Source organism: Centruroides vittatus, unplaced genomic scaffold (assembly GCF_030686945.1).
Source record: "Centruroides vittatus isolate TY-2023 unplaced genomic scaffold, ASM3068694v2 contig_290, whole genome shotgun sequence".
NCBI lineage: Eukaryota > Metazoa > Arthropoda > Arachnida > Scorpiones > Buthidae > Centruroides > Centruroides vittatus.
In genome coordinates, this window is record NW_027121846.1 from 1,044,430 (window position 1) to 1,105,771 (window position 61,342).

General features: G+C 29.6%; 2 protein-coding genes and 1 long non-coding RNA gene across 3 annotated transcripts; all 3 read right to left on the reverse strand.

Annotated features, from left to right (window-relative positions):
• Positions 1–10,635: 10,635 nt before the first annotated feature.
• LOC136972368 (uncharacterized) lies at positions 10,636–11,142 on the reverse strand. Its single transcript, XR_010880320.1, has 3 exons — positions 11,079–11,142; positions 10,851–10,969; positions 10,636–10,775 (listed from the first exon to the last, which is right to left on the reverse strand). It is a non-coding gene; the product is annotated as an uncharacterized lncRNA (long non-coding RNA).
• Positions 11,143–17,265: 6,123 nt separating this feature from the next.
• LOC136972330 (zinc finger MYM-type protein 1-like) lies at positions 17,266–19,743 on the reverse strand. Its single transcript, XM_067266885.1, has one exon. The coding sequence runs from the start codon at positions 19,741–19,743 to the stop codon at positions 17,266–17,268; it is 2,478 nt and encodes an 825-aa protein (XP_067122986.1).
• A 15,706-nt stretch (positions 19,744–35,449) lies between these two features.
• On the reverse strand, positions 35,450–38,155 carry LOC136972331 (zinc finger MYM-type protein 1-like). The gene is made up of 2 exons (XM_067266886.1): positions 37,442–38,155; positions 35,450–35,536 (listed from the first exon to the last, which is right to left on the reverse strand). Exons 1-2 carry the CDS (start codon positions 38,153–38,155, stop codon positions 35,450–35,452), a joined length of 801 nt encoding a protein of 266 aa, XP_067122987.1.
• Positions 38,156–61,342: the final 23,187 nt, after the last annotated feature.

Here is a 61,342-nt window from a genome sequence, read left to right on the forward strand (position 1 = left end):
CTTTTTTATCGATATTATTCTTTGTAATATAATATTTTAGTTCATTAAACCACAACAAATTTACTTTATAAACTTTAAAAATCAATAAAGTAAATTTGATATTTTACATTCTGCTGAAGAAATTTAGCGAAGAGATTGACAAAAAAAAAAAAAAAAATAAATCAGCAATGAGTTGCTTAACTTTCTCGGAAACATTGCGTGTGGCGCCATCTATTATAATATTTTATCATAATTATTATAAAATAGCAAGAAATTTAATTTTGAGGGTAGGGTTGGGTTTTATAAAAAAATTGTAAATGCTAATAATCAGGTAGATTATCATTAAGTCCGTCCCTACTCGAGATACCATTCATTCCCTATCCCGTTGACCTTTAACCACCAAAATTTAATAGTATCGATTTCCCTAATAAACAAACCTGCAAAATTTCAGAAATGTTCGACAAAAAGCACAGACGGTATTAAGCTTCAAAGAGGGTGAACAAAATCGTGTCCCCCACACACAAACATCCATACATACAGGAAAAAAAAACCCTGAAGTTTTTTGCATTTCTTGACGTTTCATGGTTCCTGAGTCCAAAACTGTAAAAATTTTGGAGAAGGTAATTTTTTGCCATACTTTCTCTGTATATAACAGCCAGGAAACTAAAAAACCTCAAATTTTATTTTGTTTGTCTTTTTTAGTTTTTATTGCAACGATATTTTATCCTGCATACGTTCAATGTATTATTGTATCGCACCCGAAATTAAAAATAAAACGGGGAATACAGCAGGAATAGGATTGGAAGCGTCGTTGATGTGTTATATAGTATAATGGATTTATCGTCATGCAATTCTGAAGAAACTTACATACAGGCGAGTGGCATTCACCTTTAATAAAATTAAAATTTTGTTAATAATGAACCAAAATAAAGATCTTCCGATGGTATCTCTGCCCGAGTTTGAGTAAATAAGAATAGCCTACTGTCTATAAATACATACATTATATTTTATGTAGTTTGTCTCTGAAATTAGCACTGAATCGAATGTGAAAGTAAACTGAATTATCTCAAGTAATTAAATATGATGCTTATATACAAGTTTCAATTTGAGACTTTGAAAATCATGTGATTTAGTGATAACAATATCGTTTACAAGGGAAAAATCACACATTTAGTAATTAACAGATGCGAAAGCGTTTTTCTATTTAAAATGTATTCATCGCTGCTTTTTAAAGATGGCACTATTTAGGAAGGCGCTATATCGAGGTTCGGCTGCATATATACTAAATATTACTTTCCAGCTCTGTTATATATAACAGGGAAAGTATGGTGATCGGTCAAAATATTACCCCCAAGATTTTCACACTTTCGGACTTAGGATACCTTGAAACGTCGAGAAATACAAAAAATAAAAAAATCCCGTTTTTTTCCTGTATGTATGAATGTTTGTGTATGGGGGACACGATTTTGTTTACCCTCGTTGAAGCTTAATGCATTCTGTGCTTTTTGTCGAAAATCTTTGAAATTTTACAGGGAGGTTTGTGTATTAGAAAGATTAATGCCATTAAATTTTGGCGTTTAAAGGTCAAGGGATCGGGAGATAAAGGGGATCGTGTGTCGTATCTCGAGTAGGGTCGGACTTAATGACGATTTACCTGGTTATTAGCAATTACAATTTTGTTTTTTTTTTTTTTTGTTTTTTTATAAAATCCATCCTTACCCTCAAAATTAAGCTTCTTGCCATTTTATAATAATTATAATAATTTTTTTAATAATAAAATATTATAATAGATGGCGCCACACGCATGTTGCCGAGAACGTTAAGCAACTCGTCGCTGGATTTTTTTTTATTTCGATGGATTGTTAGTTTAAACATTCGGATTCAATCTTGGTAGGCCTACTTTTTCCTACAACGATTTTCAAATCTGTACTTTGACAAAAGCAGTAAAATAATAGATTCTAAAAGTAACGATTGAAATGAAACTGTTTTTATTTTATTTTGTTTTACTTTAAACTTATTTTTAATCATAAATGAAAATTTTACAATATGTAGTTAATAAGGAATTCAATAGCTAAACATTATATAGATTTATATTTCATATAGAAAGTAATAATAATTGTTATTATATATATTTAATAAGGATACAGGCTAAATCTAAAATATATAATTTATAATAATTCTAAGATAATTTATACTTAAATTGCATTATAAATTTTAATTTAAACTTTAATTAAAGTTATCGAAACTTTTTAATTCTAATTTATTTATGTCAGAAAATATAATATTAAAATCTCTAAGAAATTAAAATTAATTCTTGTTTACCTTTTGTATTTCTTCCGTATTTTGTATTTTTCTTAAAATTAGATGGATGATAAAGAAATTCTTTATTAACATGTTATTCATAACAAATTAATTTAATACTCTTTCAATAATTTTCTTTAAAAATATAATTAATAAAATTATAAAATATTTCAATTTTTAAGGGTATTAATTTTTATATTACTATATTTTACGATATATAATACGCATCTCCATTTCTCTGAATACTTTGAGAAAAAGTATTGTAAAGCCTATTGAAGTTGTTAGGGGAATTCATCAGCTTAAGAGAGATCGCCACTTCACATATAAGATACAAGGCGTGTTTTCAGTCTCTATGGACAAAACTTACGTTTTATATACGTAAAGTACAGTATATAGGTAGCAATTTTAATAATAAAATAAGAACTGGTAATTCCAAGATAAACCTAAACATGAAATATAAATGAATAGAGATTATTAATTTATTGTGTATTATAATTTAATTCTGTAAATAATTTATAAATGTAAATAAATGAGTGAATTTTAATTTATAAAAAAGAAAAAACGTTGGTAAAATCTTTGCAGCTGCTCATGATACAAATCTGCTGTAAAGAGTACATGGCATATTAAGGCTAAAACAGCCATCTTTGGCGAATCGTCGAAGTGTTTTTCTTTATTACAAGATCACCCACACGTTGCAGAAATTACAAAAAGCAAAATAATGCAATTTGGATGGGAAATTTTACCTTATTCTTTCTATTCTACTGATTTATCTCCGTCGGATTACCACTTTTTTATCTTTGGGTTATCATATGCATGAAAAATAATTCACAAATTATGAAGCTATTTAAAACGTATCTCAATTTTAATGCTAAAAATGGTATTTTCAAACTGCTCTCCCATTGGGAAAGTGTAATTGAACGTGAAGACAAATATTTTGACAAATACTGTTTGTTCGGTTACCTGATATTTAAATATGTTTAAAATAACAATTTTATCGTTGAAATTAACATGGAATCATTACGTTAAATTATTTTTTACTGTTTAGATTCAATATTCTACTGTTCTAGATCAATGACTAAAATGGCAATTGTTCACAATTTGCCGATACAAATATCACAATAAATGTATGAAAAATATTAAAAAGAAATCTTAGATTTAATTAATTCTTTGAGAAATAGACAAATAGTTGGATTTATAAAAAGTAAAGATAGAAGAAAACAAAATAAATAAAGGTAAAATTGTGTCAGCAAGAAAAAAATAAATTGACGCAATTATCCGAAACGAAAATAATATACAAAAGCTCAATTTAAAGAATATTTGGGAAACGGGTATTATTATGCATTATATAACAAAGTGACACAAATAAATATTTCAGTAAATGATTGCAATTATTGTAAACATTGTTTATATACTGGGTGATTATAATTAAAGTTGTCCTATTCAGAGGACTCTGTAATTCCGACCAATAAGCCGACTGACACCAAAATTTGTGGAAAATAATTTTGCAAAGAAAAATTTTAGTTTCAAAATTGTCCACTACACGGTAAATGGCGCTGCGAAACGAAACAACAATAGGATCACAATGAAATAGCATTTATTTCTTCCCAGTGGTGATATTCGAAATATTTAACAAAGGGTTCGCAAGCAGAAAATTTTTCCCTGACAATCACCGACAAACAAACTGGAAGTTTTGGCTAGAAATAAATACAATATCTTTTCTTGCGATATATCTAATAATCAGTGGCTTATTTGGAACGTAAGGGGCCCTGGGCAAAAACCAGGTAACGATAGCATATTAGTGCTGTCCACCTTTTTTTTTAGGCAGAGAAATTTTTCACCCCGAATAGCACTGCTGATAATAGACAGATGTCATCGTTTCTCGAAATACAATATTCTTTTTATTTCGCTGTCCATAGCCCGACACGTGTTTCACAGCCAACTTGTATTATCTCGTACAGTCAGAGGCGGATTAAGGTTGGTTGAGGCCCCAGGCGCAAAAGAAAATATTGGGCCCCTTAAAGAAAGAGTGAGACAAGAAAAATAAAATTACATGTTAATCATATTTTTAAATAAGGGGCCGTCCAAAAATTACGTAAGGTATTTTGGGGTGGGTGGGGGTCAAGGATTTCTTACGATTTCTTACTCAGGGGTAGGGGGTAATATATCTCGTTTTACGTAATATTCTTATTTTATTTTTTGATCTCATTGAGTGGTGGAGTTTTGAATTTGGCTTTAATTTAGCGGTTTCTATTAAGAACGCTCGTTGTACTGACGACATCAAGTGTGACGTGATAGAATAATAACGCTAGCAGACACATTTTTTATCACGGGAGAAAGGCCATGTACTGGTTTCTCTCTCTTTTATATTAGAATAAGTGCATTACTCCTATTCGTTTATAACACTAAGAATACATAAACCGAAATACATGATACTTTGATTTCGAAATACATAGTACTTTGTATCATGTATTTCGAAATCAAAGTATCATGTATCATCTATTTCAAAGTATCATGTATCATGTATTTCAAAGTATCATGTATCATGTATTTCAAAGTATCATGTATACTTTGAAATACATGATACAAAGTATCAGAGTAAACATAAAATTAGTATTCGGTTTTTAGTGAAAACTAAAATGTAAAACTAGAAATTATAAATTATAAATAGTCTTTTCTTCCATATTTTTTTGAACATAATTGTAAAAAGCATCAAACAGTGGCTTCTGAACAAGCTTATCGAGTGGACATGGCCACCTGAAACCAAGCGTAAAAATTTCTAATTTCAGAATAAGTCTATCTTGATCGTAAATCGGACAATAATAGATCATATGGTCGGCGTTGTCTGTAGAGCAAAAGCAAGAGGCAGTTTCTGCCCGGTTGTACAGTACATACATTCTCAGTAAGTAGCAAACGTTGAGCAGTAGCAAACGTTAAATCTCTAAGTGGTGATGAGAACTTATATTCAACACTAGGAAAATAAATTCTACCAGTTTTGTTTCAACCAATTGCTCAACCATTGTTGATTCCACTTTTGCATAGCATTGTCATGAATATAATTTTTAAGGCTGCTACGTGAGAGAGAAATGTGAGTGTAGTCAAGTCAGTGTCTTTTGCAGCTGACTTAACCTCAAAGTCGGCTTTTTCATTTCCTAGTATGCCAGTATGGCCAGAAACAAATATAAAAGTTATCTTATTAACGAGATTTTTAATATGGTGCTGGATATATGTGATTTTATTGCTATTGCAATTGGGATTTAATAGAGCTTTTAGAACAGACTAAGAATCACTGTAAATGTTGATAAACAGAGTTTTGTTTGGTAGTTAAGTGGCCGAACTGAACAGCTTGATAGAAGGTGCAGATACCCGCAAATACCTCCATCTAACATATTTTGGGCAAAATATGTCAGTTTGGAGGAAGATACAGATACTTGAGCAGACATGAACATGGGGCTTTTGGACTCATCTGTGTAGATATTAATGTCTGCATGGTTATCCATGGAGGAAGCAGATGACACCAAATATACCCTGGGGATAACCTTGTTCACAGGGTGATGATCAGAGATAGGGTAATTGCAATATGGTAGCATTTGAACAGCCGTAGATAGGAGTAGAGACTGTTGTTGAGCCTTGATGTTAGTAATTCTGATGTAGTAGTTTAGAACCTTTTCTACAATACATAGCGGCAAAGGAAGGAGCTCTGCTAGAATCGGAGATTTCAAAGTGCTGTAGAAACGGTTCTACAGCACTTTGAAATTTTGATGGCAAACTGTCTTTGAAGAGAGAGTAATTTACTTGCTACTGAATTTTTACTAGTTACATGACCCCAGCTAGAGACCGCGTAAAGTGGCATTGGTTTTATTACCCCATTATATAGAGTTTTATAAGCTTTATGTTTTAGTTCCCCGGTGTACCTAGCACATTTTATCAGCATGTAGTTTATTTTCTTGGCCTTAGCCAAGAAGTAATTAATACGGCAACGGAATGTGGTTTCTATTTTCTCTTGTTTTGTATGACATTTCTGTTTACACGTGCACGAGCTAGTCGATCTGTCAAAATTTTTTTGCGTCCTTTTGTGAAAATTAAAATTAATATAAAAATGAATATTATGATGTTGATTAATGATAATAATAAAAAGATAGTTAATAATTAAAAAATAAACTTCTTAAAATAAATTCTTTATTCGAATTTATTAAATTTTTATATTTTAAAATTTGTTCACATAGTCTTTTATAAATAACAGTACATATTAATTAACAAATTAATATTTTGTTATTTTTTTAATTAATATATTGTTATTTATTAATTAATATTGGTTATTTTTAAGTTTAAATATTTACAGACAAATTCGCCCAAGTAGGGATCACCATCCGTTAGTTTGTGTTCCAGACGATACATTCTCGGCGACCGACCTTTCTTTTTAGGCTACGAGCCGTCGAAAAAAGCTAAAAAGTCCTTATTAAAACACAAAAAAGTTTCCAATCAAAAATAAAATATTTTAGAAAATATTTTCTAAAATATTTTATTTTTGATTGGAAACTTTTTTGTGTTTTAATAAGGACTTTTTAGCTTTTTTCGACGGCTCGTAGCCTAAAAAGAAAGGTCGGTCGCCGAGAATGTATCGTCTGGAACACAAACTAACGGATGGTGATCCCTACTTGGGCGAATTTGTCTGTAAATATTTAAACTAATTAATAATTATATATTTTGCACCTAAGATTTTTAGGGTTTCATTAAAAAAATTTATTTTTTGTTAAAATCTTTCTATAAAATTATGCCTAAATATTTCGTAAGGTAGGGAAGGGGAGGGGGTATCAAAGAAAATATTACGGTTTCTTACATAGAGGTGGGTGGGGTCTAGAATGGTCAAAATCGCCCTTACGTAATTTGTGGACTGCCCCTAAATAACAAATATTATGTACTATTAATGTTTTATTTCCAATAAAATTTGAAAATAATATATTATTTTCAAATTTTACCGCCGATTGTAAACTTGTACGTAATTAAAATTGCACATATGAAACCAAGTCTGGTTTCATTATAAAATAGTGTAATGTTGGGGTTTTGCGGGGCCCTTCAAAAGTCGGGCGCAAGCCCGGTACGCCTGCCGTTAAATCCGCCTCTGAATAGTGGTACCTCTGTACTCGATCGACCCTCTAGAACAAATTTTCGGTTAATAACAAATATATTTATTTTAATTTTGTCACCAGTAAAAACGTCTTCTGTGATCAAAATGAGTAACTAATTTAAAAATAAAATGAAATCTGAAAGCTCTCTTGAGGATTAAGAAAAGGGCAATTTGACGTCAAAGGGGGACAAGTGCCCCATTGTACAGGCGCTCCCTGGTAGCGATGTAGGGAATATTATTCATTGTGTTCTTCAAAGTTTAAGTGTGAAATTTCACAGTGTATTCAAAAGTTGATCGCAACTGTGCCCCGTGATGCTTATATATGCAATGCAATACTGTCCTTAAAGTCTACCAATGTTGAAACACTTCACGTTCCACGATTTGACGTTTCTTTGCTTCCAGCGCCATTTATCCTACAGCGGACAATTTTGAACTAAAACTTTTTTTTGCAAAATCTTTTTTGGCGTCTTTTGAATAGCGTGTACAAAAATTTTGGTGTCAATCGCTTTATTAGTTGGAGCCACAGGGTTGTCTGATTAGGACAACTTTATGATCACCCAGTATTTATGTGTAAGAAATGAAATCGATTTAACGAATGGCGTACGAAAACTGTTAGATTTGCTGTTACGAAATTCTCAAACTCACCTGAAAGTTTATAGAGAAAAGAAAAATATTTAATAATTTTTTCTTTTAATGAGAAAACTAAAGTCAAAAAGAAATGGAAGAAAACTGTATTTGCCGTTATTTGCCGAATTTTTATGAGTTTACGAATAAAATAAATTCGTTTTGTTTTCTTTAATTGCTTATACATTTTAATTTATTTCAATTTACGATTTAAATTATTATATTTAATAATTGAAAAAAACTTTATGATGATAAATTTTCAATGCAAAAATTTGATAAGATTTTAATTAACGGATATTTTATAAATTTCAGTTAATTTTGCACGTAATAATATACGACTGTTGGTGAGACTAGTAATTTTTATTTTTCCCTCTTTAATAGAAAACGAATTAATTTAATTCTTGCTAGATCTTAAATAGAGTCTAGAGATACAACAGAACCTTTAAAAAACCCGTTTTAAATGGTTATAAAAGTCAATAGAACCTCTTATTCGCGTACTTCACATAATCTGATTTGTACAGTACGTGCTATTAACTCATTTTTTGTATTCGAAAAAGAATAAACGAAATCGAGCATGAAATAATCCACAAAGACACAATTAAATAATTTTTAATGCTTTTATCTTACGTGTTCTATTGAAATTCATTTTGACAGTTATTAGACTATTCTGGTGTATATTATTTCGCAGTTTCTCGAGTTACTGTAGGGCGTGCACCCGTGAGGATAATAAAATTTCGTGTTTTATATTAGTGTGCATTTTGAATATATTTTACTTAATTACTTTTCTTTTGACGTTCTAAATAATCAATTGTGTCTAAACAAAAAAGACTCAGGTGACAAAATATCAAAAAGAACAAAGAAAGTAAAGTCTCTCAGAAACAAAATTAAACTGCTTGACCGTTTGCACGAAAAAGAATCAATATCTATTGTTTCTCGCCCCTCTCTCATAAATAAATAAATCATACATTAAAGAAAAAAAGGGCAAAGATTAGAAAGCAGTAGTGTATTTCTACAAAAAACAAAAATTGCAAAAATTAAATATCTAAGTATCGAAAAAAATGTAGAATAAATGTTAACCATCTGAATTTGATGTCAAAATTATAGAAGAATGGCCCGTTTTCGTGGTTTTATTATCCAATTAAAAAACGAAAGATCGGTTTCATGGTTTTAGTACAGTACAGTAATAGTTCGGTTACCTTGAAAGTCACCAGATTACTCTGAAGAATGATTTTAAAAATTTAAGAAAAAGGTATGTAAGTAATGTAAGTGTAAATTTTCATATTTCAGAAAAAAAAATTGAATCGCCACGGCACCGTTTTATAGAAGTGCGTACTCGAACATCTGAGATATCTGTGAAATCCACTGAAAAAAGGATTTTAAAAAAACCCTTTAAAAATCGCTGATGAAACCATTCTTTTTCTTCTTCAAATAATCAACTTATAAAAAAGCACATACCAGCGTGTTAAAGTTTCATTAAGCTTGTGGTAAAAAGAAAACGATGATCTTGATTCTATCTTGATGATTTTCTAATGATCTACAGACTCATGCGTGCTCTCTGGTAGGCACGCGAAACTTCAAACGGTCGCAACTTCTAATAAGTCTTCCGGAAAAAAATGCTTTGGATAAAAGTTTATTTATTTCTTTTTGTAGAATAATAATAAGCAATAAAAAAATGGGAATTTTTATACAAGAAAATGATGTAAACCCCTTTTTCAGCGATTGTAGCGCCATCCATGAAGAAACCGATAACGCCGTGTTCTGGTCTTTTTAAATTCTAACGACTCAGATGTAATGAATTATTTCATAAGATTTTTACTTTTCGAGTTATTTCAGTGGATTCATTAATTAAAATGGACCATCCTGTATTGAAATTTTTAACAATGGTTTTATGTATCGTGATATTTAAGTGAAAACAATATTCGCTTTGATACTAAAAATGGTTATTGTTACCTATGGTTCCAAGATGGCGGTTCGTCTCCGATCCCAGCAATCAGAAGACAGGAAACAGTGGGGACGCACGTTCTAACCTAACCTATTCTAATAAATTACCATAATTATTACCAACAAAATTATTAGGATAGGTTAGGTTGGATTAAAACGTGCGTCCCCACTGTTCCCTGTCTTCTGATCGTTGGGATCGGAAACGAGCCACCATCTTGGAACCATAGGTAACATTAACCTTAAAAATAAGTTATTACAATCTTTCGCGCTATTAAAGCTAAAATTAAAAATATATATATATTTATTAAGTAGCACACAATATTAGAAAAGAGGTGTCAATCAATTGCGCTAAAATTTCAAAACGTAAGCGAATTATTTCAAAAATTACGAAAACCGTACTTAAACAGTAAATAACTTGTTGGCTCGATTTAATGGAACGCTCTTGTGAATAAATGGAATAAAGTTGCAGGTATTAACAAGAGTATTTTAAATTTTTATAAAACGGAGGAAAGGGAAGGGCCTTCTTGAATGGAAGCGAGAAGAGTCAAAAGAAAAAAAAACTACTACAAAATAAATACATTACAAATTTAGTTTTAAGTTCTTAAATGAAACGAAGTATAAAAGGAAAAAAGAAAGAAGTATAAAAACATTTAACTTTTATAAAATTTCAAAACGATTTTATTGATATACCTCAATATTTAATACAGTCAGTATGGGTATGAATATGCCCGTCGATTATAATTTCTCATCGGTGGTGCTCTAAAGCGAATAAATATGTCCGCTATTCCACTACCATTTGCGTAAGCTGTAAAGATATCAACAACAATTCAGTTAATTGACACAAAATAATAATGTATAAATTACAAGAATTTTAGCATACATTGATAAACTCTTGGATTAATAGACTTGTAATAAGGTTCCAATGAATAATATGCTTGTGTAGTTATACTGAGAGCTGACAAGCAAAGTACAGCTAAAAGGAAATATCTGTAGTCCATCCTGTTTAATTAATGTAAAGATGTATAATGGCTGTAGACAAAAATTATAAATTTACAAAGTATTATAAAAATTATTATTGGAAGTTATAAAATAATAAGTTTTTACTTACTTATTTTGTCTTCACTAACCAATTCTAGGTTTTCTGAGGAGAAATCTCTCTCTTATATAGGCTATGCAAGTCTACTTTATTAAATATATGCTCGCCCACACAACATATTTAATGTTCATTAACTTTAAACATAAATCTAAATAACATTTATCATATTGACATTTATTGGAATATTTATTTGACAAAATTAACATTTATTCGATCTTTTAAATTTAATACACATTCTATGAAGCAAAAGCATAGACCTAAATAATTCTTTTTATTATTTAAAATAAGAATTACGTAAGACTACACTTTATAATTTAATAAATACTTTTTCTTCTTAGAATTTATATTATTAAAATCGGATAAAGGTTAACTTTATCATGATAAAAATTCTTATAAACGTCAATATGATAAATATGTTCGTAAATTTATGTTTAAAGTTAATCGATATTAAATATATTGTGTCTACGCATACAGTTAATAAAGTAGCCTATATAAGAGGAAGATTTCTCTTCAGAAAACTGCGAATTGATTAGCGAAGACAAAATAAGTAAGTAAAACTTTATTTTATAACTTTCAATAATTATTATAATACTTTGTGAGTTTATAATTTTTGTCTACAGTACAGTCATACACTGTACAAAGATGTAATTATTGCCAAATATAATAAGCATGCCTAACAACAGAGACTACTTGATAATGTAATTTATAACATTAATTGAATGATAAATAGTTTTACAAGCACACGACTAATTCAATTTTCAAAAATTATATAATGTTTTATATTTTGAAAGCTGTACATATTATATTTTACTTTTTAAAGACAACATTATTTAATTACCGCAAATACTTTGACATGATCTATAACCAAAGAAAGAAGTGTTTTACATTATGATCTTAACAAAATTTAAAGGTTTTTGTAATATTTAAAAAATATATCTAAAAGTTTCAGTTAATATACTTTAAGAAAATTCAATTTTAATGTTGTAAAAATTAATATTGGTAGCTAAATGAAATAGTGTTTATTAAATAGATTTTCTATATTTTACAAATGTTCAAAAATGACGGTTGTAATATATTAATATATATATACGTCATACATACCAATGTTTACATATATATATATTTGTCATGGTATACTTAAAGTTTAAAACCCCACATAAATATAATTGACAGTGTCAGACTTGACGACCATTTAACAAACCGAGCACCAAACTATTCCTAACTTTCTGTTTAGGATGCTAGAAGAGTGATGTTGCCTTCCCAGATACAAATTTTTACAAATTTTTGTCTGGAGAAGTAACGAGGTCACTCTTCTCGCAGCCTAAAGGGAAAGATAGTAATATAGTTAAAGTGACCATTTGTTTAGATTTCTGGGGACTGTCTCCGTTTTTGATACTCTGTCCCTGGCAAGAAAGTATCTCCGGTTTTGTTCCCGGAAAGAAGTCTTATCCCGGTTAGTCTCCGTTTATTTGTTTCTTTGCGATTACTGTAATATTTTCGCTGTCAGTTTTTCTGCCAGAAGACGTGTCCAATGCAAATCCAAGGTTGCAGGTAATTTTTAAAGAAGTAATCAAATAAGTAAAGTAACCAAAAACAAATAGCCAAATTTTAAAACTCGGACAAAAGATATAGCTAGAAAAGTGCTAAAAGTAAATAGCTATAGACCTATTAGAAGAGAACTATTTGATTGAAGCCAACAAACTCAATCAAAATTAAAATGTTTAGGTCTCAGTCATACGCAGTATTACATTTTTTAAAAACTCTTCCCGCCCTGTGAGCACTAAGAGGATCTTTCTTTACCAACCCCATTATAGATTCGGTCAGACCCATAATGGGTTCGAGTGTTGAAGGACGGGGTCTGACATATTCGGATAGACCACCATCTGAAAAATTCCTGGGGCTTTTTGATCCGTCCAGATTCAATCGGTAGACTGCAGTACATGTACAGTACTCATTTGACGGTAGTTATTTACGTAGGCTGCTACTGTGTACCTTAAAAAGTGACGATACGTGTCCCCGGATTTGCTGAAAAAAATCTGATTACCCTAATATAATGCTAGGTTTGTGTTAAGTGGCCTTCAAGTATCCAACAGTAAATCCTTAATTATTTAAGTCAAATTTTGAAGTTAAAAAATAAGCTTTTTCCCTTCATTTTTACGTTTAAAGATCACGTGTGAATAAATTTAATATTTATAGTTTGCTTAAAGATAGATAACGTGGTATCCTTGAATAGTTTAAGTTCAATTAAAGCCTCTATCATCTGCATTAAATATTGAGTAATTCAATATATAATAAATTTCTTTACAGTTAAACAGGATGGACTACAGATATTTGCTTTTAGTTGTACTTTGCTTGTCATCTCTCGGTATAACTACACAAGCATATTCACCGGAGTATCAGCCTTATGACGAGTATTTTGAGCCTAGAATTCATCGACGTATGTAAAATTCTTGTAATTTCTACATTATTATTTTATGTCAATTAACTGAATCGTTCTTGATATCCTTACAGGACACGCAAATCGCAGTGGAGTACCGGACATATTTATTCGATTTAGAGCACCACCGATGAGAAATTATTATCCACGCCCGTATTGACTGTATTAAACATTGAAGTACAGTACATCAATAAAATTGTTTTAAAATTTTATAAAAATGATCTCATAATTTTTTTGTTTTTTTCCGTGCCATTATTTCGATGATAAATATAAAACCTAAACTTGTAATGTATAACTTATGAACTAGAGTTCATATTTTATAGTATATTTTTTTGTTGTGGATTTTAAAGAATTAAAAGCTATTGGCTTTTTTTCAGTAACATATCATACAAGGAGCAGTTAATATAGGTTTCATTGAAGGAAATGCATCTCGGGTCTTAATGACCCCTCTTTAGTCCTTATACTTTACAAAAGGAAGAGAAGATACATAAGGATTACATTATACATAATAATACATATTATATATTATAAAACCTATATCCACAACTGCTCCTTGTATGATATGTTACTCAAAAAATAGCTAATAGCTTTTCATTTTTTAAAATCCACAACAAAACCAATAACTGAACGTTTAATTAAATAACTTTTTGTTTTGTCTTTTCTTCTCAATTCCGTCGAAGTACCCTATTCTTTGTTATCTGTTTTTTTTATATAAAAAGGAAAGGAAAAATGGGATTCAAACATGGAATTTGAAAATATTATAAGATTCTCCTTTTAAAATATTTTTTAAAAAAGAATCTACCAAGAATCAACTCGCTGTCCTGGGTGCTGTAAAAAAGAAGATAAAAAATAATTGACGATAATACAAAATAAAAATGATGTTACTTAAAACAAATTAATAAAAAGAGAAAAATCTACCAACGTGTTGCGTAACTTTCCGGAATTTTATTTTAAAAATAACTTTTATAGTATTAATAGTAATAAATAAATAAAATAGTGTATGGCGCCATCTGTTAGGAGATTTTGTTATAAAATTTTTTATATTTTTAATTATTATAAAATGGAAAAACGCTTAATTTTGAACGTAGAAGTGAGTTTTATTTATCTTCAAGTCTGCTTCTACTCATTTGTAAGTGAGCTAGCCAGTTAATCAACATGATACTAATGTGGCTTTATTATATGTGAGAAAATGGCTAGTTTAATAGAATATTATAAGTACGATTTGTAATTTCTTACTCTTTTCCCTATGCCCTACTGCGTTTTAACATACCATTGTTTCTTACAATTTTCAACCTCCTTCTTCCTGACTTGTTTTTTTTCATGAAAAAAACATAAATAAATACTGTATTTTGCATTGTCTAATATTTACGTTTACAGTTTTTAGTCAGCTATTTGTTATCTACAGTTAAATGGATGATTTCCTTATTTTATTCATGAATATATAAAAAGTACAAACAATAATTACAATTATTTGTAGAAATGTTTGTGTCATGTTACATAATGAATAACCATATCTGATTATCAAGTATTCTGTTACAAATGTTTTCCCATCGCCTATTTATTTTTAAATTAAGCGTTTGGATATTATTTTCGTTTCGGATAATTGCATTAATTTATTTAATTTTTACTGACACGAATTCAACTTTATTTATTTTCTTGTCTTTTTTCGTAGATTTGTCTATTTATCAAAGTACAGTATTAATTAAAACTAAAATTTGTTTTTTAATATATTTTACACATTTATTGTGATATTTGTATTGCCATTTTCCATTTTAGTCATTTATCTCGAGGAGCAGAATAAATTTACTTTAATGTTCCCATGTGTAATTTTAACGATAAATTATTTTTTTTATTTTAAACACAACACACAAATATATTAATATGATGATAATTATGCTCGGATATTATTATATTTGTTCTTTTTTTACACTTAAAGTGCATGGCAGATTGTTTAATCTATCACTCTGGGTACCCGCTATCAAGTCTAGAAACAACGACCCCAAAAAAATTTTGGTGCGACGAATTTAGTCGATCCAAGAAGACTAGTCTGTTCAAAAAACATTTTTTGGGGTCCACCATTTATTTCTTAACTGTGTTCCAGAACACCCTTTGAGGTCCGGTCGTCAAAGGGTGTTCTGGAACACAGTTAAGAAATAAATTGTAAACCCCAAAAAATGTTTTTTGAACAGACTATGTCTTCTTGGATCGACTAAAAAATTATCTAAAGACGAAATTTAATAATCAGAGACGATTTAGGATAATTTAGTTCCTATCTCATGATACTATTGTGGGCATAGCGGAATCCACAATGCGTGTGTAAAATACTTTGTTTATATACCAATGATTTTGTTAGAATATAATAAATTACCTACAATATAAAAATCGCTTTCAAACATAAAGTTTTTTTTAATAGAAGATAATTTTCTGTTGAGGGATAATCCCTCGTGTTTCACATCCGAATTATACGAAATTTAAAATTAAAACGAAATATTAGACATTTATAGTAATGATTTAAATGGTTTAACTTGCATTACTTAAATTAAAACGAATGCATTACTTATTACATCGAAAGTTCTATACTTTCGACGTAATAAGTAATGCATTCGTTATACATAATTAACAATAGTTTTCAATTGTTCTTTATTTTATTGTTGGTTGCCAAGATGAAGAGGAGATCTTTCCGAAAATTTTGAGTGTTTTTCTCTTTATTTCGAAACTTTCCGCAGAATTTTTATTCGGTACGTCTCTCGAAAGTAATTAATTATTTGCTTTTGTTTACGTGATTTTAAAATTTATTTAAATTGAGATAGAATCTCGACTCGAAGCATCTTCATCACTGCAGATTTTCATACAAATTAAATTAATTAAGTTAATTTATAAATAAATTTTACAAAGATATAAGCGTATTTTCGTTCAAATTAGGTGTTTATACTTAACTTATTAAAAAATAATCGTGTGATAATTTTGTAATAACTTAAAAACAGAAATTAATTCTGGAATCTATAATGTATTTGAATAACAATAAGAAATGCACAAAGTAAATGACATAAGCCATCCTCTTAACTATAAAAAAGCCATTTCCTAATACATAATCGATACAGGAATCAGAACTGTTAACTTCAAGTAATATAAGCGATGTCCTAAACAGGTAGGCCTACTTGCCATTATTAAGAAGAATCATATTTATTTTTTCCACGTTAATTTTTAAAGCCCTAAATTCTGATAATATGCATTCGTGCAAATTATCGTTTTTTATTTTATGAAAATTTCATTTCAGATATTTCACAAGAATATCACTTTTTGGATTGTGTTGCTTCAAGACCGAGTTTTCTTTTGGTATTGCTTCCTCGCGACACAAGAAAGAAAAATCGGGATAAGTAGCTTAATTTCCATACTTTTTTCGTTTAATGTCGATAATAATCGAGGATTAATAGATGATAATCAGTTTATTTTGTAAATTTAAATTAGTGTAGAAGCTTACATTGTAATACGTTACATTATAATTTTACAAATGTGGGTGCACCGCAGTGGCGGACTAAGGCTAAAGCGGGCCCTAGGCAACATTGTAATTCAGGGGCCTATTTTTCAGTCATGACACATACTTTATGTTTGGTAGTTTGGTTTTAAAGCATATAGTTTCTATTTAATTATCGGATTCCAAGAAAAAAAAGGAAAAAAATAATATACATGTACAAAAATTAAATAAACATAATTTATTAAAACAAACAATAATACTTAAACAAATATACCCAGATTGATTAGTTATATTGCCTTTTTTCTCACTTTTAATTCTGCAAACTCGTCAATTAGTTTGTCATAATTAATAGAGTTATTTAATAACTCTTTTTCTATATAAAGTAATGATAAACTATTTAATTTTTGTTGGCCTAATGTGGATCTTAAAAAATTTTTTATTCTGGCCATTACTGAGAATGATCTTTCACCGCTTGCATTGCTTATTGGAAGGGTTAAATAAATTCTCAGAATTATGTTTAAATTAGGGAATGTTGAAATAATATTATTTTCCTGAATAAATGACCACATGGATACAGGCGAAATAATATTTTCTTTACTTATAAAAGTCTTAAATTGTAATACTTCATTTTTCAGTTCTGCTAGGTTTAAATCTTGTTCAGAACATTTTAATTCCTCTATTGAAGAGTCACTAACATCACTATCATGAAAAATTGTTTTGAATTTATTGTTAATAGTTTTATATCCCTCAGATCTTTTTTTAATGTTGCTAATTAAAGAATCGCATACAACAAAAAAAATATTAACTTTAAAATGTTCTTTGCCACTGAATCTTATTTCATGTTCTGGAATTTCATCATGAAATAGTTTTCGTATTTTCTGCCGTTTTTTATCATTAGTATATGCAATATCTTTAACTTTTTCTGCTTCTTTTTCTAAATTGTCAAAATCATCTCTAACAGTTTGTATGAAATCTATCAATGAATCATATATTAAAACTGCTGTATTTAGGGATTCGTCTTTTTGTTGAAGAGTCTTGTTTGAAGCATCTATTCTCTCTAAAATCTTTTCCCATATAGTAAGTAACAGTACATACTCAAATGTATCAAGTTTTTTATGTAAATCGGCAGCTTCGGACCTTGTTAATGGTTTTTCATCTTTGTTTGAGGAAAAATGACGTAAACAATGTTTAATTTCTTCATAATTTTCCTTTAAGGATTTCACAGCATCGGAACGAGCAGACCACCTGGTGTCACAAATAGGTTTAATACTCAAGTGTTTGCTCTTACAAAATTTTTGTAATGCATTCCACCTATGTGTAGAACTTGAAAAAAATACGCACAATTCCTGAACGATATTGAAAAAAGTGGTCATTTCCATGCAACTTTCGGCAGCAGCGTTTCCAATTAAATTTAATGAATGATTTGCGCATGGTATAAAATGGGCAGAAAAAATATGTTGTTTTATTCTGGATTGGAGTCCCTTATATTTACCTGACATATTAAACGCATTATCATAACTCTGTCCCCGACAGTTAGTGATGTCTAAATCTATATTATTTAAAAATTCTAAAATAACTTTCTCCAACTTTTCACCCGTATGAGAAAATATAGGTAGAAATCCCAAAAATCTTTCTTTTATACCACTTGGAAGAACATAGCGAATAATGACGGTCAGCTGATCTACGTGAGATATATCAGGTGTTGAATCAATAATTAGAGAGTAAAATTTGGCTTCCTTTATTTCGTTCACTATTGTGAGTTGTAAATCTTTCGATATAATAGAAATAAATTCATCACATATTGTAGACGACAAATAGTTTATAGTACCGGTGCCGCAGTTTGCATATTTTTTCATGTGTTCCCGCAAAAATGGATCGAACTCGAATAAATATTCCAAAGCACCTATATAATTACCATTATTTTCACTAAAAAACACTTCATTTTTACCACGAAACGCTAAAGAGTATGAAGAAATAAATTTGATTGTCGCTACCACACGTTTAAGTACTTCCCTCCAATATTTTTTTTCATTTATAATTTGTTTTTCCAGTTCAGTGTCAATGCGTCCGGTAATTTTAGATCTTGTTATAAAAATTAAAATGGAGTTAATGTGGTCACTGGAGTTTTCATGCTCTGACAATTTTTTATGTACATTTTTCCAATCATTCGTCCCTTTTGTCATTAGCGTTGTTTGCTTGGAAAATAATTTACAGACGTAACAGTACAATAAGTTGTTGGTTTCAGTATAAGCCAACCAATCTCTTTTAACTTTTTCCCCGCTATTAATAGTTCTGAAGAAGGAGGCAATAGTTAATTTTCTTGTGATTTGTTTTGACCCTTCGTTGCATCGAATAGAAGATGATTCCAAAGATCCATTTATTGATTTTGGTGGATTTTTTATATAATACTCTCGCATGGCGTCTGTTAAGTATTCTGGCCATAATGCAATATCGTTTACAAAACTCTTAGTTTCATCATTACTTTGAGATGATTTTAAATTTATATTTTCTCCTTTTGTTTCATCTTCACAAACGGAATTGCTTGGTTTCTCCTGCTGGTCTTTTTGCAGAATAGTTTCGGACACAAATGATGTTTCTGGAGTTTGAGCAGGTGAAATTTGTGAAAATGATGACGATTGTTGTAATTGTTCTCCATCTACAGTTAAAAATTTGTCCAACGATCTTTTCATTTGTTTTGCCACTTTATCTCTATCTGCTTTTCGTTTTCTTTTTTCACTTCCACTTAAATGTTTATAGGAACTCATTTTAAAGACCACGTACTAAAAGAAAGAAGAAAATGATCTTCAATTAAATTTATTTTTACTCAATATCACAATCACAAACAAAATCACAATTTGTGGTATTTTATATTATATATTATTTTAATTAAATAATGTAATACTTTTATAAAAACTTACATTTTTATTTTAGGAATTCCAGAAAGTATTAACTGTAAATCTAAAACAATCTATTTGCAATCAAGTCTAGGTACTTAAGTCTTAATTGCACAATTTTCAATCACAACTCACATAAGATGCAATACGTTCAGGAAACACTGATTTTAAATAGCTACGTTTGGCTTTTTAAACACGTGCATAGTAAAGGCTCGATAGGCGCGAGGCTCGATCGTATTTACACACATCGACACTCGCGGGCGTGGATGCATAAGCACGGGAACGCTCGTCCACACTTGTCGACTTTATCAATCAACGATTCGGCATAATTTGGATACGTTTCAGCAATAATTATGAATATCACGTTTTTCTGTTAAATAAAAATAAAAATTAATTATAAAAATTAAAAAATTAAAAACCTAATTTTCGGGCCCCAAAAATTACGGGCCCTAGGCACGTGCCTAGGTTGCCTAGGCCTTAGTCCGCCCCTGGTGCACCGGGAGGTACCTCCTTTTGTCGGCTAACAGGTCGGTGAGACCTGCCCACGATCAAGATGGCGGTTCGGGTTTGTTATACGTTACGCGTTACGCGAGGGGAGGAAGAGGATGGGTTCGACGATACAGCGGTGGCGATACTCGAATAAATGACATCAATGGAAAATACAACAGCAATTTATTAAAACTAAAATCTACAACTACAAGAATGGATGATATACAGTCGTCTAAAGTTAGGGTACCCGGAGAGAGAGTTCACGCGAATTGGGGGGAGATCATACCTCTTTGTCCGAATAGAGAGGTCCTTGTAACGGGTTTAGAGAATATCTTCGGCTCGGGTTTCCCTCGGGACGGACACGCTCTGCGTTCTGGACTTGTTAGCGACGGGCGGGCACTCGCTAATCGGCCTGGATTCGATCGGATGGACACTGTGTAACCGTCCCCCTTTCCTCTTTGTTCGCCCTTTTATCTTCTCGGTCACGTTACTCTCCTTCACCAACCAGCACTATTCAGATTTGGTTCCTCATGATTCATTTTTCTCTCCGTGGGAAACATACAATAAAACAATTTTATTGCTAGATGTTGGTTCCGGCGGGTTCGAATTTTCACACAAATCAAAATATTAAATACATTATTTAGTATAAATACTATTGTCGTTTATTAAAAATTCATTAAAAATTTTGTAAAAATAAATGAAAAAACTATTAAAACATTTTAAAATTATATAATTAATACAATTGATTAGATTTAGAAATAATTAAATTTAACTTATTAATTGTCAAGAGTGGCTTTTTTAATCAGGCTTACATGGAAATATCTTTACCGAAAAAATAATTCGCACTGGAATTTACAAATGGAATATCTAAACGTGTGAAGGTTTTTTCAATATAATGGCATTCAATTATTATCCAAGTGTTCGTTTATAAAAGATTCTATAATACTTTTGTGCTAAACAGTAACATTTGACAGTAGAAGTTAGAAAAAAAATTTCTATTATGGAGTATTCGGTTTTCGGACCGAAGAGTAAGTGGCAGCAGCTAAGTAGTCGATTTGTAAGAGGATATTGCAAGAAACCAATAGTGATGTTGGCTGAAGCAATAATGAAAAAGGTTTTTGTGCTGATTATGGAATTTCCAGGTTAGAAAAAACTTAATAATTATCACTGCAAATAAGTTGAAAGAAATGTATAAGCAAGGTTCTAAAGATGTGACTAGTTTTCGAAGCCACTAATTATAAACGTCAGATAGAAAAATTACAACAAGCAAACAACAAAAGACTTTCTATTAAACGAAGAGTTCATTTGTGTTACAAAGTTCACTGATCTCTCACTTATATGCCTCTCATTTAAGCGACTTTCTCAGTTATGAGACGTTTTTCACTGGTCCTGGCTGAAGCCTATGGGAGTTAAAGTTTAATATCTCCATTTGATCGATTCTCAGTTCTACACTCCTACATATGAGTGGGGGAATACCCAAAAACAAAGTGGGGTCACTTTGCCACGGGTCAAACAGGTGCCCAGGAAGATAAGAGAGCTGAGAAGATTAAAAAGTTATAAAGTAAAATTTGTAAGCATTATTTTGTTATTTTTAATTACTCAAATTAAATATTTGATCGCGATTTGAATTTAATAAGTTTCTAATTTTATTTTCACCTACCTTCGAGAAAAGTTTGCCTTTCAATAAGTAATGCTTCCGTTCAAGTGTTTAGCACAGGGTTTTGCCTAGCGAGCAGTTAGCAGTTATTTGAGGAACGAAAGCAAACAATTGTGGTTCAAGTTTAAAATGGATAATACTTTATCAACTGGGTGTCAAACAACGACCAGACATGGAAATGAGTCTCCCAAAAAATTCGTGCGAGATTAGTAACAGTTTATGACGCTGGAACTGTGGACAAAGCTAATGATTCCGCAACATGACTACGCTAGACTCACCTACTGCTTTCATATCAGAAGCCATACAGAAACCGGTGTTTGAAGTTCTTGACAATCCTCCTTACAGCCTAGATTTGGACTTTTGGTCGATTTCTGTTCTGAAGAGACGTCTCAAAGGAATTCATTTGGTCTGTGATGATATTCAAGCCGCCACGAGGAAATGGTTCGAACAACCTGAATACTGCTTAAACATTAGAGTACCTGTATCGAACACGAAAGGGACTACCTTAGAGAAATGAAAGCGTTACTTAATTATTAAAAATTAGAAATACTGAAGTTTGTTCTTGAATTCAGTTTGATATCTTACCGCAGAGCTTGTACATAAATATGGAGGCATTACTTATTGGACGTCTCATGTATATAATTAGCCTAAATATTATCATATTATTATAATTAATTGTAACATATTTCATAATTATATATTTTAATGTGTTATATATATATAATTGTTGTTACTTTCAAAATGTAAATAATTCATACTTTATTCATTGCTATTGCTTATATTTTTAGATACATTAACGGCAATATCTATAGATAAGAATTTTGAACTCGTTGTGAAGATTATTTATATCAATTTGGTGTTAGTTCGGTTCTGACGATTCTTAACACTTAGTCGTTCTTGTATTTAATTTAAAAAGAAAAATCTGTGTTTAAAAAAATCCTTCGTTTCTAATTAGAATATTTGACAGCAACGGCATAATAATGTAATTGGAATTTGTCTCGAACGATTTCATTTGACTGAATTAATGTAGTAGCAATAGCAACGAATATCCAGTTTTATTCTCTGATTGTTATTCTGTCTAGCAATCAGGGTTAGTTTCTGGAAAATAAAAAACTACCACAAAATGGGTGTCGCCTTGACGTGGCTTTGTGGCTTAATGTGTGAACATTTTATCAAACTTTTAAAGATAAAACTTTCCACGAACTAAGAACACCCGACAGAAATTTCAAAAGAATTTTAAAATAATGTTATCAAATAGAGTTATGTCACTTTTTCAAAGAAAAACTACTGTAATTAAAATCTTCCTTTTGAAATATATCCAAAATGTACACTAATATAAAACACGAAATTTTATTATCCTCGTGGGTGCACGCGCTTCAGTAACTCGAGAAACTGCTAAATAATATATACCAGAATAGTTTAATAACTGTCAAAATGAATTTCAATAAAACACGTAAGATAATAGCATTAAAAATTATTTAACTGTGCCTTTACCCATTATTTTATTGTTTATTCATACTAAAGGTATTTAAAATGAGGGTTCGGGAGCAGGGCCGGATTTACATAAGGGCATTTGGTGCCTGTGCCCAGGGCCCCACAAAATAGGGGCCCCCACAAAACTAAAAAAAAAATTATGTTTAAACGTAATTTTTTTTCTATTACCGCGACAGCCTAGTGTGGCCTAATCATGAGGGCAACAGGCAAGAAAACCAAACCCGGGAAAAAACCTATGAAACATCGGAAAATTTCGGGACAAAATTTCACATAGTTATTTTTCAGTTAAATTAAAATAATTAGTTTTACACAATAAAATATATGTATGTTTACAATAACTTTATTTTTAAATGAAATTTACAACTTCCTAGTTCAAATCTAATTGAAAGTACAGTATTTTGTGTAAATTTTTTAAATCATCAAATTTGCCTACTCTTAAAGGGGGGACCCCCACCGAATTTGTGCCCAGGGTCCCTGGATTGGTAAATCCGGCCCTGTTCGGGAAGCAAGAACAGAGTATTTCAGTCAACAAGGAATCTTCTTTCGATTTTTTCTCGCATTGCTATTTTTAAATCTTAAGTGGTTGTATTGTCATCAGCATCTGGCTCGAGTACATACAAAGTGTACTTTGTTTTTCATTAGAGGGCTATCATTACAAAAATAACATTTATACGAAAACATTATTAAGGTAATTTAAACCAGCTATGGATGATATGAAAGCATCGTCATATCACACAGGAAATTTAATGCTATTGTTTATAGCTGAAGTACAAAGCTTCAGCTATAAACAATAGCATTAAATTTCCTGTGTGATATGACGATGCTTTCATATCATCCATAGCTGGTTTAAATTACCTTAATAATGTTTTCGTATAAATGTTATTTTTGTAATGATAGCCCTCTAATGAAAAACAAAGACTGTCCACACTTTTTAATAAGATATTTTACACCAACCTCATTATCAAGCAGTGGGTAGCACAGTATACCGTACCAACAAGTTTGTATACTGTGCTTTAAAGTGGTGAATTGTAATGCCGTTCGAATGATTCTCAGTTTGAATTATAGCTATAAGATCACTCGGTTCATTTTCGTTTTCTTCTGTTAATTGCTGACTGACCGATTTGTAATAAAACTTCTAGATCATCTTTGTTGCCCGTTTTTAAGTTGTACAGATATATATTTCCAACAAATGGAGGTAAATAATAGAAGAATTAAATAGAATTCTAACGCTAAACAGAAATGTCTGGTTCTATTTTTATTTTTGAGAATTTTTGGAAAAGAATTTTTCCTTGAAAAAACGTTGAATTCTTACCGTCATCTGCTGGAGATTATGTATAACTGAAGCGATTACAGTCAGACTTAAAGAATGGCATTGATTGCTACGTAGAATCCAAAAGAATATAAGATTAAAGGCATGTCAAACAGTACACTAAATTAATATTAACAATTTTTTTAATCTATGCCATCCGGAACTTTTAGTATTCAGAATATTTCCAAGCTAAACTCTTCTTTAATTTTACCAGAACTACTTTAAATAATGAAGTAGGCAGTTCCGTGCAGATTTTTTAAAATCCGATTCTGACAGGTAGAATTTTCGTTTGGCTTCCTTATTTTATTACTGGTATCTTAATTGTATGTTAATTATTATTTTAATTTAAAATTTTTTACCTTGACCTAATCTTGTCTAGTACTTACGTTATTGTAAATATGTCATAACCGGGTTAGAATTTTGCGCTGTTTCTCAGATTTAATGCCATAAGGCTGCTGTTCTATATCTGTCAGAATGCTCGTTTTTTTAATATGGAAGCTATAGTGAAGAAAGTCCTTAAAGACTTCACAAAACTAGCTTCTAGGACCGCTTTCTTAAGTATGGATACTGACAGAAGCTAATTACTACAGGAGGAGCAATTAGGACTTTGAAGGTATTCTTCTGTAAGGTGCTATTATCTGATGTGATAAAGATATATTAAAAGTTAAATTCATTTTTGACTTTATCATATATAATTACTTCTTCTTGCGCTTTAAATTTTATAATTTCTATAAAATTATAAAATTTATATATATGAATAATTAGTTTTTACGGCACAAATTACCTTTAAAATGCGTATTTTACATTCCAAAGACTACAGGCGTGAATAAAGATGAATAACAATAACACCAACAGAAACATTCATCAGAAAACTAATAATTTGTAAACTTCTTGATGGATTTTATGTTAATATTAATATAAATATATATATTTATTTATTTATTTTATTTATTTAAAATAATCTACGGATAATAAAAATATCATCTAATTGAAATCATGGCTTTGTGGACAAGAAAAAATAGATAATAGCCTTGAAGAAAATATTCTTTCTTGTAAAATTATAAGAAAAAGAATACTGAATTAGATAATGATATACTTGTAATGTTAAAAAATTCTAAATTAACCACAACTAACTGATGAAAACAATGGTTCCGATTCAAATATAGAAGAGATTTTGATAATTATTCATTTAAATGTATTTCGAATACTGTCTAAATTATCTATTAATTTAACTATTAATATTAAATTTCATCAAAATTCAAAAGTTTAGAATTACTCGTATTGTAAAATTTTATTTTAATAGACAATAGATGGCAACTCTCACCTATAACTGCATTCATATTTTTAGAGGAAATGTATACGTGACCTCAAAATAGGCCAAATAGTTTTAACTTTTTATGTTTTAAATATTTATCGATTTATAAAATAATAATAACAATAATATTTTAATTTATTCGTTTATAAATTAATAATAATAACGTTAAAATTTTAATATATATGTATATATATATTTCGATTTTTAACGCCTTTACGTGTATAATTTGTTGGTCGTCTCATTATCATTGAACAATTATTCATGAATATTTTCTCTAAAAAATCAAATAAGAAGTATTTGTAATTAGATTATTTATGTATGTATGTATAAGATGTGTATATTTTTTAACTCCTTTCGTTTTGTATGCAACAAAAATGTCACTATAACAGGTTCAAATACGGATTTTTCAGATCAAAAACTGATTACCGAATAGTGGCAGCCAGAATTTGACATATCCAGGTCAGATTACCCTTGAAAATTTGAGGATTCGATCCGACCCAATCTCAATACTAACATTGCTACAAATTGGCTTACCTGCTTACATAATCCCTCAAGAAATTTCATGTTTATAATTAAAGCATTTATTTTAATAAGGATAAGAATTAATAAGCGAATATGCTATATTTGTGTTAACTAATTAAATACAATAAATTTAAAGACAATATTATAGATAACCGAAGATGTTGATCTGGAATGAATGATATAATTTTCTTCAAATATAAATCTGTAAATTTTCGTCTCGTATATACATTCATTGAAACGATCAGATAAAGATTATAAAATATATTCTTGAATGAAAATATTTTCCATGTTTATATGTTAGTAAATAGGAAAAGATTTTCGTTAATAATAATAATAATAATAATAATAATAATAATCCGAAACTGAAAATCATTGTGTAATACTATTTAACAAAAGAAGTTGTTTAACGTACGTTTTTCTAAAACTTTTTAATAAGATAGTTCTTAAATACAAGACCGGTCAAAAATCGAAACGTATTTCGATATAAAGAAATTCATCTATTAATTTTCAAAATAATTATCCTAAACTGCATGTTCTTCGACGATTTCTCCAATTAAGAAAACATTTAGAATGGATAAAACCACTAAACACTGAGGTCGTGGGTTCGTGCCTGACCAACGTATTGATAACGTGGAGTTTTCAGGGTTTTCTTCAAATGTCTAATAACTAAATAGAGGCCAGTTTTCTATAGAAAATTCTCCCGGAAGGCATTCTTTCCTTGGCAGATCACCCAAATGTTGAACTGCTTGATTCCATCAATCCAAGTCAAGAAATATATAGATTTTTAATTTAAATATAAAAATTTTTAGTCATTTTATTTATGAAAATTATGTATAATATGATTTATATATTTATCTATATTATAACTCGACTTAAAAATATATTTTAGTATGATATCGTACAATAAATATACTTTACTCTTGTCAAATAGCTTATGTTATGTTTAAGTTAAAAATATTGATAAATTTTATAATTATTGTAAATTGATAATACTTACTATAAATGAATTGTTGAAATGTGAAAATATTTCACTGATAAAGAATATAAGGAAAATTTTGTGTATATATCGATATCTTAGAACAATTATAATACTGAAAGAGAAAAAATGACTTCCGAATGCTAATTAGGTTCTTTGTATATGAAGTACAAAGAAACTAATTACAACATACGTTTGCACGTTTGCAAAAACAAATTTCTTTTTAACATTAAATACCAGGAACTAAAACTGAAACGAAAATAGGAAAAATGAATAAAAAACTTATTATACAAAAATTATGATTTAATTTTATATATAGTTCATACATACCTATATATATATAATAGGAATTAAAAAGAACTGAATTAAAAAGAACTGATTGAAAAAGAACTGATTGCCATTCGTGAGTGATGTTCTAACAGATATCATCTATAGCAATAAATTGCCAGATTGAAGATAAATTTTATTTATTTATTTATTTTCATTTTCAAAGAAAAAAGGCAATGTCTCGTATAAAATAAGTGCCACCCCCGGTACAATTAGATAACATACCCAATTAAAAATCATAAGACATGTAGTCATTCAACGTCACGACAGTTCACGAAGAAAAAATTCTACTAAATTAAAATTTTTCTTAACGAATAATTTTAATTCTTAATTTTGTTTTTTAAATCAAAATTATATTTAATGATTAACACTGTACAATCGGAAGTTACCTACGGCTTACGTTTTAAAGCGTTTTATTAAACTAATGTCCTAGCAAATTAAAGTCGATTTCTTATAAAAATTCATTAAAATTCCGGAAATACGTTCAACAAATGTATAAATAATCATAAAATTTAACAACGTTTCGAATTATTTATTACACATAAAAACTAATTTTAAACGGTAAATCATATATATTTTGTCAGGTAACCTGATAAAAGGTATCATTGATTGCGACCACTTGATTTTTTGTTATCGATTAATTTGTTAGCTTTATAAATATATATTATAATATGACGTGCTTATTTTAATAATTTACATATACCAGAACATTATTAGATCTATTATTATTTGTGTTATAAGGACACGCTTTTTTCAAAATCTCACAAAATAAGACCACTTGATATATGACTAATGATATATAATTTTATTGAAATTTGTAATTTTAAAAATATTTTAAGTTATAAATTGTCCAAATAAAATTGCAATTGTTAAGTAAAGATTGTTATATATATATATATAGAACGTATATAAAAGCAATTTAATATAAGCTATCGTAATTTAAATTCTTAGCTTATAAAAGGAGTTAGTAATCTAAGGAATTAAATAGTTTATTTTCATTCATACATTAATTACAAATTGATTTGATAGGAAAATAAATATATTAAGCAAAAAATGCGAATGTGTATTAAAGTGAGTAGAATTCGATTTTATCAATGGATATTTTTACGTGAATGGATATTTAATTAACTAATAAATTATTTTATTCGTGTTTATTATGTTTTCGTGTTTCGTTTTCTTATCAAGAATATATTACTCTTATAACCTTTACTTTCCCAGCTGTTATATTGACATAATAACAGACGAAAAGTATGGCGATTGGTAGAAAATGACCGCACAAGATTTTTGTATTTTGGACTAGGGACCTTGAAACGTTGAGAAATATATAAAAAAGAGGGTATTTTTCTGTATGTATGGATGTGTGTGGGCACGATTTTGTCACCCACTTTGAAGCTTAATAACTCATGTGCCTTTTGTCCAAAATTTCTGAAATTTTACAGGAAAGTTTGTGTATCGATGCTGTTAAATTTTAGTGGTTAAAGGTTGAAGGGTAGGGAGATAAAGGAGCGTTATCTCTCATATCTCGACTGAAGTCAGATTTTATGATGATTTTATTTGTTATTAGCATTTACATTTTTTCTTTTGTAAAACCCATCTCACCCTCAAAATTAATAATATAAAAGTTTTCTTAATCAAATATCAAAACAGATAGAGCCATAAATATTTGCCTGAATTCGTTGCTGGATTATTTTTCATACCTAACTTAGTCTGCAGCATTATATTTCTAATCAAAACTATAAGATTAGAAAATCAATAAATAGTACGAAACACTTTACAAATATTTGATAATTCGAAAATATTAAATAAAACGTTTTAGAATAATATTTCAGGATATATATATAGGCCAACATATATATATAGGTTTATTTATGTACAGTATCTTTCAAATTTCAAAATTTAATGGATTTTAATTTAGTGTGATGGTCATTTAACTTACTGCTAAGGTTAAAAACATTTCAAATTGATTCTAAACTGTAAAATCAACTTTAAAAATATAGATTTTTATTAGTTAGTTCTTCAGATTTCTATCTAACCATAGCAGTAATTGTTAATGGTATTAGGTATCCTAACTTGATCAATATATTTTCTAGAGAAGTAAAACCATCAAAATTCCTTATAAATTATGTTTTCGTTACAATAGTGTTACCTATCCCACTATGAGATAAAATAAGAATATTTTATGTTAAAATTTTGAAACCAGATTAACATCGTTACATCAAGAAACTATAGGCCAAATTATAGGTACAGTACGTTAAAATAAAACATAAGAGACCAAATTTGCAGAATCTGTTAACACCCTTTACGTATTATTATGGAAAATGTAGTTTTGTGAATACATTTTTGTATTGCTGCTCAGAATAACATTTAAGTAATGCTTGTCATTTTAAGTTTTGAATTCGTAATAATTTGACTTTGAATATTTATGTTATTAATATCCAAGCATAACTTTTAGCGAACTTTGTATTATTTCATAGTACACATATTGATGTTATTAACAATGACGATAACAACAGATTCATATGGGTAATTTAATACAAAATCATTATTAAAAACATTACAGCTATAAATTATATTTTGCTTCGGAACTCAAAAAATTAATAAAAGTTTGTTAGAAAGAGAAATATTTTATGCAAAATTAAATAAAGTTCTCAATTAATATCATTCAAAATTCAAAGTTCTGCTTGGAGAATTTACAATTGATTATAATAAAGAACTTTTATATCAGCAGGAGCCATTTTAGGTAGAAATTTCCAACCTGTTTTAAACTTTTTCTAAAAACATTTTTTCTATGGAATGAAGAAATGAAATAGTATTTTGTGAGAAGGTGTTCCACTCGTAATTCACAGATGTTAATAAATTACATAACTGAACTTTATTTATATTACATATGGCAGCGGCGTCTGCTTATTACAAACTGCTTAATGTTACGTGTTGCAATTACCACATCGAACAATGCGATTCAGGTTAATTGCAAGCTTTCAAAAAACATCGTAATTATTTTTTTCTAAGCTTACTTTCAAAACTTTTTAATTTGTTCATCAACTTACACTTCTTGGAGTATTGGAATACATTTTTACTTCGATAGAAAGGGGCTGTCCATAAATTACATAAGGGCAATTTCGGCCATTCTAGACCCTCACCCACCCCTGTGTAAGAAACTGTAATATTTTCTTTGATCCCCCTCCCCTTCTCTATCTTACGTAATATTTAGGCATGACTTTATAGAAAGATTTTAACGAAAAAAACTTTTTTATTAAACCCTAAAATCTTTGTCCAAAATATATAATTATTAATTAGTTAACTAATATATACTATTATTTATAAAAGACTAAGTGAATAAATTTAAAAATATAAAAATTTAATGAATTCGAATGAACAATTTATTTTAAGAACTTTATTTTTTAATTATTAACAATCTTTTTATTATTATTATCATTAATCAACGTCATAATATTCATTTTTATGTTAATTTTAATTTTCACAAAAGGACACAAAAAACTTTGACAGATCGACTAGCTAGTGCACGTGTAAACAGAAATGTCATACAAAATTTAAAAAAAAGAGAGAATAGAGAGATACCACATTCCGTTGCCATATTGATTACATCTTGGCTAAGGCCAAGAAAATGAACTACATGCTGCTAAAATGTGCTAGATGCACCTGGGGACTAAATCATAAAGCTTGTAAAACTCTATACAAAGGGGCAATTCAACCAATGCTACTTTATGCGGTTTCTAGCTGGGATCATGTAATTAGTAAAAGTTCAGTAGCAAGTAAAATACTCTTTTCAAAGACAATTTGCCATCAGGATTTCAAAGTGATGCAGAACTGTTTCTACTAATGCCTCTCTGATTCTAGCAGAGCTCCTTCCTCTGCCACTATGTATTGCAGAAAAGGTTCTAAACTACTACATCGGAACTACAAACATCGAGGCTCAGCAATGGTCTCTACTCCTATCTACGGCTGTTCATATGCAATTACCCTATCTCTGATCATCACTCTGTAAAAAAGGTTATCCCCAGAGTACATTTGGTGTCATCTGCTTCCTCCACGGATAACCATGCAGACATTAATATCTACCCAGATGGGTCCAAAAGTTTCCTTCTTCTCGGCTCAAGTATCTGTATATTCCTCTAATACCGCCCACATACCTCCATTTGTCAAGCTGAAGAAGATGCTGTCTACCAAGCTGCTTAATGAACCATACAACTACCAAACAAAACTCTGTTTATCAACATTTACAGCGATTCTCAGTCTGTCCTAAAAGCTCTATTTAAACCCCAATTGCAATAGCAATAAAATCACATATTTACAAGATTTTTAATATAGTGCTGGATATAAGATAACTTTTATATTTATTCCTGGCCATACTGACATATTAGGAAATGAAAAAGCCAACTTTGAGGCTAAGCCAGCTGCAAAGGACTCTGACTTGACATCCCTCTCTCACGTAGCAGCCTTAAAAATTATATTCATGAAAACACTATGCAAAAGTGGAATCAACAATAGTTGAGCAGTAAAACTGGTAGAATAACAAGACTTTATTTTCCTAGTGTTGAATGCAGGTTCTCATCATAATTTAGAGATTTAATGTTTGCTACTGCTCAACTTCTTACTGAGCATGGTAATTTTAGAAGCCAATGTATAACCGGGCAGAAACTGCCTCTTGCGTTTGCTCTACAAAAAACCTAGACACGGTTGACCATATGATCTATCATTGTCCAATTTACGATCAAGATAGACTTATTCTGAAATTAGAAATCTTTACGCTTGGTTTCAGGTGCCGTCCACTCGATAAGCTTGTTCAGAATCCACTGTTTAATGCTTTTTACAATTATGTTTAAAAATATGGAAGAAAAGACTATTTATAATTTCTAGTTTTACATTTTAGTTTTCACTAAAAGCTAAATACTAATTTTATGTTTATTTTGTATAGTGTATTTTGGTTTATGTATTCTTAGTGTTATATACCCATAGAAGTGGTGCACTTATTCTAATTAAAAAAAAAAACGAGTAAGAAACCACCACACGGCCTTTCTCCCATGATAAAAAATGTGTAGAGCGTGTGTCTGCTAGCGTTATTAGCGAGGTTGAGGCCGAAGTTTTAAACACGAAAACCTGTACTTCGGACGTTCAACGCCGCTTTCCTGTAAGCCAAGAAGTTTGACAATGGTGTTTGGAAATAATTAAAACAACTAGATAGGTGACATCGAAAAAGTCGAGACGATGTTTGTCGACGTAATTAGCCTGGGCGAGCAGTTTGAGCAGTAATACAAACAAATGAAAGATTATAAATAATTTATTATTGAGAAAAGAAAAATATGACGAAAAGCACAGAAAAGAGAGAATGTAGATCCAGGCATAGTTAAAAAGGTTTGCAATCAGTGGCGTGCCGTGACATTTGATGATAGGGAAGCTGTGTTTCTGTAAGAAGCCGACATAATAAAATAAAATCAGTTGGCATTTAAGCAGGAAAAGTCTTGGATGTATTGAAGTTGTTGGTTAAAAGCAGCCGCGTTTGAGATTTTGTCCAGTCTTAATTGAGGGAAATGCGTCTGAAACATAACGGCAGAGTCGCTTGACACGAGTAAACAAACATATATTCGAAGTAGTTACATAAAAGATAAAAATTTGGAACGGGATACAGTATATATAACTACTATAATTTAAGAAAATAAATAACAAGCAACAATAATTATGTTTGCATAAGGTTTTATTTTGCTATATCAGTAAAGGCAGATTATTACGATGTTTTCAAAGTTGAATTTGTTTACCCCAGACGAGGAAAACATTTATCAGTCGGAGTTGTAGGTGCATCATCAGGAAGACCGTAACACCAACACTCTGTAAGACCAAGGACAGAATCCACCTTCACCTTTCGCCTTTGCAGCTTTCGTTGCACTACGTTTTGCTAGACAAGTAACTCTGCAACCTGCTTTATTTAGCTGGGTAATCGTCTTTCTTACAATTTACATCTAAATAAATATAAAACAGTCTTTATACATTTAAGGTTAATCATTGTTCTTACCTAAATTATATAGAGTTGAATCAGATAAGTAGCTACACGCTTGATCTCATTCGTGCTCTTGTACACCATTTGATTTACTGGAGACAGAATAGTAGAATTTGCAAGTCAAAGTATAATTAAGTACATTTAAAATAAAACCACATTTATTTTATTGCTTCAAACTGCTCTCCGGTAAAATATATCAAATAGTGTCAGCATACGGTGTGATCAATTGCGTAACCATTTTTCTGATTCATTCTATAAAACAAACTGATTCATTAATATCAGCAAATCTATTTTTTACTAATAAAAGAAATTTACCCAATATTAATAAAGCTGCAACCAAACTCAATATAAAATAATTCATTTTGAGTCTTCAGATAAAGTATGAATTCTTCGAAGATGGCTTCTTCGAATTGATCTGTTTCAACTCTATTTATACAAAGAGAATACATAAAACACATATGGGCGAATAATTATATTAGATAATAAAAATGATTTAATTTGAAGAAATAAAGTAATATTGCGATAATTATCCATTAAATTTATACCTAAAAGCTATTATTATTTACTTAAGTACGACAGGCCAGCTGGAAAACATATACAATTCGTATTGGTAAGTAAATAATTGCTTAATAATTAAATAAACTTTTGTTAAAATTAAAAATTCATCAAAGTGCAATATTATATTAATTATTTTAACTAGAAGAGACCCAACGATTGACATAAAGCTATACAGCAATTCTATTTTTAACGACATACGTGTTGAAAAGATTTGTACTAAAAAGACTTATTTCTTAATGAAGGTAATTATTGGCATTCCTGAAACATTTCTATTCGAGAAATATTTTCATAATAGAAGAAATGAAACATCATTGTAAACTTATAAAAGTTTTATTATTACAGAAAATAGTGAATTTGTTACTCTGTATTTTACGGCATATAAGACGAACTCCCATTTCAGAACACAGTATTTAAAGAGGGGGAAAGAAAAATGTGAATGTAAGCCAACCACCTCTTCAACTTTAAATTTTCCTTTAACTGTATTTTGGTTACAAAAACAAAACTAGAATACACACTTTTATTTATGTTTATTTTTTGCTCTTGAGCCTTAAGAACGCTCATAGCAAGTTTATTAAAAATTCAACCAGGCCCGCAATAGGTGGACGGTTGGTGAGAGACTGGAGTCGACATATCCAGTCGGATCACCCCCGAAAAGTTCGTGAAGATTTTAACCGTTTTTTGTCCATCCCGTGTATCCAGAGCAATAGGCTGCCATCTTGTCCGCTTGTCCATCCGGTCAACCACACTTTTATTTATCGTTGTAATGGATAAATTAAAAAAGTCGTAATTTACAATTTAAATTTTCAATTCATACATTTAACATAAATACATTAACACTGCTTAGATATAGAAAATAATGATATACTAAATTAAACTATAGCATTTCTATTAAAAGTTGAGCCAGATAGAGCTTACTTCTAGACTACTAAAAGCTGTCTTTCGCAATTTTTTAGCCTATAAGAGATTGCAACTTCACATATAAGACAAACGACGATTTTTTCAGCCTACGTTTTAATAAAATTCGCATCTTAAATGCCGAAAAATGCGGTATTTTATTGAGAATTCATAAAACAATTTAATAAAATATTTTGTTTATTAATTTCTAATTATTTCAAAATACGTAAACAATAACACAATAAGAAAAGTTGAATTTTACCAAATGGAAAGAACTTTAAACATTTTAATATGTATTGTGCGGTACATAAATAGTTAATTGGCTTTTTAATTTTTTTTTTCTTATTATTACAGATGATAAATTCTAATTTTCGTTAATTTAAACAAAACGCTTATGAAAGAAGTAAAAACTTTTACTAAAAAGTGACGAAAAACGTTACATTTTGAATAATTTTTTAAATTAACCCTTTCCGCCCTGTGGGCACTAAGAGGGCCTCTTTTTTGCAAGCCCATTATGGGTACGGCCAGGCCCACAGCGGGGCGACCGGGTGGTGAGGGACGAAGCTTGACATATCTGACGGACCACCTCCGGACGGGTCGAATTATTCCCGGGGATAATTCGACCCGTCCGGATTCGATCCCGGGTCCTCCAGAGGGATAGGTTGCCATCGTGACTGCTCTGCCATCCGGCTGTCAGAATATAATAGTTGCTGAATTAAAAAATGAAATTAAAATAATTAGGGGTCAAGGCATGCCCGTCCTCACGGGGTCTAATGGTTCTGTAAACCTAGTCCGCCGTGAAAGAATATAATACAACACTCGTCAGATTGATATTTATACTGTATCACGATAACATAAAATATGATAATTTTAAGCTTGAATTTTTGTTTCTATGTATAAAACGATCATTAATAACTCGACTAATGTAGATCCAGGCATAGTTAAAAAGGTTTGCAATCAGTGGCGTGCCGTGACATTTGATGATAGGGAAGCTGTGTTTCTGTAAGAAGCCGACTTTCAGGGGCAATCAGTTAATTGCGCGTCAGTGATGGTCTAGGGTCCATTCGTACGTGCGAATGACAAAAATAAACAATTTATGTACTTTAATTCTAAAATACAAATAATACATACATAATACAATTATAGAAAAACTTGTTTCTTTTTTTATTTTCTATAAATTAACTCTATTCGGCGATGTTTTCCCGCAAAGTCGTTAATTACTTTATCATAAAAGTCACTCGTCGTTGATTCCATCAACGTATTTAAAAGTTCTTTTTCTATAGAAAGCAACGCTAGTGACGACAATCTTTCCTCCGACTGAGTGTTCCTGGCGAATGTATGAATTCGCTTCATTGTTGAAAAACTACGCTCAACAGACGCACTGGTAGATGGTATTGTAAAAATTAATGATATTAAACCATATAATTCTATTAGTACGTCTTTGTTTAGGTCATCATTAATTATAATATTTTTTATGTCTAAGAGTGACTTGCCAATATAGTCCGGACACGAATATAAATATTGCAATTCACTACGTAATTTACATAAATTAAAAAATTCTCCATAAAATTTACGTAAAGCATTAAAACTCTCTTCGGGAAATTGTTTTTCATAATATTTAAAATTATTAAAATCTAAAAGTGATAAAAATTCTAGAGATTTTATGTCGGCAAATCTGTCAATACAATTTTGTATCAATGTATCCATTATTTCATAAAACAGACGTCTATATAAATCCTTTTTAGACTCAATATCAGTATGTCTCATTCCTCTTTTTGGTTGAATTTCTAAAAAAGTTTCATCTTTTTTCAAAGCGTCCCAAATCAAATCAAAATCATTTCTTTTCTGTCGTAAAAAATCAATAAAGTGATTTATTCTAGTAATACAATATGCTATATTAAAATTTTTTTTTGTAATATATCAAAAAGGATATCTGAATGTGCAAATATTTGATGAAAAACTAGTAATAAAAAGTGAAAATCAAAATCTATTAAATAATGGTATAATCCTCTTGCGGCAATTGTAGTATCAGAATCCCATTGTTCTGGACTTTCAACCATATTCAACAACAAAAGTTTTAATTCTTCTTTATACTCCATAACGCAGTTTACAATCCTGCTATTGTAATTCCATCTAATAGGTGTGGCTGAAGGAAAACGCTTATTGACTTCTAGGTCTAAGGCGTGAGATCTTTTAGAAGATTTAGAAAAAAATGAAGAAAATCCTGTCATAGTTTGAAAAAATATTTTACATTCTTTTATATATCCAACAGATTGAGAGAAAACTAGGTTCAATCTGTGAGCATAACAGTGTACGAAAATAGCATGTTTGGATATTTCTTTAATTTTAGCTCGGACACCATTATGTTGTCCGGCCATTACGGCAGCACCGTCGTATGTTTGTGCCACTAATTTTTTAGTGCATTGAAATTCGTCTAAGTAACTCTTAATGTGAGTGAATAACGAATTTGCGTCTCTGTTCTCACTCACATCAGTAAAGCCCACAAATCTTTCTTCGACGTTACCGTTTTCTTTCACGTAACGAAATACAGTCGACATCTGGGCTCTGTGGCTAATGTCCGTTGTTTCATCTACAATTATAGCAACAAATTTTGCGTTTTCAATTTCTTTTTTAATTTCTTGCAATAAAACGTTTCCTAACGAATTAACGAGCTCATTTTGAATTTTGTTCGATAAGCCAGTAAAAACTGTAGACTTCTCTAAATGCATTTTTAATTGATTATCTGACGTACTTAATAAAGAAACGAGTTCAATATAATTACCTCTGTTATTAGATTCAATACATTCCCTATGCCCTCTAAATGCCAATTCTTGCTTTGCTAAAAAGCATGTAATATCTATTAATTTAGATACAATATATCTATTAGCCGTAACTATCTTGTTATAATTTTCAATATTAATTTTATATTGTTTACTAATGTTAAATTCTATTCTATTTTGATTTCCAAATTGCTTCAATTTTACGAAAGAATCGATGTGACATTTACGATTTTCGTGTCTTTTTCTAGCTTTACTCAAATTATTTAAATCGTCAAAGCCATTCTTATTCCACACACTAATTTCATTTGAAAATAATAGGCAAGGCCAACAAAACAATTTTTGCATTTTTATGCATCCACAAAGCCATTTTACGTCTTGATAAATTTTATCGTGAAAATGTCGAACAAATTTTTTTGTCGAAGTACTTATATTTAATTTAGGCGTTGGTCTTTCTCTTTTAATAATGGCTTCTTTTTCATTATATTGTCTTGAGCCAAAACTTTTTTTAAGTAAATTTTCAATATCACAATTACAGTTTAAATCGCTAGCCATGATATAAGGGCTAAAATTAAAAATAAAATTATTAAAACTTACTTAGTAAAATAAAATTTGTGATGGATATACAATTATACATACCTGGTACAAAATATTCAATTGTATGAATATACTTTTGCGAAGAAACGTATATAAAAATAACATAAAATATTGTTTATTTTTAAATATTTAAACAATCCACTGAGTTAAAATTGCTCCCTGCGAGTGGCTCACGAATGGAAACAGAGACGATTTTGGTAGGTGTACAGTGAATGCATGCATGACAAATCCCGAGGGTGCCGATACCGGTCAATGTCAAATGCCTCTTTTGTCGCATCACTAGTATATCTCAAAGGACGCGACAGGGCCGTTGTAAATTTTAAACGTTTCTCACCATAGATGTAAATATGTTAAACTTAATAGTCATTTGTTTTCTAACTACTGCAATTCGTTTTAGTACCAGGTGTACACGGAAATCAGTTCCCCACTGTACTGAGCTAGTAATTGCTTCGGTTAAGCTTTTGTTTAAGTCAGCAGGGTTTTACTTATGTCACCATTCCCTAATCTCTTAATTATTTAACTACTTCTTAGTAGAAATAACTCGAAACCAGTTACTTTGTACTCGAATATCTGTAGTCTTGGGAAAAAAGTGGAAAGAAATTTTTATGACAACCGATACTTAGATCGTACATTTAAGGAAAATAAATTCTAGAGCTTTTTTTGTACCATTGTACGTCTCATTCATTAAATTTGGTTGTAAATAATGATGCCAAAGTAACAGTTAATTTTTTAACATTATACAAGAATTGTACACGTTTTTTCTGCATTCCCTTACAGATGGGACATACTATAATCGTAATATCACCGGTTTAACATTGAAACCCGTAAGTAATATAAGATGGGAGAGCGGAATAAATATATCAAATATTTTAATGGATTTTTTTAAACTCCCGTCAACTATACAGAACTATCATAAAAACATGCCAGTAAACTCCCATCGGTTGGGTTAAGTTATAAATCTAGTCTAGGGTGGGCAACCTTTTTTATAACACGGGCCAGAATAAATTTTACGTTTTTCCGCGGGCCGTAGTAGTTAATTGACGCCTTTTTGTGACTCGTAATTTTTTTAGTCTGCAAATATGAAATAAATAAATAAAAAGTTTATACTACATTTATTTCTCTTATCGTTTTCGAAAATTACAAAGAATTGGAAAATTAACTATTGATATTAATTAGTTATTTTTCCAATTTAATAATCTATTAAAGATCTCGCGGGCCGGATAGAAACTTTTCGCGAGCCGTAGCTGGCCCGCGGGCCGGGGTTGCTCGCCGTTGATCTAGTCTACTCGTGATTCACATAATCGGGCGAGAGCGGCCGAATATCTAGCAGGCAGGTGGCTAAACAGCCCACAACCGGTCCAGGATATAAAGTTAGAAGCTTTATGTGTGAAGCATCCACCAGCTAAACCGGGTGAGGTTGGTGCACTGTAAACCGCATGTGCTAATGCCTATATAATCTGGCTGATTGGAGACTGACCCGGTTTCGACATTCCTTCCGCCACCGAATTATTCGAATATACAATAGCAATCTTATCGTTTTTTTTTCACATGTAGTATAGAAATTTGTAAAAGATACATAATGCAGTTATAATAAAATATTAATTTTAATTAATTCAAAGTACGTTAAAATATGAAAATTTATATTTTATAATCAAGGAACATTGGAATAATCTTCCATCGCTTCCAATGACGGCACGCCACTGTTTGCAATACATACGTATATATCAGACATGGGCAAATGCGGTTCTTTTTGAATTACATGGGGCTCTTGCCGAAAGTGTTAATTTCTGTTTTCTATTATTGTTTTTACAATTTTATTTTTATAATTTTGTGAAAATATGTTTATTAAAAAATCCAATATTTGTTTTATACTATATTTATATTATATAATAAAATCGCGCGCCTTACCATACTATCCGCCACGACAGTACAGAACTGCGGTTCCCATGCATTTTGCAAAACCTAAGAGTTCCTTTCTTGCCTACTCCTGGTATGTATATTAAATACGTTTTTACAGTATTGATTTTACAGTGTGTTGATTTTCCACAACCTTTCCCTCTTTAATTAATATTTGCAATTCTGATTTTTAAGTTTTATTCTTTTTAATTAAAAAAATATCTTCGCTACTTTATAAAAATATAGATCAAGTAAAATAATAAATACTTGCAGATAGCTTGGCATTGTTCGGGCAAAAAATAACAACAGCAAAAATTAAGATTATTTCGTACCTCTATCCTTTCCATTATATTATATTATAGTGCAGTTGAACCTGGCTTAACGATCATAATTCTTTCCACAATCTTACTCGTAATGCGAAACACTCGTTAAGCGAAATAGTTTTTCCTATATAAATGAATGTAAAATACGATAATGCGTTCAAATGCCAAAAAATACTCAAATATTCTATGTATTTAGTTTATTCAAAATCATTATACAATATACATTGTTAAGGAGCGTAAACCATCTTCATCGTTTCTCCTAGCGCGGAATGAACCAACATGGAATGCGAATTCGAATTGCAAAAAACAAAAAACGACACACATAATGTCTGATAAACACGCCAAACGACATGCCAAATTCTTTGGCTATGTAAAGGCTATTAAATATTAGAAATGAATTAATTTGACTAGAGGTAGGCAGTTCTGTTGCCATCTCGTTTTTAAATTTAATAATTATAAATAATAGTGATGCATCACTATTATTTATAATTATTAAATTTCCGAATAGTAACCGAATACCGAATAGTAACCGAACATTCGGTTACTATTCGGTATTCGGCCTATTCGGCCTATTTTCCGCTATTCGGCCGAATACCGAATACCTAAAAACAGGAGTAAGGAATAACAAAAACACAGTAAATTAATCATTTTGGTATTTAGATTTAATGTTATCGGGTTAGTGTTGTTTGTTTATATTTATTTATAACTTATAACCTGCACAAATAAAAAACAAAATAATATTGTCGCATGTATTCACAATTTATAATTACAAAGATCAGCACACGTACTGTACACACCTATTCGTTCGAGAATCGTCGCACATCTGAGGGTCTGACCCTGCCTATCTTTTTTTTAAGCGCTCGTCTTTGCTCTTCCCTTTATCTTTCCTCTATCGCTCTAGTCTACGTATGCCTATGCATACATCATAATGTGCTACATCATAACGATACTTTCGATTCGTCACTTTTTCGTCGTAGATTTCCCATTTTACAATTACGTGACTCATAGCCTGGTGATAACGGAGAAAAGAGACAGATAGGACGTCGGTATAAGTCACAGTTATGATTTCACAGATTCGAGACAGCTTGGTAGCCTGAACCTTGGTCGCCCATGCACGCACTCTAAGTGACTTTCATTACAAACATTTAGCTTTCCGAAGAACAATTATTTGGCATTGACGGCCGCGAATTTCGCGCCAATAAGCTGCCTCGACTTGTTCGACTATGTTAACAACTCAATTTCATATTTATTTTCACATTTTCACTTCGCGGTCCTTCTCTGTTCTTTTTCCGTTATTTACACGTGTAGGTCATTTCATTGTTATCCACATTTGATATCATATTTATCACATACTGCCATGACGCTCTTGTCTGTCCGCTACAACTGTCAAGAATTAACGTGATTAGCAAAGCATAGTGACAGCGGGCCAATAGAGAGCAGGGTCCTTGCCATAATGCGGTTTGCGCGCCAATTTTCGTACGTGCGTTAATCAAGCCGAATAGTTTGGCCGAATATTCGGTATTCATTTCAACACTAATAAATAAGTAATTTTTAATTTAGACATTTCTAAAATTTAATTTACAATTGGTCATTAAATTTAATACGAGATGGCGGCATAACTGCCTACCTCTAGTCATATTAATTCATTTCTAATATTTAATTATAGCCTTTGGGTTAGGTTAGGTTAGAACGTGCGTCCCCACTGTTTCCTTGCTGGAATCAGTGACGAGCCGCCATCTTGGCACCAAGGGTTACATTAACCTACAAATGTTTTACAAACGTCTATTGCGACAAACTCTGCAAAGATCTTCTTTTCTTCTTTTTTGCGTTTATTGGTTAATATAGAGTGTGCAGCACAGACAGGTCCTATACTACGAGAGAGTGAGATTATTAATCGCTAGGCGATCGATGAGCCGGCCTTATAGAATGGCCATACGCGCGCGGGGAAAGAATGTCTTCCGGGCCAACTTTGCAAATACAAGGCGGTTACTTGGACTCTATGGTATTAATGTATCGGTCTTCCGATAACCTAATTACAAAATCAGATTATAATTATCTTAGTAAACAAAGATAAACTTTAACAAACATTGAAAAAATAGAAGAAAGAAAAACGTCTTCATTACGTCCTTTTATAGACCTCAGAAACAAAATTGTATTTTTCGTCTTTTATTCTCTATTCATATGGAAGCATAGATTGTGAGCTATATTTTTCCGAAAGAGCAATATTGTGAATTCGAATAGCCGGCCGAAGTTTAATACTTGGCTATATGCCAGGAGTGGTGGATAATGCCTTTCGGGCAGTGGCGTGCGGTGACATTTGATGATAGGAAAGCTGTGCGGGCCCTGGATAAAATCATTAGAAGCGTTATACGATATTTTGGTGTGTGGCATCCATGAGCTAAACCGCCAGGTTGGTGCTCTGTAAAGTGCATGCGCGAATGCGTATAATGTGGCTGCTTTACACTATTTCATTATTTTTGTAGTAGAAGCTATCCCGTATTCGACAATATGGCGCTTCCATTGAGAATATGCATATACGAATATATATTCGAATATAGAATGGCAATCTTTTCATTGTTTTCACATATAGTACAGTAATTTGTAATAAGATATATAATGCGGTTATAATAAAATATTAATTTTAATTAATTCAAAGTACGTTGAAATATGAAAATCGCACAATATGTATTTATATTGTAGAAAATATTAAAAAAACGGCCTTTCCACAGCTTTCACGGACGGCACACCACTGTTTCCGAGATGTCTTTTCAAGAGTAACTGGCCTCTATTTACGCGTTAAAAACGTGAAGAAAATCCGGAAATCTGGCCAGCCGTTATGGCGAGGTGCAAACCCAGCTATGAATGATATCAAAGCATCCTCGTATCACACAGGAAATTTAATACTATTGTTTAAAGCTGAAATACGAAGTGTACTCGAGTCAGATGCTGATGAACTATTATTTCGCAGTTTCTCGAGTTACTGAAGCGCGTGCACCCACGAGGATAATAAAATTTCGTGTTTTATATTAGTGTACATTTTGGATATATTTCAAAAGGAAGATTTTAATTACAGTAGTTTTTCTTTGAAAAAGTGACATAACTCTATTTGATAACATTATTTTAAAATTCTTTTGAAATTTCTGTCGGGTGTTCTTAGTTCGTGGAAAATTTTATCTTTAAAAGTTTGATAAAATGTTCACACATTAAGCCACAAAGCCACGTCAAGGCGACACCCATTTTGTGGTAGTTTTTTATTTTCCAGAAACTAACCCTGATTGCTAGACAGAATAACAATCAGAGAATAAAACTGGATATTCGTTGCTATTGCTACTACATTAATTCAGTCAAATGAAATCGTTCGAGACAAATTCCAATTACATTATTATGCCGTTGCTGTCAAATATTCTAATTAGAAAGGAAGGATTTTTTTAAACACAGATTTTTCTTTTTAAATTAAATACAAGAACGACTAAGTGTTAAGAATCGTCAGAACCGAACTAACACCAAATTGATATAAATAATCTTCACAACGAGTTCAAAATTCTTATCTATAGATATTGCCGTTAATGTATCTAAAAATATAAGCAATAGCAATGAATAAAGTATGAATTATTTACATTTTGAAAGTAACAACAATTATATATATATAACACATTAAAATATATAATTATGAAATATGTTACAATTAATTATAATAATATGATAATATTTAGGCTAATTATATACATGAGACGTCCAATAAGTAATGCCTCCATATTTATGTACAAGCTCTGCGGTAAGATATCAAACTGAATTCAAGAACAAACTTCAGTATTTCTAATTTTTAATAATTAAGTAACGCATTCATTTCTCTAGGTAGTCCCTTTCGTGTTCGATACAGGTACTCTAATGTTTAAGCAGTATTCAGGTTGTTCGAACCATTTCCTCGTGGCGGCTTGAATATCATCACAGACCAAATGAATTCCTTTGAGACGTCTCTTCAGAACAGAAATCGACCAAAAGTCCAAATCTAGGCTGTAAGGAGGATTGTCAAGAACTTCAAACACCGGTTTCTGTATGGCTTCTGATATGAAAGCAGTAGGTGAGTCTAGCGTAGTCATGTTGCGGAATCATTAGCTTTGTCCACAGTTCCAGCGTCATAAACTGTTACTAATCTCGCACGAATTTTTTGGGAGACTCATTTCCATGTCTGGTCGTTGTTTGACACCCAGTTGATAAAGTATTATCCATTTTAAACTTGAACCACAATTGTTTGCTTTCGTTCCTCAAATAACTGCTAACTGCTCGCTAGGCAAAACCCTGTGCTAAACACTTGAACGGAAGCATTACTTATTGAAAGGCAAACTTTTCTCGAAGGTAGGTGAAAATAAAATTAGAAACTTATTAAATTCAAATCGCGATCAAATATTTAATTTGAGTAATTAAAAATAACAAAATAATGCTTACAAATTTTACTTTATAACTTTTTAATCTTCTCAGCTCTCTTATCTTCCTGGGCACCTGTTTGACCCGTGGCAAAGTGACCCCACTTTGTTTTTGGGTATTCCCCCACTCATATGTAGGAGTGTAGAACTGAGAATCGATCAAATGGAGATATTAAACTTTAACTCCCATAGGCTTCAGCCAGGACCAGTGAAAAACGTCTCATAACTGAGAGAGTCGCTTAAATGAGAGGCATATAAGTGAGAAATCAGTGAACTTTGTAACACAAATGAACTCTTCGTTTAATAGAAAGTCTTTTGTTGTTTGCTTGTTGTAATTTTTCTATCTGACGTTTATAATTAGTGTCTTTGAAAACTTGTCACATCTTTAGAACCTTGCTTGTACATTTCTTTCAACTTATTTGCAGTGATAATTATTAAGTTTTTTCTAACCTGGAAATTCCATAATCAGCACAAAAACCTTTTTCATTATTGCTTCAGCCAGCATTACTATTGGTTTCTTGCAATATCCTCTTACAAATCGGCTACTTAGCTGCTGCCACTTACTCTTCGGTCCGAAAACCGAATACTCCATAATAGAAATTTTTTTTCTAACTTCTACTGTCAAATGTTACTGTTTAGCACAAAAGTATTATAGAATCTATTATAAACGAACACTTGGATAATAATTGAATGCCATCATAATGAGAAAACCTTCACACGTTTAGATATTCCATTTCTAAATTCCAGTACGAATTATTTTTTCGGTAAAGATATTTCCACGTATGCCTGATTAAAATAACCACTCTTGACAATTAATAAGTTAAATTTAATTATTTCTAAATCTAATCAATTGTATTAATTATATAATTTTAAAATGTTTTAACAGTTTTATTTCTATTTATTTCTACAAAATTTTTAATGACTTTTTAATAAACGACAATAGTATTTATACTAAATAATGTATTTAATATTTTGATTTGTGTGAAAATTCGAACCCGCCGGAACCAACATCTAGCAATAAAATTGTTTTATTGTATGTTTCCCACGGAGAGAAAAATGAATCATGAGGAACCAAATCTGAATAGTGCTGGTTGGTGAAGGAGAGTAACGTGACCGAGAAGATAAAAGGGCGAACAAAGAGGAAAGGGGGACGGTTACACAGTGTCCATCCGATCGAATCCAGGCCGATTAGCGAGTGCCCGCCCGTCGCTAACAAGTCCGGAACGCAGAGCGTGTCCGTCCCGAGGGAAACCCGAGCCGAAGATATTCTCTAAACCCGTTACAAGGACCTCTCTATTCGGACAAAGAGGTATGATCTCCCCCCAATTCGCGTAAACTCTCTCTCCGGGTACCCTAACTTTAGACGACTGTATATCATCCATTCTTGTAGTTGTAGATTTTAGTTTTAATAAATTGCTGTTGTATTTTCCATTGATGTCATTTATTCGAGTATCGCCACCGCTGTATCGTCGAACCCATCCTCTTCCTCCCCTCGCGTAACGCGTAACGTATAACCAAACCCGAACCGCCAGTATGTGTCATGACTGAAAAATAGGCCCCTGAATTACAATGTTGCCTAGGGCCCGCTTTAGCCTTAGTCCGCCACTGCGGTGCACCCACATTTGTAAAATTATAATGTAACGTATTACAATGTAAGCTTCTACACTAATTTAAATTTACAAAATAAACTGATTATCATCTATTAATCCTCGATTATTATCGACATTAAACGAAAAAAGTATGGAAATTAAGCTACTTATCCCGATTTTTCTTTCTTGTGTCGCGAGGAAGCAATACCAAAAGAAAACTCGGTCTTGAAGCAACACAATCCAAAAAGTGATATTCTTGTGAAATATCTGAAATGAAATTTTCATAAAATAAAAAACGATAATTTGCACGAATGCATATTATCAGAATTTAGGGCTTTAAAAATTAACGTGGAAAAAATAAATATGATTCTTCTTAATAATGGCAAGTAGGCCTACCTGTTTAGGACATCGCTTATATTACTTGAAGTTAACAGTTCTGATTCCTGTATCGATTATGTATTAGGAAATGGCTTTTTTATAGTTAAGAGGATGGCTTATGTCATTTACTTTGTGCATTTCTTATTGTTATTCAAATACATTATAGATTCCAGAATTAATTTCTGTTTTTAAGTTATTACAAAATTATCACACGATTATTTTTTAATAAGTTAAGTATAAACACCTAATTTGAACGAAAATACGCTTATATCTTTGTAAAATTTATTTATAAATTAACTTAATTAATTTAATTTGTATGAAAATCTGCAGTGATGAAGATGCTTCGAGTCGAGATTCTATCTCAATTTAAATAAATTTTAAAATCACGTAAACAAAAGCAAATAATTAATTACTTTCGAGAGACGTACCGAATAAAAATTCTGCGGAAAGTTTCGAAATAAAGAGAAAAACACTCAAAATTTTCGGAAAGATCTCCTCTTCATCTTGGCAACCAACAATAAAATAAAGAACAATTGAAAACTATTGTTAATTATGTATAACGAATGCATTACTTATTACGTCGAAAGTATAGAACTTTCGATGTAATAAGTAATGCATTCGTTTTAATTTAAGTAATGCAAGTTAAACCATTTAAATCATTACTATAAATGTCTAATATTTCGTTTTAATTTTAAATTTCGTATAATTCGGAAATTACTAAAAATTGGATGTGAAATACGAGGGATTATCCCTCAACAGAAAATTATCTTCTATTTAAAAAATCTTTATGTTTGAAAGCAATTTTTATATTGTAGGTAATTTATTATATTCTAACAAAATCATTGGTATATAAACAAAGTATTTTACATACGCTAGGCTCATAATAGTACTATGAGATAGAGACTAAATTATCCTAAATTGTCGCACCAAAATTTTTTTGGGGTCGTTGTTTCTAGACTTGATAGCGGGTACCCAGAGTGATAGATTAAACAATCTGCCATGCACTTTAAGTGTAAAAAAAGAACAAATATAATAATATCCGAACATAATTATCATCATATTAATATATTTATGTGTTGTGTTTAAAATATATATAAAAAAAAAATAATTTATCGTTAAAATTACACATGGAAACATTAAAGTAAATTTATTCTGCTCCCCAAGATAAATGATTAAAATGGCAAATCAGCACAATTTGGCAATACAAATATCACAATAAATGTGTAAAAAATATTAAAAAAATAAATTTTAGTTTTAATTAATACTTTGAGAAATAGACAAATCTACGAAAGAAGACAAGAAAATAAATAAAGATGAATTCGTGTCAGCAAAAATTAAATAAATTAATGTAATTATACTAATTATTATTAATTGATAATGACCCATTGGCTTATGTTTTGGAGAGAGAGGTGACTAATTTCAGCTCATCCAATTAAAGAACGCAGTTTACTTTATCTTATAGACTAGACTTGAGACAGTAACAATTCAGGATAATTTAAAACAGTCATTTTAAAGTTTCAAAAAATAATTTAATAAATTTCGGTTTAAAAGAATAATGATCAATTTTTCAAATAAGGAAAAAAATACTATATTAAGAAAGATTATAGATCTTTATTAAAGATTAATTCTGTCATATATATTTCCAAAACTATTAATATTTAAAAGTCAAAACAGACTTTATAGATACTCTGTATAATTATTACTAAATTTATTATTTTGTATATTCAGACAGGAAAATATATTTACGAGTGAGACCAGGTGCGTGTTATCAATTAAATTCTTTTATGTTCATATTTTTAATGAAGGCAAAATATAAAATTTGGCTCTTTTATGATCTTAACAAATGGATTATCTTTACTAAAATTGCACGTAATAATAATTCTACAGATTTATTGAAAGGCTTGTTCTTAAAATTAATTAACAAATCTACATTAGAAGAAATTTACATTCCTCGTAAACTAGAATTATTTTGTTTAAAAACCAATTTCTTTAAAAAAGATATTTCTTTTTTTAAAAAAATAATTGATGAAACTTCATAGTTAAGAATGATAAGTTCAACCGTTGTTATTTTATCTTGACCGCATTTCATTAGAGACAAAGACTACTGGGTTTTATCTTCGTTGTTCTTTATTTTACTACGCATTTCGGGTGCAATGTTTTGGAGTAACTCATGAGGTGTTACATTTCTACAAGTGGTAGAAAACGCATTTATTACAGTAATTATTGTAGTGGAATTATTACAAGTTACAAGAAGTTATTACAATTTTTTTACAGGTTACAAGAAGTTATTACAAATTATATTATTATTAGCATTATAGTGAACTAACCATTTTTTTTTACATTTAGACATCCAGTTACGAGGTGTTGATGTTTTGTCAAAACATCAACACCTCGTAACTGGATGTATCTGCTGGATATCAGATGTTCATAATTCTATATCTTCAGTGAGTGCAAGGCAATTAACATGTATTTTTTGCCTTATAAGTCACACCGTTGTATGCATCACATTTTTCATCTCGATTTTTTGGAAATTATAATCTTCATAGCGTAAGAAGCATTTGCCTTATAGGACACACATCCTAATTTTCAGATAAATTTTGCATACAAAAAAGTGTTTTATAAAGCGAAAAATACTGTATTTATCAGCAACTATTAATTGCTCCAATGTATATAGTCTGCACAACAGAGTTAGCTGATTGGTGGCCTCATATTGGTTGAAATGGTACTTTTTTCTGAAGATCTTTTAATTTTTGGCACTTCCAAATTGTTTGGCTTCTTAAGCCACTATCTATTTTATTCCTATTAAAAAAAAACTATAACAATAAAGAATCTATACATTTCTAACCGATTTTACTTCAAATTATATTTAAAACATTTTGTGAATACTAACGTTTCGTCTCTTCGCGAAAAAAAGATTTCATAAATATGTTATAATACGATATCATGAACAAACACGTCTCAAAACATTGGCTTTATAATCAAATTTTAAAAAATTAGTTTAAACGGAAGCAATTTAGAAACAATATTCTAACGTTTACTGACTAACGAATTAATACTTCTGCTCGTAGTCATATATTAAGCTAAGATCAAATTCTGATTATGAAACTAGTTTCAATAAAAGCATGCCTTTGGCATATTAATATATAAGTGTAAAATAATGAGGTTACACAATTCAATTTTATCAGATTATAATATGGGTTTATACGTAAGTTAAACACCATACCAATTCTTCAACATGAAAAATTTTATAATCGCAAGTTTTCATAAATTAGAATCAGTTTAGAAATAGTTTTCTTTCATTTTAAACTAAACAATAATTTTAATTTTGTTATTTTGAAGTTTTTAATGTTTTTAATACAATTAAATTCAATTCAAGAAACTTTATGAATTTTTTTCTGTTACGTACAGTACACATTAACCTACCTAATATACACTATAACATTAGAATTGTAGTATGAAAATCTATTGTTATACTGAAATAATAAAATATATAATGTATTATATATAGTTTTATATTTAGTTTAAAAAGTTCTAGATATGAAAATGTTGGAAATACATAAAAATTTGAATGAGAATTTTAATTTTATATAAACATATTTTAGATGTCTCTTAGAAAGTTAAAAGAAAAAAAAATTTGGTTTTTCCTCTTCCTCTCTCTGTGACGTAAATCCCCATAATCGAAATCTGGATCTGAACTTTTTACCGTTTCATAATCAGATCTCACGTAATGTAACGCCTTTCCGGGTTAACTTGTTCCTGATTTTCGGTTCGGTATTTTAGATTTAACTATTTAATTTTACTATTTTATAAATATTAAATATTACTTTTGAGTATTGTTTTATTTATTTTAAGTAGAATCGATACGGATATTTATAAATTTATATTACTTTTTTATTTGTTAAATATTTTGAATCATAATGTATAGATGATAATGTAAATTACACAAAACTTTTCCAAAATTTTGAAGAAGAAATCGTTTAATTACTAAATCCATTGCGAAATAAAGGTTGAAGAATATAGATAATATAACAATTATATTAAAATGGTAGCAAAATTTCGGTCTTTAGTAATGTCTCTTATGAAATTGTCAATGATGTCAAAAAGATAATTATCACTTAAAATGGCGTAATGTCATTTAGTGACAATTCTGTATTTCAGTTTATTAAAAAAAACTTCTTTGATAAAATATGGTATGAAATTCGCTATTAAGTTCATTAGAGAAATGTGAACAGCAATTCCCGAGATTAAATTCATAACTCTACAATTGGATATTAATGCCAAAGGCATATTTATAATGGAACTAGTTTCACAATCAGAACTTTATCTTAGCTTAATGGCTATGAGCTTAGATATAAACTTGTTAGTAAAAATTAGAATATTATTGACAAATTGCTTCCGTTTATATAATCTTTTAATTATATTACAGAACTTTAAGGTATATATTAATCTGTGCTTATTATTTTATGCATAAAAAATGAACAAGGATTTAACTTTCAACTATGTCTATATATTTAAAAATACAAGTCGACTTTGGAAGCTGGTTTGCCAGCATTATTATAAAATTATATTACGATAATGCGAGCAAACAAGCTACAAAAATCAACTTGTATTTTGTACAGTTCTAATTCAAGTTAGGAATTTTACAATCGAACAAGCGGACAAACTTAACATTTTATTTCTAAATTTCTAAAACTGAAATAAAAAATGTTTAAATTTATTTCAGTTTTAGGTATTTTATTTACACCATCGTGGAGGGCCGTCTTAACAGCATTATGGGACCCTGGGCAAAGCGTTACACTGGACCGAGTCTACACAATCAACAGGTGATCGGAAAAATAGTGTTAAATTCTGGTCTGTGCATAAATTAGCGTGGAGCCCTGGGCAACTGCCCTGAGTGCCCATGCGTTAAGACGACAATACCATCGTATACGGTTTAAAAATCTGTCATATAGAAATTAGATGTAACACGAAACATAAGAAGCACACTGGTGTGTTTCTTGCTCTATCAAAGAATAATTATTTATTGCAGCATATTTATTCTATTATATGTGAAAGTACAATAAATTGAATACATACATATAAGTTAAATTAAAGCTTTTTCTTTCAATTAATTTTAATAAAAGTAGTCTATGGTATTTCCGCTACATAGTGTGTGAAGTATTGTACCTTCATTAAAATTGAATACATGCAATTTATTTGTCAACCGATTACCGTCACTAAATTCATTGATGCTTAGTAGCTAAGTAGTCGAGCTGCGACTCCAAGACACTCAATGAGATATTCAATTTGAATATGGTATATGAAATAGTTCTTCTCAATCAGTGAAATTCATTTAACAGGCTTGCATGAAACTAGTGGTCCAGCTCACTCTATTATTTATTAAAAACAGTAGCATCTATACTGTGGAAAGAATCACATCTGCAATATGCGACATCGCACTCTAAAAATTTAAATATAAAATAAACATTATGAGAAACACTAAAGGAGATAATGCTGAAGTATATTAAAATGTTGAAAAATTGATGTTTAATTTATGTTGTAATCTGTAATATTCTAATTATTCATATTTAAAAATCGCGCGTTTAAGACTACTCTGGAAATCCGGGTTCGAATCCGAAGGGACAACACCACGAATTTTTATAGGACCTGACATATTTAGGCAGACCTTCCCACATATGTCCATCCTCATATGTGGGCCTGGCGGAACTCGAGATGGTTAGAAAAAAAAAAAGGATTTCTTAGTGCCTACAGAGAGAAAGAGACAAAGAAAAACACTTAAATTTCACTGAAACATTAACATTTTATTTTTTAAATTCTGATTAAATAATATATTTCTCTCCCGTACATTTGCATATCATGAAAATTTAGCTGTATTGTTAACAATGTTTATAATTTTTTGTCGATTTAATAATTTTGTTAAAGATATTTTAACTCTAGTAAATCAGGTGTAAAACTATTATACGGCATTTATTTTGGCAAATTATAATAATGCTTTTGGATATTGGCTTATTTACAGCATATCTTATCAATAACAATTAACAAAAAAGTGAATAATTCTTCGGTCTTTTCGCAAAGAAAAATCTGATGATCCAGATAAAAATGGCGTTGAACAAAAATATGATTGATAAGAAATAACTAAGTAAAACGGTTTTATGTATTTAAAATAATTCTAAACATCGAGAACATTTTAAAAATTTAAAAAATGATTGGTGTTAAATTGCGCATGTTAAATACGTTCATGTAAGGGAAAAAAGTTAACTTCCGTTTCCGGTATTGAATCATTCGGAGACATAATAGGTCATACCGCCCGCATTTTTGGAGTAAAGTAATTTTCATTTTAATGTAATGTTTCTTAATTATTATGAATAATTATCGTAAATCGTAAATAATTTATTATCTAAAAAAATAAATTCTAATTAGAATATTTCGAAATAATTTTAATGCAAAATACTATATTAAATATATATAAGAAGGATGTTTTACAGAGAGAATATGGAAGAAATGTGCCATGATGTCTATTAATGACTTGCTATGAAATTCCAAGTGAATAAATTTGCCATTTAAAAATTATTAAAGGTTGATTATAACCCTAAAATTTTGTGTAATATGGTAACGTATGATTATGTGTAAATGATTATAAATTAGGTTTTGAGGAAAACATTAAAATTTGTTTTTGCATAATGCCTTTAATTATGCAAAAACTGTTATGTTAACGACCGATTACCAACGCTACTTATCAATAGTTAAACATTAATAAAACTTTTATTGCTTCATATGATTGATTAAAAATATTTTGTATAATAAATAAATCGATGAAATTATGAATATATGAATCGTTCTCACAACATTTATTATCTAGTAGCTTACAGTTATCTCTAGAATCTAAAACTTACAGGCCGGATGGCCGGATGGTTTAGATGTCAGCCTACCACTATAGGGACCCGGGAATGAATCCGAACTGGTCAAAAATCACAGAAACTTTACGGATGATTCGTCCTGGATATGTTGGATGTCATCACTTACCATCTGTGACCTGACAGAATGGTAGAAAGGACCTTCTTTTTACTCTTTCCACGGGTTGGAGAGTCTAAGAGAGAATCTAAAAGTTATATCGAATGTCAAAATAGTTTTAAAAAACCAAATAGATTTAATTTGGATCAATCTAAATCAATATAATATATTTAGATGTTTTCGATATTAAATTCATATCTAAAGGTAATGTTCTTCTGACTAGAAAAATTCAAAGACCAAGTGGGATTTTTTGTAAAAAGTAAGTAATTAAACTAGTAAAATTCTAAAATTATTTTATATAGTTATTCTATTAAATGAAAAAACAAATATATAAGTGTCTATTTAAAATAAATAATAAAATAGTAACTAAAAGTTTTCTGATGTGTGGTATGAGTTGCATTTATTAAATTAATATTTGTTTCCATAATAAAAAATTGAGATAAATACTGTTGATAAAAGGAAACACCGTATTTGACTTGAAATTTTTGACTTTTTTTAAAAATCTTTGTAGCCAGAACGTCTTGTTACAATATCATATCAACACTATTACAAAATTTTTATTTGTTTTCATTATTAATACAGTAGGACCCGTCATATGTGACTAATACGTTTCAAAACCCTCTCGCGTAAGAGAAGAATTTTCAGTAAAAATTTAAACACTGTTACTGAAATTTCAGTAAAATAACAAACCCTATTAATTATTAACCATTTTCTATACTAATATACCTATCGCACACATATTTTTTAGTATAAATAAGGTAAATAAATATTATATTTACAATAAATATCATGATGCCTTAACTCATTTAAATTTTCGAGCATGGACTGTTTTCTTTTCTCATTAAATCTTAAATTATTAGTTTTTCTTCTAAAGTAGGCACTTAACGACTCTTCTTTGGTTTATCACAGCTACAGCATCACTACCTTTGCGTTTTGCAGCCATATCTGCAAAGTAATTACCATAAATGAAACAAAAAGAACTGATATCACACAGACATTACACGTTAAAAGCGAGAACTCTAGACAAAGACTAGTGCGAGTACTGCCAGTGTTTAGTGCAACATTATAAGTTTCATATTTAAATTTATGTGATTTATATTGTTTATCAAATGTAAATTAATGTTAACTGTTTATTGTACAGCTTGACACCATAAGTGTCTAATTAATATTAAAATAATATTTTCATGTAATTCCTTTAAAAATTACATATGCATTAAGTTTACATATGCTATATATTTAAGTTAAGAGCAATAAAAATAGTAAAGAATGAGTTAGAATACTTAAAATATGCTTAAAATAAAATTAAAAACATTACAAATTATTTTGTGTCAAGTACTATTCAAATTAACTGTTGAAGCTAATATTAATTAGAAAACTTAAATAAAGCATTACAAAGTTTGGATTAATGGCCACAATGTAAAGTTACCTCTTACCTCAGAATCCAAGTTCGAATACGGTATTTCCTCGTGAGCTTTTGTGGTCGAGATGTCATTTCCTTTCTTCACCCATGTTAACTGATCTCGCCAAGAGACAGGCTGGACCATAAAGAATAAAATTTAGGTCAATTATATATTCTTTGCGTGCTGATGTCATAGGTCAAGAACCAAACTAATATAAAACTTGTATGTAAAAGTTCTCAAAAAATAATAATATCATTGATTTTGTTTTATACAATGCAATGAGAATAAATTATTTCATTTCTGTCTAAAATGAATGAATCTTTGAATATCTTTTAGCAATATACGTGAAATTAATTATAGGATAACAACTTTTTAATATGCACGTTTTAGATTTTTTTACTATTTACTTAATTAATTAAACGAATTGACTAATCGTCTTCTTGTGCTATTTTTCTTATCGAATTTCCTCAAAAAATAATGATGTGTTATCTTCTAAGTATAGAACCGTTACGTAATTTTATGTTGTTCTTTGTTATGTATCTATTTTAAAGTTTGTTTTCTTATTCACTAATCCCGATGTTTATTTCAAAAGCTTTCTTTCTATCAGATTCGCACATCATTTATAATGGATTTCGTGATTCTTTCTGTAGGCTAATGTAGACTAAAATAGGAAAAAGTATACTCAAAGGAAAAGCGTTCAATATTTAGAAATTTTTTAATGTTTTTTTTATAATTCTTAAAAGTAAAATTGAATTTTCTAGTTTGTATGTTTTATAAATAATACTAAATCACTCATACACGATTTAATGTCGGAGCATATAAGTGTTTAATTATCATACATTATTATGATTAAAATTAAAGATTTATTGAAATGATCCATTAATTTGAATATACAAAAAATATCGAGTTGTCATTCTTAATTAATTATTTCTTATTAAATTTTAATGTGCGGATTAATCCGAAATGACATAACTGTGACATATTCCTCAATGTAATTCAACAATTTATTAAAAGGAAAACCTTAAAAAAATAATATTTTTTATTTCAATTTAATATGCAAATATGTAAAATGTCAACAGAAGCCAATTCAATTGTAATAAATTTAAATTTTTTATTGTATTTAACAATCCTTTAATTTGGAATTTGTTTTTTTTTTCATAAATGCTTTATTGTATTACATAATAAACCAGTAGCTAAAACCTACTTTGTTTAATAAGAATAATATATAATGAATATATTTATATATTTAACTATTTAAAACATGTCATAAGTATAAATAACAACAGAGAAGAATTCTTTAGAATCAAGATGAATTAAGATCATTCTAACATTATGCGGAAGACTCTTGATATTGATCAAATGGATTGCTTTCTTGTCACGTAGTCTAAATCTTAAAAAAAAGAAAAAAATTACCATTTGCCTGACCTGAAAGTAGGTCTCTTAGTCACGTAAATTTAAGATCGCATTTACTTGTATGAGAATTGATAATATAAAAATGACTCATTTCGTGATATAGCTATTAGTTTCAATACATTTCCCTTTTATTATTAATATAGAAAGTTAGAAGACTGTATAAAAAGTTAACAACTCTACTAATTATTTGTTTGATTATTTTTTTATTTAATTTTAAAAAATGTCTCTTTTACTTTTGTAACTTAATAATAATTAAAAAGGAAATCACTGCTAATAAAACATCAGACTTATTATCATTAATTATAATTTAGTTTGTTTTAGTATACTTTTATTATAAAAATATCTAAATAATAATAAATATAAAGCAATAACCTTGTAAATTATTTATGCAATTTAATAATTGTTCACTTAGAAATGATTATAAACTTAAATGCAATATATAATTAAATATTATAGTAATATGTAAAACATGAATATATATGTTAATGTAATATTAGTCATAATTATCTTTAAATATATCTATAATATTAAACATGTATTTTGTATATAAGAATTATAAGATATACAATAATACATTGTTTATCCCTATTATTAGTATATTAACCTAGTTATTATAATACGTTAAAAGTAATAAAAATAACATTGATGTAGATTATTATAAATATTACATTAAAATTATAATGTTTAAAACTACATTTAGAGCCTAAAATTATATGAAATAATCTTTATTACGTCAAGTGTTTTGACTGTTTAATCGACATATTTACTTATTAAAGAAAATATTTTAATATATTGATAATTATACGAAACAAATTTTATAAAATACAAATTCGTTTAAGTTTAATGAACTTATATTTCGTGTACAGAGATGATAAAATAAAGTTAACCACAAATATATGTACGAATGGGGCATTTTATCTTTCGAATTGCATTTTAAGGAAGGTTTTCACTTTATTATACTTTTACAAAATGTTTAATTTTATGATTATAAGCTGTAAACTATGAAATTAGTTTCAATATTTAGGCTAGATAAGAGTAAAGTCATTAAAATTAAATAAAAAATATCAGTTTATACATCATTATAGATTACGATGCAAGATACATTGGTAAATAAAGAAGTTAAAGTTTATCTTCATAGTATATTTACCTTTAATGTTTGCATTTAAATTATATAAAAAAATTAATTTTTTTATCGTTTAAAGTATAGAGTTTTTAAAATTTATTTTATTAGCAAAGATATATCACTAGCATTAAAAAAAAAAAAAAAGAAATTGATTCAGATTTAAAGTATATTACATGCAAATCAAAATTTAATCAGTAGAAATATTATTTAAAAAAGTTTAATTGGTGTTGAATCAAAACTTAAAACTTTTAAATAAAATAATTGTTTAAATTACGTTTCAAAAATAAATAATTCGGTAAATTTAAGACGTAATTACATATATATAATTTGTTTTCTAATTTCGATTAATTTAATGACCTCACAAAAATTCGTTCGAGATAAGCATGAAATAAAGTTTTATCTTTGTAAATACTTTCGTAAAACAGGTATAATATGTGTGTAAGCTTTTCTTTTCTTTCTTTTTTTTCATATTTTTGTCACAATATTGAAAATTCGGTTATGTAAAATTATAATGAAATTTTTCATAATTCAAACCTTAAATAGTTTTATTAATTTCACTGGTAAAGAAATGAATTTATCGATCTACAATTTTGCAAATTATAAATTCGTCTGTATGTCCGTCCTTCCGCAATCTCGAGAAAGAAGTTAGGTAGATGAACATCGAGAATAGATACGGGAAGCGTAAGGATAGAAGGTCCAGATTAACTAATGATATAAATTACTAATTTGAGGTGGAGAACATATATTTTAAATTAAATAAATTAAAAATATGATTAAAAATTGCAGCCCGGCATTGTGACGATGTCACAATGAATAATTGCTCGTTTCATTATAGGTTTGATTACAGTACATCAATGAAAGATGATAATTTTTCTTATTTTCTATGTAAAGCTTTAAATTATGATGATTATAACAATCTAAACATCAATATAATATGTAAAAAGTTATTCTAAAAAGTAGTAAATTATATAATAATTTTTTTTCACAAAAATTCACGAAATATAATGGAAGTTATAACGTAATCTTAAGAATGAAGTAAATGGTTTCATTTCGGTTCGGTTTCGGTAAATGAATTTTCAGTTATAGTTATTAATTTGACATACGAACGTACCATTGTTTCATTAATCAAATCTGAAATAAATTTTCTACGGCTAATTATTTCTAGAAGAGCAATTCAAAAGAACATGAGATGGAAGAAGCGAAAGACAAATCTGTAATGTACAGTACAGTACTGTACGTTAAAGCATGTACGACGAGAATATCGGCAATTTGTACAAAACAGAAAAAAAAATCACTAGCAGCTTACTGTATAGTAAATTAATTTCTTTCACATTCGACACACAATTATTTCATTTTTCGAATATTTTTCTTTTATTTATTGTTAGCAATCGAACTGTTGTTGTTTTAAATCTTCTATATTGATTCAATATTTTCTGTTAATCTTTTGTGTTAATTTTTATTAAATAATACAAAATATTTACTTAACTACTGACAACATGATCAATAAAAAATGCACGATTTTAATCGTTTATGATCGCATATTCGTAACATATATTCTAACAAAACAAGTCGCAATAATAAATAAAATAATTAATAAATGAATAAAAACTAAAAATGACGAAATTACTGAGAAAAAACTTGAATAAGATTAATCTAATACAATAAAATCGACCGTTCGTTTTCGTTTTGCGTGAGAAATGTCCAGTGCTCTGATATTCCGTGTACTTTTATCTGTTGTTCTCTTTGCGCTCATTTAATCCGCGCCCTTATGGCCTGGCTTTTTTGGAATTGCCATTCTGACCCGCTACAGAGCACGCGATACCGTGCATACTCGACAAATAGAACATTGTATTTTTTATACTAGTAAATATATTAACATTGCTCTTAAACAATCAAACGTAATCTTATTATTAAAAATGAATATCTTATAGTTTTTAACATTTGAAAAAATTAATTATATAATTTTAAACAATAAAAAAATGACTATAAATGGCTTTTATAGAACAAGCTGTTAATATTCCCTCTAGTGACTTTTTATCTAAAATTTATAAAATGTCTTCTTGTAAGTGATTAAATTAAAATTTCTTAGCGATTTATTTATTGTGATAGTATTAAAATAATGTTATACTGTATAAGCACGTAAAGTTCTTTGAAATAAGGAAATATATATGAGAAATATTACTTTATATTTTAGTTTAATTAGAATAAATTCGACTGTTACCAGAAAACGTTTTTAAATATTTTAAAAACAAGTTTTTAAATTTGATAATTATTTATTTTAAATTAGCCTACGTAACCGGATTCGTTTAAAATCAATATGAGACCAGTTTCTCCAACTAAAAAATATTTTGAAATTCTTTAATATACAGTAGAAGCTTGTTAATCCGGCTCCTACGGGACTAGAGTGGTGCCGGATTATCGAACGTTTCGTGTATTTGCAAAATTCCATATGTTATGTGCCATCTGAACCTTACAGATATTGATATACATATTACAGCGCAGGCTGTAATATGGTTCCGATTTATTTACGCAGGCTTTTTAATAAGTCTAAAGACAATACAGTGCATGACTTTACTGTCATATGATAGATTTTTTAAAAAAATCTTAAAAAAAGAAGTGATGACCTTTGTATTAAACGACGTAAAATAAGTGTTATTGAATTCTCGGGATCTTCTTATTATATATTAACCGAACTCATCAACGTTGAAATACCTATCCTGGTCCAAGGGACTACAAATCTACTTCGGATTAACGCGGAATCCGTATAAACCGATAATGTAGTAACGGAGTTTGACTGCATTATTAAAATCATTTTTTAAATTAAATTAATGCTGTGACTAGTATAGACAGAGAAAACAATTCAGAATACATTTGGATATACGACAGACACTATTAGCATTACTAAACAATAAACAATAAATCAGACAATATTAAAATGTGAAATATACATTTAAAAAGTTTTCCTTCCATGATGTTAAAGACAAT

Excerpts from the sequence above, each read along its gene's own strand:
- LOC136972330 (XM_067266885.1), bottom strand. The coding sequence starts at position 19,743 with ATGAGTTCCTATAAACATTTAAGTGGAAGTGAAAAAAGAAAACGAAAA.
- LOC136972331 (XM_067266886.1), bottom strand. The coding sequence starts at position 38,155 with ATGCATTTAGAGAAGTCTACAGTTTTTACTGGCTTATCGAACAAAATT. Across the intron at positions 35,537-37,441 it reads ATTCTGATACTACAATTGCC|GCTGAAAAAATCGTCGTTTG; the intron begins GCAAGAGGATTA and ends ATTAAAACGTAG.